This window comes from Plecotus auritus, assembly GCF_963455305.1.
Source record: "Plecotus auritus genome assembly, chromosome: 14".
Lineage (NCBI taxonomy): Eukaryota > Metazoa > Chordata > Mammalia > Chiroptera > Vespertilionidae > Plecotus > Plecotus auritus.
This window is the reverse complement of record NC_137780.1, coordinates 1,125,257-1,195,513: the sequence shown is the minus strand read 5'-3', so window position 1 is coordinate 1,195,513 and position 70,257 is coordinate 1,125,257. Positions and strand designations below refer to the sequence as shown.

Below are 70,257 nucleotides of genomic sequence, written 5' to 3'. Positions count from 1 at the left end.
CAGACGTCCCTCTACGGAGAAATCCACAGTTGGGCTCAATCTAAATACTTGATCATCCCCCTAGAACGGCATCATATATTTTTACTCTTAACACTCGTAGCCACTAAATTTCAAAGCACAGTTTTCTCATGATTTTCTAGAGCCATCTAGTTTTTTCTCCTTCATCTTTAGTTAACATATTTAACTGACTAAGCTGTATATACCTCTTCTGCATCTTCAGCATTTACCCCCAGCTCTCCCCTTCTAATAGCTATTCTTTCCACCGTTCTAAACATTGCTAAACTGTGACTTAACAATACTTTTTTTTCCCAACTAAAGATGCTCAGGACCATTTTTATTTGTGTCATGCTCTTATTTTATGACAACCTTTTTGAGTGCCTGTAACCAAGAAATATTGGAATGTGAGTTAAAATGAAGCCGCAATAACCTCTCCGGGATAATAGTTAGGATGGCTAACCCCATTTCAAGAAACCATGTCCCAACTCACATATTAAATTTCTCTGCTTTCATATAGTGAACCTCAAACACAAGGACAACAGCCAACCAATTTTCAGACAAACCCTGAAACGTGAAATAGTTGGGCTGAAAGAAAAACACAGGAGAAGGACCAGTCCCTGGCCCGCAGGTCACAGCACAGACGTGGATGCTTCAGGAAACGCAGTGCATAGAAAAATCTGGAAGAGGTGACGGGTAGGAAGCAGATGACACCTCTTTTGAAATTTTGTGATTAACAGGTCTTTTATTGGTAGTAAACTAGAGCAAACAATCAGAATAATACATATGCAGTTTCAGTACACACAAGAAAAGTTAGAGAAATCCAAAACCTGTATAAAACAAAACACGGGGGAACCATACATCTTAAGATACAGGGGGAAGGGTCCTCTCCGTCCTCCTCACAGCTCGCACTCTGCACCCCACAGAACCGACCGCGTTCCCCAAATGAGAAATACAGACTTAGAACCAAGTGTATGTAAGAGGGTTAAACACATTCTCTAAGAATCCCGCAGTGACACGTAGGTGACCCTTGAGCTGGCAAAAGCACACTTAAGGGAGGGAAAGTGGGGAGGAAATTAACTAGTATTTTGTAACCATCTTAATAAGCTCTTATTTCCCAAACACTGCTTTCATAGCTGAAGTGTCTTACACTTGCACAAAATTAATGACTGTATTATACATGGAAGCCGTGGTAGGCTGGTTACACAATAGACTGCAAACAAACAGTGGTACTTTCCTGACGTCAGCAGAGGACGTAAGACTGAAACATCACCAAAAGTACATAAAAACTCATCGCATAAACACCCCGGTACGTTAAAAACAGAATCAGGGAAAAAACACAATGGCTAAAAAGTGGTTTGGAGCAGAGCCGCCGTCACCAGCAGCTGCGAATGGCAATTCGGGTTGAGGGCCAGGTGGGGTGGCTTCCCACCACCCCTGGCAATACTGACGGGCGCCCCTTCGCAGCGTGCCACCGAGGCTGCGGCTCCACCAAGAGGCTCTGAGGTCACTACGAAAGGCAGGCGCACCCCCACCCCGCCCGTTAGCTATGGCACCATCTGGAATTACACACCTTAGTCCTCTCTCCAGCTCCGAGCACGTGGGGCGTTAGGATACATAAAAATCTACGTGGGGTTCTTTTGTTGTCGTTGTTCAAGGTGGGGAGTGGCAGCTGTTTATCTTATTGTTTAGTATTTGGATGCCATAGGCATGTGAAATGCCTATTGGAATGTAACTCATTCTAAAATTGAAACTGTCGAGACAAGGAAGGCCCAGAACTCGTAGAAAGAGGGTAGGTTTAGAAGAAAAAAACAAAAACACAGGCACCCAGACGTGTGGGTGACGTGCAACAAGAGGAGAGTGTCTCTAGGCTGTGTGTAACAACAACACCCCCCCATTTCAAAGAACTATGTAACTCCAACGTGGGCCCTAACACTGGAACCCCGACTCGGGCTTCAACCCTGCGCCAGACGTCAGCTGGCTCTTCATGGAACTGCAGCCTTGTCACAGCTGGGGCAAGGAGAGGGTGCTTTTTAAAAATTATTTCTTCTTTCCTTAAAGCTATCATTCCAGGCTTTGATCAAAGAGCCCAGACTCTCTGTCCTGCCAGGCTGGGATGGACGTGGTCTGGAAGCTCAGAGCACAGTAAGCAGCCGCCACAGAGCACACAGGTAACCCACAGCTCGGAATTTTGCATCAGCCCAGGTGGAGACAGCAGTGTGAACTATTTTCGATCCCTTACTCAGATGATGAAACGTAAATCGTATCAGCCCAGACAGAGCAATTTGAAATGTTTTCGATCCCTTACTTAAATGGTGAAACGTATACCATACCAACTGTAAACTGGATCTTCCAGTACAGCGATAGCGTACAGAATTCCCATGCGTTATTACACTTTCCTGAGAGTAAAGCAATTAGAATAACCTTAATCCTAGCAACAAAGTTTTTTTGTTTTGTTTTTTTACATCGTTTTTTTTTCTTTTTTTGGTGGTTTTCTTTTTTGCATTTAAAACTTTTGGGCTATTCCCTGACGATCTATACATGTAAATTTGATTGCTAAACATTGTCACTTTGAATGTCAAACTATTTTTAATCTATTGATTTCGATTAAAAATCATAATAGAAACAGAGCTAAAATCACACTAACAAAATAAACTAAATATGAAAAGTTGCATTGAAAGGGCATTACATTATTCTTAAGAGGATCGTGTACAAACATTCCAATGGCAGTGTTCTCAGAACGAAACAGAAGCCGCATCCTCAGACCCCCAGCCCGTCGCCTGGGGGCTTACCTGTAGCTCTGGCTGGTGGGCGTCTTGACGCGCGTACTGCATGGCTCACTCACATCAGACATCATGTCTGTGTACCCTGAGAAATCTGACACCGCAGTCCTGACTCTGTGGTCCACTTCGCCGTTCGAGTCACTGACAAAGGGCATTGGCACCCTGCCGCCCGACTTAAACTGACAGCCGAACGCCTGGGCGAAGTTCTCGATCTGGTAGGTGGCTCGCGGCCCCATGTCCTTCTGAGGGTCTGTCTGGCTCGCTAACTCCTGAGACGGCATCTGAAAGCTGGTGGAGGACTCCACGTTCTTCTGCGGCTCCTTCTGGCTCGGCAGTTTCTGAGATGAAGGCTGGAAGGCCGAGGAAGTCTCTAGATTCTTCTGAGAGTCGATCAGATCGTCCAGCTCCTGGGAAGGGGTCAACTGCTGATGGGTGGCATCCAGCGCGGACAGGTACAGACCCGGCTGAGACCCGAACAACATCCCGAAAGGAGGCTTTGGCAATGAAGATGGCAACACTGAGGTAACAGACTGGCCGAAACCACACTCCAAGGGAGACGTAGTGTAAATCTGTTTTTCCGGGAACAAGGTGTGGTTGTGGAGAGGGGAGGACAGGCTGACAAACTGGAACCCGTGTCCCAGAGCGAACCCCGCATTGGTGGACTTCTCGAAAGCCTGCTGGAGGTATTTGGAGTATTCCTGCAACACGATCGCCTTGTCGCTGGAAGGCGTCTGGGCACCCGGGCTCAGGTTCCCCTCTTGAACCAGCTCCGAGTGCTCCCCTGAGGCGTGCAGATCCACTCGGGGCTCGGCGATGCTGAAGGGGTCCTCCTTCTGGCTCTCCGACTTGCTGGAGTACTGATCCAGAATGCTCTGCAACACCTCGTCGGGAATGCCCGACTTGTCGTGACAAGACTTGATGTCCGCGTTCAGCGCTGAGGAGTCGATCAGCGACAGCGGGGCCTCGCTCTCCAGGACGCTGACGCCGGCGGCCTGGATGACGGACGGCTGCGAGACCATGTGGCCCACGTTGATCGAGAAGGCACTGTTGCTGGTGGCGGTGGGCAGGTATCTTCTTTTCTTGGAGAACTGCATGGCGTCGTCGTAATTGCTGTTCATCGGGCCTTGCTTGCCGCCGGCGCCCTGGAGAAGGCCGATGGTCTCCGCGCCGGCATTCGAGGCGAGGCCCAGGGAGCCACCCGGCTTCCCGGACAAGGACTTCTGTCCCACGAGGTCGGGGAGCGGCGACACAAAGTTAAGGTAGCTCTTGTCTGCGTTCTTCCTGCTCCCTTTCTTGAAGATGAGTTTTGGCACCCTTTTCTGAAGTTCATCGATGCCGCCGCCGCCGCCGCCCATCATGCCCCCGCCGCCCCCGCCGGGCGACATGGCGGGCATCTCCACCGAGTAGGTCTGCATGCTGAGGCTGTTGGCCAGCGGCGACTCGCTCGCTTTGCCGGCCTTATGCTCCTTGTTCTCGGCGGCGGCGGCGGCCGCGCTCTTGGACTTGGACTTCCTCCTGGACGACGAGCCGCCGCCGCCGCTTCCCTGAGACAACGCGGCCAGGCTGCCCATGGTGCCCGGGTTGGCCGCCGCGGCGCCCGGCTCGGCGCTCGGGGCCCCCTTGGCTATGGCTTCGCCGCAGGTGCGCCTGTGTTTCAGCAGCCTGTCCGTCCTGGAAAAATACTGCTGGCAAGTGTCGCACTTGTATGGCTTCTCCCCGCTGTGCGTGCGCTTGTGGCGCTCCATGTGGTACTTCTGGATGAACTTCATGCTGCACTGGTCGCAGCCGAAGGGCTTCTCGCGGCTGTGGATCTTCTCGTGACGCTGCAGCAGGTACTTCTGGATGAAGCCCATGTTGCACTGGCCGCACTGGAAGGGCCGCTCGCCCGTGTGGATGAGGACGTGCCGGCGCAGGTGGTAGGAGCTGCGGAAGGCCGCGCTGCAGTGGTCGCAGATGTGCGGCTTCTGGCTGGGCGAGAGGACGGCGCCCGCCTCCCCGTCGGCGGCCAGCGGCGGCTTGGAGGATGCGCCGGGCTTCCGCTTGGCTTTGATTCCCTGAGATTCTGGCTTTGGCCTCTTCGCCTTCTTGACGTGCGTGTCCTGCTTTGGCTCCTCGCCGCCGCCGCCGCCGCCGCCGCCGCCGAGCAGGCCGTCGCGGTGGTGCTGGGCCGGCGGCTGCTGGTGCAGGACGCTGAGGTCCTGGATGACGCCGTGGCTGCCCCCCTCGCCGCCGCCGCCGCCGCCGCCGCCCAGGCCGGGGCCCCGCTCCTCGGCGCCCGCGAACAGCCCCCCGTAGTGGTGGTGCTGGGGCGGCTCGTCGGGGTCGGCCGGCTTCTCCTGCTTGATGCTCACCAGGGGCTGCAGGAAGCCCCAGGGGGTCCGCGGCGCCGGGAAGGCCGCGCCCGAGGCCGCCGGCTCCTTCTTGAAAGTCATGTCCGGGGCCGGCGGCGGGGGCGGCTCGGCCGGGGCCGCGGGGGGGGCGAGCACGCACTGCGGGGGAGGGGCGGCCGGGCCGGCCGGCCGGGCGAAGCTGGCGACCGGGGGCAGCCGGTGGTTGAACATGACCAGGCCCTGCGGGAAGCTGGGCTCCATCTCCGCCCGCCTGCCGCCGCCGCCGGAGCCGCCGGAGCCGCCGCTGAGGAACCCGCCGCCGACTCTCATGCCCCGGACGAGGCCTGGCTGCGGAGGGAGGGGGACGGAGAGGCGGTGGGGCCGGGCCGCGGACCCCCCAGCCCCGCCGCCGCCGCCGCGCGCCCCGCCCGGCCCCTCCCGGCCCCGCCCGCCCCGCGCCGCCCCCGCCCGCACTTACGGTCCCGCCGCCGCCGCCGCGCCGCCGCCGCCGCCGCCGCCGCCTCCGGTTAATAAAAATAACGCCGTCCTCTCCACAATGGAATTAAAAGCCTCCCCGGCACTGCGCAAGCGCGGCGCGGGGTCTGCTGGGAGCGGCCGGCCCGGCCCGAGGGGAGCGCTGCGCCCACAGTACGCAGGCGCCGCAGCTTCCGCCCGGCCCGCCTGTCAATCACCGGGGCGGTTGGGCGCAGGGGCGGCCCGGGGCTGCGGGAGGCGGGGCCTGCGGGACCCTCCAACGAGAGGCCTCCGCGGCCGGAGCGGCCTGATTGGTGGGCGGCGGGGAAGGACAGGCCTGGGCGGAAAGGCGCTCGCGAGGTGGACCCCCCCCACCCCCTGCCAGGGGCGGGATGTCCGGCGGGCGGGGCTGTAGGAGCGGGCTGCGGGGCTGCAGGCTGCGGGCTGGGGGGGAAACTGAGGCCTGCACGGCGGGGCGCGCTCCCCTTTACAGTGTGCAATCAATGCAGGTACCGGATCCAAACCCAGGCCCACCAGCGCCTCCCTGGGGGCACCGTGGACTCCCCCTGGAAGCCATCCGAGCCCGGAGGCTCCACGTTTAGGAAATCACATGGTGGGCGCCCTCGTGGCGCGACCTTTGCGTTGGCAGGAAAAGCCTCCTCGGAAACCGCAATAGCGGTCCCGTTGCAAAAAAAAAAAAAAGGTTGTCTTGCTGCCAACCTGCCTGAAGGTGCAGGAAAGGGAGGCGGCGCGGCCCAGGTGCGCGGCCTGTAAAACACGCCCACGTGCGGTGCATCAGCAGCGGCTTAAGGCCCACACCTGCTCGGTCGGCCCGATGCCTCGGCCAGGCCACCTTGCCGCCTGGCCCCGGTGTGACGCGTGCGAAACCGACCACCAGGCCCTTGTAAGATCGCCGCCAGGATCCTCTCCGCCCTCCCCCAGGAGAGCAGCATCCTGAGAAACGCGTGCAAAATGGGGACGAGGACAAAGTCACCCCTTGAAATCAAAGCTCGGTCCCCAAAAACCCAACATCGGTGCCTCCTGTACCCAAGGCACCCGTGTCTCGGGAAGGATGCAAAAATCGAACCCGTAACTTGCCCAATAAACGCTAGATTACAGGGGTCCTCAAACTTTTTAAACAGGGGCCAGTTCCCTGTCCCTCAGACCTTGGGAGGGCCGGACTATAGTTTAAAAAAAAAAAACTATAGCCGAAACCGGTTTGGCTCAGTGGATAGAGCGTCAGCCTGCGGACTGAAGGGTCCCAGGTTCGATTCCGGTCAAGGGCATGTACCTTGGTTGCGGGCACATCCCCAGTGGGAGGTGTGCAGGAGGCAGCTGATTGATGTTTCTCTCTCATCCATGTTTCTAGCTCTCTATCCCTCTCCCTTCCTCTCTGTAAAAAATCAATAAAATATATTTAAAAAAAAAAAAAAAAAAAAAAAAAACTATGAACAAATTCCTATGCGCACTGCAGGCCCGGGACGCGTCGGCTGCTAAGCAGGACAGGCAGCGGCCCCCGGCGGGCCGGATCCATGTCCTCGGCGGGCCGCATGTGGCCCGCGGGCCGCAGTTTGAGGACGCCTGCGCGGCTAGAACGGTGACCATCGTGTATTTACATCGCATATTTCCTTACACCGCAAGCCCACGTCCGTGGCAAAATCTCCAGCTAAATAAAGTCTCATGGTTCCATCATAAACGACTTCCCGGGGAAATGTCACCGTGGAAACCATGAAGATGATTCACGAATCCTTCCGGGCCTCGTCCTGAGTCTGCCCAAGGACTTCAAAGGCCCTATGGAACGAGCATTTGGAGACAAGAAATACTCAGTATTTTTCTAACTCCCTGCAGCTCCGCGTCAGCCTTCCTCCTGCCACCGGGGCGGGTGGCACCTGAATGCTGCCAAAGTAGCGTTGGGCGTGAAAAAAAGGAAGACTGAAAATTCACCAACTTGAGGCCGCGGTAAAATATGAGCCGGTGCCCCTGAGAAATGAGGCTGCGCCTTTCTCCAGGGTGTCAGTGTTTAATGGGGAGCTGGGAGGCGTACACGCCAGTCCATCCGTGAAGGGCAGGGGGGACACTGGTATGGAAAGCCCACTTGGTTCCTCCGTGATCAAGATAAGAAACCTGTCATGTCCCTCCTTCACCGTGTCAGCCTTGAGCTTCCCCGCGGCAGACTCACCTCGGGGCTGTACACTCCATCCATCAGCAAGATGGACAGACCCTGTAAACCACCGCGGAGGAGGGAAGCCGTTAACGCTAATCATTTCTGCCGCAGAAGCACCTGAAATAAACTTTCCTGGGAAGAGACAAAAGAAGACACACTTCATCAAGGTCAATTTATTTTTCTATTTTTCAACATTAGCGGCGGTGCCTTGAGCATTTATAAGATAACGGGCCAGCCCATCGCTGGAGAGTGGTGGTGGTGGTGGTGGTGGTAGGGGAGGCGGGGGGGGGGGGGGGTGCTATTCGGTTCCTTTGTTTTTTTTTTTTTTTTAAATATATTTTATTGATTCTTTACAGAGAGGAAGGGAGAGGGATAGAGAGTTAGAAACGTCGATGAGAGAGAAACATCGATCAGCTGCCTCCTGCACGCCCCCGACTGGGGATGTGCCCGCCACCAAGGTACATGCCCTTGACGGGAATCGAACCCAGGACCCTTCAGTCCGCAGGCCGACGCTCTATCCACTGAGCCACACCGGTGAGGGCAGCATCAGTATTTATTTCTAAACACTGTTTCACCTCCAGCAAGTAGAACAGATTTGTAACTCTCTTTCATGGGGTGAAAAAAAAATTTTTTTTAATATTAAAGTGTAAAACAGCTAAGAGAATAAACTTAGGGTAATAGGAGGAATCATCTTTAAATAATACTTAAAACACCAGTGTAAGTGGAGATAGTATTCCATAAGATCGGCTGTTGTAAAACTGCCTACATTTTTTCTTTATTTTTTTTACTGTACCCTATGTATAAGAAGGCCCCCCAATTTTCTGTTTATTAGTTCTAGGCGTTAGAAAACAACTACTTGTAAATGTAAATTAAATCTCACTCTGCCTGTGAACCCAGGAGGTCACCGTTCGATTCCCCGTGGGGGCCCACGCCCAGGTTGCCGGCTCCATCCCCAGGGTGGGGTGTGCAGGAGGCAGCCAATCAGTGATTCTCTCTCATCATGGATGTTTCTCTCTCTCTCTCTCTCTCTCTCTCTCTCTCTCTCTCTCTCTCTCTCTTTCCCTTCCTCTCTGAAATCAATAAAAATGTATGTTTTTTTAAAATAGAAACTTAAGGGGAAGCGGGGGGGACATCACGCCCTCCTATTTCTTCCCCGTGTATCTCTGAAAGTTCTCACTGAGCTAGAAGTCCACCAACAGTGCCCACCCGCTGTCTCAAAGGCTGACGGACCGCTAGCCGGTTATTTGGATATGGATCGTGCTCGCCGCCGCAAAATCAATCTTCCTTTTTTTTTTTTTTTAAATATTTTTATCGATTTCAGAGAGGAAGGGAAGGGGATAGAGAGATAGAAACATCAATGAGGAGAGAGAATCATTGATCGGCTGCCTCCTGTCCACCCCCTACCAGGGCGGTGGGCGCAGATCAAGCCCGCAACCCTGGCCTGTGTCCTTGGCTGGAATCGAACCTGGGACCCTTCAGTCCACAGGCTGACGCTCTATCTACTGAGCCACACCAGCTAGGGCTCAATCTTCTTTTAAGTGGTACCACCTCCTTTCCTGGCGAGACAAAGAACGGGAAAGTGCCTGGGACGGGGACCCAGGACGTGGCCCACTCGAGAATCAGGGTGGCATTTACATAATCCTGTCTGGGCCTCCGGGAGGGAGGCGGGCGGGCGGGTGATGGCTCTCTTCAGGCTGCGGATGGGGACGCTGAGGCTCGCTCACGGTGCCCAGGCTGAGCAGCCTGGCTCCTGATAGAATGTCCCTTCCGACGCCACCGCCTCAGACAGATCCCCTCACTCTCCACGCACCCGCTTCCAGATCACGCGGTGCGGGAGGTCTCTGGAAGGCCAGGCTCGTGGGAAGCATTGCCCTCGGATGAGTTCATGAGCTCGGGGTCTCCGTGTCCTGGAACCCTAGTTCTCTTCCGACCTGCGGGGGCCACACAGGTACCCGGACAGGGGACGGTCGATGGCTGGGTGCCCTGATGTGTCTTTCTTTCTTTCTTTCTTTCTTTCTTTCTTTCTTTCTTTCTTTCTTTCTTTCTTTCTTTCTTTCTGTGTCTTTCTTTCTTTCTTTCTTTCTTTCTTTCTTTCTTTCTTCCTTCCTTCCTTCCTTCCTTCCTTCCTTCCTTCCTTCCTTCCTTCCTTCCTTTCTTTCTTTCTTTCTTTCTTTCTTTTTCTTTTAATCCTCACCCCAGGATATTTTCCCATTGACTTTTGGAGGGCGTGGAAGAGAGAGGGAGAGACAGAGAAACATCGACGGGCTGCCTCCTGCACGCACGCCGACCAGGGCCTGGGCCAGGGAGGAGCCTGCAATCACCTGCCCTTGGCCGGAATCGAACCCGGGACCCTTCAGTCCGCAGGCCGACGCTCTATCTACGGAGCCACACCGGTCAGGGCCACTTGTTTATTTTTAAACCATGCTCCTGCCCAGCCGGCGGCCAGCCTGGCTCAGTGGTTGAGCATCGACCTCTGAACCAGGAGGTCAAGGTTCAATTCCTGGTCAGGCCACATGCCCGGGTTGCAGGCTCTGTCCCCAGGAAGGGGGGCGGGGGACATGCAGGAGGCAGCTGATCGATGATTCCCTCTCATCATTGATGTTTCTATCTCTCTCTCCCTCTCCTGCTCTGAAATCAATAAAGAGATATATATATTTTTTTTTATTTTTTAAAAAAAGGGGGAGGAAAAATGTGTAGAAAAATACACAGGGAAGTGATCACTGGTTTCCTGGTGGGAAGGCTGGGAGGGAGAGCAGGTGAGTCAGACCCAGGTGAGACAGCAGCAAGCTATTCCCGGCAGGATCCACGCAAGAGGGGGGAGAGGCGGCCGCTGTAGCAGGTTGCCATGGAGACAGGGAACAGAACCTGGGGGAGGCTAGGACAATGTGTCAGGTGGACACATGAAACCTTGAAGTGACTTGGGGATAAGATGGTAGGGGTTTTCCTTCCGTCCTGTTATTTTCGTATAAAGACTACAGCCCTGGCTGGTGTGGCTCGGTGGATGGAGCGCTGGCCTGTGGACTGAAGGGTCCCAGGTTCGATCCCAGTTGGGGGCACATGCCCAGGTTGTGGGCTCGATCCCCACTGGGGGGGGGGGCGTGCAGGAGGCAGCTGATTAGTGATTCTCTCTCATCATTCGTGTTTCTCTCTCTCCCTCTCCCTTCCTCTCTGAAATCAATAAAAAATATTTAAAAAATAAAGACTACAATAAATTGGAACAAGCCCTAGCCGGCTTGGCTCAGTGGATAGAGCGTCATTCTGCGGACCGAAGGGTCCCAGGTTCGATTCCAGCCAAGGGCACATGCCTGGGTTGCGGGCTCGATCCCCAGTGGGGGGCGTGCAGGAGGCAGCCGATCGATGATTCTCTCTCATCATTGGTGTTTCTATCTCTCTCTCCTTCTCCCTTCTTCCTCTCTGATACCAATAAAGAAATATATATTTTTAAAAAAATATGTAAATAAATAAATAAATTGGAACAAAAGAAGATGTAAATGCGTTTACTTAAAGTAAATTTCAGCCCTCGCCGGTGTGGCTCAGTGGGTAGAGCGTCGGCCTGCAGACTGAAGGGTCCCTGCTTCAATTCTGGTCAAGGGCACAGGCCCGGGGCTGCGGACTCGATCCCCAGTAGGGGACGTGCAGGAGGCAGCCGAGCCATGCTTCTCTCTCATCCTGGATGTTTCTGTCCCTCTCTCCCTCTCCCTTTCTGAAATTTAAAAAAAAAACAAAAACTAAAGAGTCATCTCACCTCTTCCTGGTCTGGCTGTGAATCAGGGGGCCCCAGAAACCCACATTTTTGCACACACACACACACACACACACACACACACGCGCGCGCTGTCCCTGCGGTAACTCCAGCTACACCACAAACTAGTTCTGTGACCTCAGGCAAGGCACTGCACCGGCCTGCACTTCTGTTTCCTCCTTGCACACGGAGAGATAATAGAGAGATAATAACGGCACCACCAAGGAGCTAGAGAGTCTCAGCACCACACCTGGCTCAAAGCAAGCGTTTGTGATGCAAAACAGAACCGATCTTGGGAGGTTTCTGGGGCAGTCAGCACACCCAGCCTATAACCTTAGAGAGGCCGGAGCTGGCCATGTGGGGAGATGAAGCCAATTCACTCTTGTATCCACTTTCAGGCTGTAACCCACAGGCGGGAGGGGCCCAGTACGTGAGGAAGAACTTCAGGACAGAATTTAAAGAATTTTGGCCCGAGCCGGTGTGGCTCAGGGGATAGAGCGTCGGCCTGCGGACTGAAGGGTCCCGGGTTCGATTCCGGTCAAGGGCACGTACCTTGGTTGCGGGCACATTCCCAGTGGGAGGTGTGCAGGAGGCAGCTGATCGATGCTTCTCTCTCATCGATGTTTCTAACTCTCTGTCCCTCTCCCTTCCTCTCTGTAAAAAAAAAAAAAATCAATAAAAAATATTTTTTTAAAAAACGAATTTAAAGAGTTTTGGTGACAAAAATGGTCGTCTATAAACCAAAGAACTCATGTTTATATGCATAGCCCATGGGCAGGGCATTAGGGGAGTGAAGAACTGGGGAGTCAGGGGTGGGTAGGGCTGGGAGCGGGGGACGAGGAGGGGGAAAAGGGAGATATCTATAAAACTATCAACAATAAAATATATATTTTTAAAAATTGCCATCTATAGCTTTGTTGTCCATCCTCACGAGAGGATATTTTTCCACTGATTTTTTATTTTTTTAAATATTTTATTGATTTTTTACAGAGAGGAAGGGAGAAGGGTAGAGAGTTAGAAACATCGATGAGAGAGAAACATCAATCAGCTGCCTCCTGCACACCTCCCACTGGGGATGTGCCCGCAACCAAGGTACATGCCCTTGACCGGAATCGAACCTGGGACCCTTGAGTCCGCAGGCCGACGCTCTATCCACTGAGCCAAACCGGTCAGGGCTCCACTGATTTTTTAAAAATATGTTTTTATTTCTTTCAGAGAGGAAGGGAGAGGGAGAGAGAGATAGAAACATCAGTGATGAGAGAGAATCATCCATTGGCTGCCTCCTGCACGCCCCACACTGGGGATCGAGCTCGCAACCCCGAGCATGTGCCCTCGGCCAGAATCGAACCTGGGACCCTTCCATCTGCAGGCTGACGCTCTATCCACTGAGCCAAGTCGGCTAGGGCTATATTTTATTTTTTAAATTAAAAAATGTATTTTTTACGGAAAGGAGGGGAGAGGGATAGAGAGTTAGAAACATCGATGAGAGAGAAACATCCATCAGCTGCCTCCTGCACACCTCCTCCTGGGGATGTGCCTGCAACCAAGGTCCATGCCCTTGACCGGAATCCAACCTGGGACCCTTCCGTCCACAGGCCGACGCTCTATCCACGGAGCCAAACCGGTCAGGGCGGTTAGGGCTATTTTTATGTCCAGACGTATCCCCTCCCCAGTAGGACCTCAGGGGCTCAGGCACGGGCCCCGGGGTACAGCCTGAGGCGAGCTGGGGGTCTGCGGGGAACTCCAGGGGGTGTGAATCCCCCACATGAAAACATTCAGGGTCAGTCACGCTGAAGGCGGCGTGGCGTGTGGTCTCGGGGGCAAAGGTCCTGGAGTTGGTGACGGGGCCTCAGCTTCGTGTTAACATTTAACCGGCGGCCGCAAATCCACTCTGTGTTGCAATTCTCCTAATGCAACACGGCCCCTCCGTGCCTGACCAGAGTAGGTGTTCAATAAACACGAGCACAATGACCATCTCTTTCTTTTTCCCTTTTAAGTAAGTTTGTATTGATGTCAAAGAGAGGGAGGGAGAGGGAGAGAGAGAAACGTCCAGGATGAGAGAGAATCCTGGATCCGCTGCCTCCTGCACGCCCCCCACTGGGGAAGGAGCCCGCAACCCGGGCCTGTGCCCTGACCGGGAATCGAACTCTGACCTCCTGGTTCCTAGGTGGACGCTCCACCACGGAGCCACGCCGGCCAGGCCAGATCTGTTTTTTCACGGGGCGGTTGTACCCACGTGGTAAGCAAAGCTGTTTGCATGTTCTGGAAAAGGCACTGAAGCCCTGGCCGGCTTGGCTCAGTGGATAGGACGTCGGCCTGTGGATTGGGGGGGCCCCGGGTTCGATTCCGGCCGAGGGCACGTGCCTGGGTTGTGGGCTCCGACCCCAGTGGGGGGCCTGCAGGAGGCGGCTGATCAGTGATTCTCTTTCATCACGGATGTTCCTATCTCTCGCTCTCTCCTTCTCCCTTCCTCTCTGAAATCAATAAAGACATATATATTTTTTAAAAAATAAAATAAAGCCCTGACCGATTTGGCTCAGTGGATAGAGCGTCGGCCTGCGGACTGAAGGGTCCCGGGTTCAATTCTGGCCAAGGGCATGGACCTTGGTTGCGGGCACGTCCCCAGTGGGAGGTGTGCAGGAGGCAGCTGATCGATGTTTCTCTCTCATCGATGTTTCTAGCTCTCTATCCCTCTCCCTTCCTCTCTGTAAAAAATCAATAAAATATATTTAAAAATAAATAAATAAATAAAATATATTTAAAAAATAAAATAAAAATAAAAGGCACTGGAACGCACCATTCTATATATTTTTTTTTAAATATATTTTATTGATATTTCACAGAGAGGAAGGGAGAGGGATAGAGAGTTAGAAACATCGATGAGCTGCCTCCTGCACACCTCCTACTGGGGATGTGCCCGCAACCAAGGTACATGCCCTTGACCGGAATCGAACCTGGGACCTTTCAGTCCGCAGGCCGACGCTCTATCCACTGAGCCAAACCAGTCAGGGCCGCACCATTCTATATTTACTGAATATCTTCATGCCCAGCCACTGAGGGGGTGTTCCTCTCCATCCCACAGGCCTTCGCACACGGTGTCTTATTTGATCCTCATTCGAATCCAGAGGGATTAGCAGGGCGGACAGCCTGCTTTGCTCCCATTTTGCAGGTGGAACCACTGAGACTCACTCACCAAGGTCAGGAGACATGTCCGAGATCGGATTTAGATTGGCCTCCCCCCCCACCCCCCCAGTTTGCACCAGGTCACCCCGCATCCGGGGGTCAGCGAGTTTCGTTTTCACGAGTCCTCATTAAGGGCGCTTGCATCCCCGCTGTATTAATGTGGCTCGGGGTACGGACCTGCTGATGGTGGCCCTCTGTCTACATCCATCGACCTCCCTATCCATCAAGAGGGGAATACATATTAACAGAAGGCAAAGCAGCAGTCGTGTTTCGTGTTCACGTGTTCAAAGCGTTTTCTGGAAAATTCTAACAAGAGGGCATTGATTGAAGCTTCATGTAATGCTAACGGTCCCGAATACATCGCAGAACGTTTAGGAAAAAGCTCTGGCTCGCCGGGCCGCCGTGGCTCAGGGGCTGAGCGTCGACCTAGGAACGAGGAGGTCAGGGTTCGATTCCCGGTCAGGGCACAGGCCCGGGTGGCGGGCTCCATCCCCAGTGGGGGCCGTGCAGGAGGCAGCCGGTCCATGATTCTCTCTCATCATGGATGCTTCTCTCTCTCTCTCTCTCCCTCTGCCTTCCTCTCTGAAATCAATCAAAAGTATGTATTGCCGTGACCGGTTTGGCTCAGTGGATAGAGCATCGGCCTGTGGACTCAAGGGTCCCGGGTTCGATTCCGGTCAAGGGCATGTACCTTGGTTGCGGGCACATCCCCAGTAGGGGGTGTGCAGGAGGCAGCTGATCGATGTTTCTCTCTCATCGATGTTTCCAATTCTCTCTCCCTCCCTGTAAAAAATCAATAAAATATTTTTTTTAAAAAAGTATGTATTTAAACCAAACAAACAAATGAAACCTCTGGCTACGTGGTGCTCTCGGATTCTTCAGAAATCCCTCCTCGTCTCGGCTGGACGTGGCGCCGGGCCTTACCTGGGTGGCGTGCTAATGGTCTTCTCGACGTAAAATGTTGTCCCGTCCCCCTCCGGCCGGCGGACCGAGGCCTGGCCTGGCGTTCCTTTCATTTTTATTTTTCTAAATATATTTTTATTGATTTCAGAAAGGAAGGGAGAGGGAGAGAGAGATAGAAACATCCATGATGAGAGAGAATCCCTGATCGGCCGCCTCCTGCACGCCCCCCACTGGGACTCGAGCCCGCCACCCCGGGCCTGTGCCCTTAACTGGAATCGAACCCGGGACCCTTCACAGTCCAGAGGCCGGAGGGGGACGGGACAACATCTCTCCACTGAGCCACACCGGCTAGGGCTGGCCTTCCCTTCCATCGATCAAAACTACCATGGGACGGGGGGTCGCCCGTTCCAGAGGAGGTGGGCGTGGGAACGGCCACAGTCCATCTCTTCTGGAATTTTCGGGGCCCCTGCTCGGAACCCCCCCGGCCGTGATGTGTTGCTGATGCGGACAGAGATGATGGACTCTGTCAGCGCCTAATAAATGGCAGATAAAAAAGCAACCCGTGGCATTCAGGTACTCCATTAGCCGCCGTGTGATTAAATTACAGTAACACCGCCAGCCATAAAGCTTTATGAAACCTTCTCAACCATGCCGCGCGCCTCCTAACTATACTATTATGTAGAGCCCCGATATTTCCCCGGCAAGTGGCCGGCCATCCATCAGGGTGACGCTGACTGCCGGCCCGGGATGGACAGTAAATGCATCTTGGCTTTGCGATGAATAAAACCTCTCGCCTCTCATTACTTTATGACAAGACACAGAAATTCACTTTGCTTTTCATTTAAGCGCCGGGCTGCCGTTTATGGATGTATATGCCTCCACGCTCTCCCGGCCGCACGGAATAAATGATTATAAATTTTCACATGCGACCCCCTCTCGGCCGGCCTCACGCTTAATGCACCCCCCACCGCGGCGGGGCGGCAGGGGAAGAAGAAGAAGAAGAAGAAGGAGGGGAAAGAAAAAAAAAAAAGAAAAGAAAAAAAAACACAACAACAACACACACACACCGCAAGGCGCAAACACTTTTTATTTATGGTGTTGTCCTTGGTGACGGAAATTTCAATGCCCTGAAATGAAAAGTATGATTAAAGGGGTACATGTCCTCACCGGAGAGTGGAGGGCAGCCTTCTATTTCCCGCGGAAAATATATAATACTTTTTGGACATCAATTTCATAGAGAATAGACATGGGCTAGTCATCGGAGGAAGGAGGTGGGGGGGGGGCGGGGGGAGCGACACAGACACGTTTCTAACTTCGCGAAGGTTCCCGCCGCCGATCGCTCGCCTGGGAAATAGCGCGGAGCGGAGAGTGGGGGGCGGCGAGGTTGGGGAGAGAGGGATTCTTTTTCTCCTGGAAAACAAGGAGATGTGGGAGACGACTGATGTTCCCTGTTTCGATTATTTGGAGAATGGCTTTTATTATTTTAAATCTGTGTGTGGGAGAGAGAGAGGGAGAGAGAGAGAGAGAGAGAGAGAGAGAGAGAGTGAGTTAAGAAACACGGGACAATTCAGAAACACTCATAAATCTAACTTCTTGGGCAGTTTCCCCAAAATTACCATTAAGAAAAAAAAAAAAAACGCCACTGGTGTGTCTACTATTAAAACGTTAAATGGGCCCTGGCCGGTGTGGCTCAGTGGATAGAGCTTCCGCCTAAGGACTGAAGAAGGGTCCCGGGTTCGATTCCGGTCCAGGGCACATGCCCGGGGTGCGGGCTCGATCCCCAGTCAGGAGCGTGCAGGAGGCGGCCGATCCATGACTCTCTCTCATCATGGATGTTTCTATCTCCCTTTCCCTTCCTCTGTGAGATCAATAAAAATGTATATATTTAAAAAAAGTAGGAAAACACAGACAGAAGAGAAGGAGAAAGGAGGGGAGACGGACAGCAAGGGGCCACAGCATCAATTGCTCATTGATGTTAGGTCCGGCCGGTGTGGCTCAGGGGTTGAGCCACGACCTAGGAACCAGGAGGTCAGGGTTCAATTCCGGTCAAGGGCACATGCCCGGTTGGTGGGCTCGATCCCCAGTGTGGGGCGTGCAGGAGGCCGCCGATCCACGATTCCCTCTCAATTCATGGATGTTTCTCTCTCTCTCTCTCTCCCCCTCTCTCTCTGACATCCATAAAAATATATTTTAAAAAATTAATGAAGGCCCCTCCCTTTCATTTGTGCAAAACCACCTGTGGTATCTTTCAAAGATCTTTCCTGGGCATTTATTAAAATGTATTTTTATGGATGTCAGAGAGGAAGGGAGAGAGAGAGAGAGAGAAACACCCATGAATTGAGAGGGAATCCTGGATCGGTGGCCTCCTGCACGCCCCCCTCCTGGGGATGGAGCCCACAACCCGGGCCTGTGCCCTTGACCGGATTTGAACCTGGGACCCTTCCGTCCGCAGGCCGGCGCTCTATCCACTGAGCCACACCGGCCGGGGAGAGAAGAGGACGTTTAAAGCCGCCTGACCCAATCCACCGTCCTTTCGTTTCTGGGAAAACATGCTCCTGAGGTTTGGGCTAAAAGAAAAAAAAAAAAGGGGGGGGGGAGTCGTCTGTGCAACATCTGGGCGGCCCCCCTCCATAACCAGCAGCCCCACCAATGCCTCCTGACACCTGCCTCTCGCCCCCGGCGGCCGCAGGGCCCTGAGAAATACAACAGCCTCATGTCAGCCATAAAAATAACAGCACCAATTCTAACCCAAACACAATTACCCGGTAATTATCATTTAGACGTCCGCTCGAATCCTTCTCAGAGCCGCCCTCACTTCCCTTCGTGCGCCCCCCCCCCCCCCCGCCCCACCCCAGCCCGCCCCGGGAGCCAGACGCTTTAATGCCCCACAGCCAGGCCAGGCGAGCCGGAGCATCTGTTTAAACCTCCCTCCGGCCCGCCCGCCCTGCGGTGCCATCGGATCTGGAACCTGCGCTCTGGCCCTCCGGGTCCCTCTCTCCGGGTGCCGATTTGCTCACAGCCTGAAGTTGGACGCAAACAGCAAACATGTGCAGCCGATTAGGGGACCAGGGGGGACGGCACAGGGATGGGGGCCGGGGGGTGGGCGAGAACAGAGCCCACGCTTTCTTTTAACTTGTTAATGTCTCTGACCCTTTTGTACCGAAAGAAAGAAAATAAAAACCACTTTAATCAACACTCCACACGCTGCGCTGTGGCCGGGCCGGGTCACGTCCCGTAACCGTGTTTGGGTATCAATTACGCACATCAAGTTGATACGCCGCAGGCCCGGCCGTCATGTTCGGGCAATTAAATCCGAGGGGCTTCGGAGGACCCTCCTGGTTAGGGGGACCACCCTCCTCTCTCTTCCCTCCCTCCCCCACCCCGCTCTCTCTCAAGCAGCAACAGACGAGAAAGCTTCATCAGACATATCCGAGATCTCTTGGGTGCGCCCAGGAGCCATGAAGCCACGTGCTTTCTGAAGCCTGCCTTTCCCCACATATCACACGGCAGAGTCACACGAACGCATACACAGACCTTAGCCAAGTACATGTGTGAAAACTTGGTTCTATTATATATACATAGGATTGATGTCAGAGAGGAAGGGAGAGGGAGAGAGAGAGATAGAAACATCCATGATGCGAGAGAATCATGGGTCGGCTGCCTCCTGCACGCCCCACCCTGGGGATCAGGCCTGCAACCCGGGCCTGTGCCCTGATCGGGAATCGAACCGTGACCCCTGGCTCCGAGGTTGACGCTCAACCCCTGAGCCACACCGCCCGTGCAATACTGGCTATTTTTGATGCCATAAAAGTTTAACTTCCAGCCGAAACCGGTGTGGCTCAGTGGATAGAGCGTCGGCCTGCGGACTGAAGGGTCCCGGGTTCGATTCCGGTCAAGGGCATGGACCTTGGTTGCGGGCACATCCCCAGTGGGAGGTGTGCAGGAGGCAGCTGATCGATGTTTCTCTCTCATCGATGTTTCTAACTCTCTATCCCTCTCCCTTCCTCTCTGTAAAATATCAATAAAATATATTTTAAAAAAAAAAAAGTTTAACTTCCAAACAGAACACAGTGGTCACACAGGCACTGAGTAAATTTTACTACAAACAATACTCCATGTTTCTCTCTCTCTCCCCCCCCCTCCCTTCCTGTCTGAAATCAATAAAAAAAATATACTCAGAAGCCAATAAGTAAAATAAAAGAACACCCTTTGACAACCACTCATTCGTCCCGCAGAACCACGTCTCTATAGGTTGCAAATGGCCTGCAGACAGACGCACAGCGTTACTGGATCTGCTTTCCGAAGAGTGACAGGGGACCGGGCCCAGATTCGCCGCCGGAGCACGGGAGGGTCCGTGGTCCGAGCTGCGAGGAAGGAGGCGTTTGGGGGTCTCGCTCCCCAGCCAGGCGCACGGGGGGGCGGGGGGGCGGGCACCGGCCTGAGTTATAGCCCCACGTCGATCGGCCACCCACCTGAAGGCACGGGGGCTTCGGAGGCTGCGATAAAGCGCTCTTTGCATTAGGCAGCCAAGCACATCCACGTTTTAATGAACTGTTTTCACACGGTTCATCTCCCAGGCTCCTGCCATACAAATCACCGCTCCCCCCTCCCGCCGGCCGCTCCCCCCTCCCGCCAGCCGCTCCCCCCTCCCGCCAGCCGCTCCCCACGCCTGTGCTTCCTCGGTTTTCAAAGGCCAATGGAATGCCCAGGCCCCGGACCTTCCTCACAGACGTGCCTGGGGGAGCCTGGGGAAGAGCCTTCACCCCAAAGGCCCTGTAGTTCGGCTCCAGGACCGTCTCTCCAGAGGGCGGGATCTCGGACAAGGTCAACCCCAAGTGTCCAAACCCCACGCGAAGGCGATCGTGACCGTCAGGGACACCCCTGAAAATTAAGCCAGGAGGTCAGGGCTCGATCCCCGGTCAGGTTGCGGGCTCCATCCCCAGTGGGGGGACGTGCAGGAGGCAGCCGGTCCAGGATCCTCTCTCATCCTGGACGTTTCTCCCTCTCCCTTCCTCTCTGGAATCAATAGAAACATATTTAAATAATAATAATAATAATAATAATAATAAGCCCCTCCGAGTCGGCGCCCCACGTTGCCATGGTTTTAGGCGATGAATGGCAGCGTTTCCATAAGGAATGAGTCCCCGCATCACCATTAATCAGGGGCCGGGGGTCCCCCCTGCCTGACTGACATTTCTCGGCGTGACCCGAAGGCTGGGATGAATTATTGAGCTCGGGACCGAGGCCGGAGAAATCCCCGCGGAATAATTAAGGATCATTACTGACAAACATGCGCGTGCGCCCACGCCCACCCTCCAAGTGACACTAAATTATACAACGTGGGGTCTGTCACCCGAGAGCTCCGTGGCGCTGTGTGCCGTTTTACGATGAGCGATCGGCCCCCGGCACATCATTTAATCACGAATGCAAATGAGGAATGAATACTTAACCAGCCGTGGGGCGTTTTATGGCCTCACACGCTCTCTGGCCGGCCAGGGGGGAGGCCTGCCTGACGCACCCCCTCTTCCCCCACCCCCCCAACCCTGTGAAAATATGGTGTTGTCGCCTTGTCGTTGGCCTTCGAGATAGATGAACGTGTCATCCCTTTAAAACCCAGGGCAACAGGTGACATCCGACGGGAGGCAAGGTTCGCGGACCAAGCAACCGTGTTCTAATCCGATAATATTTATGGGGGCGTCGGACTCGGCCGACCCTTCCAGGGCCGAGATTTGGAAGTATTTGTTTTCCGGGTGGAGTCTGGGATTTAGATGCTCGCCGTGGCCTCGTAAAGATGGTATACGGCGTCCATAGAACCGGAGTATTAAAAAGATAATGAATTCACTATTCATGAGCCATTAAGCTGTACCTCCCCCTCCCGAAATAAATTGTATATCATTACACACCTATTAATACACCCGCCCTGGGTTTGCATCCTCCGAACCCCACCACCTTCCCCGAGATAGATGCGCAAGCCGCGTTTGGAGATGCATGGAGATAAATCAGCATTTTAAAAAAATATTATTATTCTCTTTTTAGTGCTCTCCCGAGGATATTTTTAAAAAAATATATTTTATTGATATTTTACAGAGAGGAAGGGAGAGGGAGAGAGAGTCAGAAACATCGATGAGAGAGAAACATCCATCAGCTGCCTCCTGCACACTCCCACTGGGGATGTGCCCTCAACCAAGGTACATGCCCTTGACCGGAATCGAACCCGGGACCCTTCAGTCCGCAGGCCGACGCTCTATCCACTGAGCCACACCGGTCAGGGCTAGCATGATTTTTTAATTCTGGAAACTTGGTTGTTTTGAACACAAAGTATGAAATGGTGCTTCCCCCCCACTGCCCCCGCCGCCTTTAAGGTCTCCTGGGGTTAGATATCCAATATCTATTCTCCGCCTGGCAATCAATCCATACAAGGGACCAAAAGAGAGAGAATTCCTGCCTGGCTGGTGAGGCTCAGTGGTCGAGCATCGACCTATGAACCAGGAGGTCAGGGTTCGATTCCCGGTCAGGGCACAGGCCCAGGTTGTGGGCTCGATCCCCAGTATGAGGCGTGCAGGAGGCAGCCGATCCATGGTTCTCTCTCATCATTGATGTTTCTCTCTCTCTCTCCCTCTCCCTTCCTCTCTGAAATCAATACAAATATATATTTAAAAAAAAAAAAAAAGAAAGAAAGAAAGAAAGAAAAGAAACCCTAACTGGTGTGGCTCAGTGGATAGAGCGTCAGCTTGCGGACTGAAGGGTCCCAGGTTCAATTCCGGTCAGGGGCACATGCCTGGGTTGCGGGCTTGATCCCCAGTAGGGGACATGCAGGAGGCAGCCAATCAATGATTCTCTCTCATCATGGATGTTTCTCTCTCTCTCTCTCTCTCTCTCCCTCTCCCTTCCTCTCTGAAGTCAATAAAAATGTATTCTAACAGCCCTAGCCGGTTTGGTTCAGTGGATAGAGCGTCAGCCTGTGGACTGAAGGGTCGGTCCCAGGTTCGATTCCCGTCAAGGGCATGTACCTTGGTTGCAGGCACATCCCCAGTAGGGGGCGTGCAGGAGGCAGCTGATCGATGTCTCTCATCGATGTTTCTAACTCTCTATCCCTCTCTCTTCCTCTCTGTAAAAAAAATCAATAAAATATATTTTTTTAAAAAAATGTATTCTAACAAAGAACACCCAGCGACTCCGAGGGGAGGGTGGAGGAGAGAATCCACACGTAGACTATTCGGGTTTCCTGCAGAAAGGACCCCGAGTTTCCCCACGGAGCCTCGGTCCCTCGGGCCTCCCTGAGCTGTGTCTCACGCGTCACCGGTCACTGCAGGGACGGAACCGATGCCCAGAGGCGCCTGGAGACAAAGAAGCCGCCTCCCCCAGAACCGGAGCCGGAGCCGGAGCCGGGACCAGCGCGGGAAGAGCATCCCTCCGAGAGGCAGCGAGCGATGACGGCAGCCTGAGCCGCCTCCTGCCCTGGGCCCCGCCGTGACGCCTCACAGACCCCGGCCACGGCTGCATGCCGGGCTGCGCGAGGAAATCCAACTGAGAGTCACCCAAGGGGAACCGTGCACACAGAACACGGGGAGTCGGGGTGGGGGGGCACACACCTTTGGGGCTCCATCCGGCCATTTCCCCTCTGCCCCCCACACAGACACCGCCAAGGTCAATCGGGGCCATCCACACTCACTTGGTCCAAGTCCCAGCCACTTGGTTCGGATAAGATGTCAAAGCGTGGCTACGGGAGGTCAGGGGGTGCGATGGGTCCACGGAGTTTTATTAAAGCACTAGAGGCCCGTGCACTGCGGGGCGGGGGGGGGGGGGTCCCCTCAGCCTGGCCTGTGCCCTCTCGCCGTTGGACATCCTTAGCGCAGCCATGGAGGCGGGAGAGGCCCCCCCACTGCCGAGCTCGCCAGCCGTGAGCCTGGCTTCTGGCTGAGCCGCGCTCCCCTGTGGGAGCGCATTGACCTCCAGGGGACAGCTCCTGCGTGGAGTGTCTGCCCCCTGGTGGTCAGGGGGCATCATAGCAACTGGTCATTCCGCCGTTCAGTTGATCTGCATATGAGCCTTTTATTATACAGGATTTCCGCTACATCGCAGGCTCGGCCAACGCCCGTCTCTCTCCTCGTCCTTGGAGACTCTAACAATCAAGCTGCCCCCGTGAGGTTCCAGCTGTTGTGATGATTGGCTGGGATACCTCCACTTTGGTAAAATATCACCAGGAGGTGTATTTCCCGCCGGGTCAGCGTGGCCCAGGGGTTGAGCATCAGCATGTCGACCTAGGAACCAGGAGGTCGTGGTTCGATTCCCAGTCAGGGCACATGCCCGGGTTGCGGGCTCGAGCCCCAGTGTGGGGCGTGCAGGAGGCAGCCGATCCATGATTCTCTCTCGTCGTGGATGTTTCTATCTCTCCCGCCCTCTCCTGTCCTCTCTGAAATCAATCAATAAATTTAAAAAAATTAAGAAGGGCGGTATTTGCTGCCCTGGCTGGTGTGGCTCAATGATTAGAGCGTCGACCTGCACACCAGGGGGTCTTGGGTTCGATTCCTGGTCAAGGGCAAGTACCTGGGTTGTAGGTTCGATCCCCGGCCCCAGTTGGGGGCACATACAGGAGGCAACTGATCGATGTGTCTCTCTCCCATCCGTGTCTCTCTCTCTCTCCTCTTCCTCTCTCTCCCCACCCCTCCCACCCTCTCTAAAAACCAATGGGAAACATATCCTCCCGTGAGGATTAACAACAACAGAAAGAGTTGCATTTTATTTTTTTAAATATATTTTTATGGAGTTCAGAGAGGAAGGGAGAGGGAGAAACAGCAACGCTGAGAGAGAATCATGGATTGGCCGCCATGGCATGTGCCCTGACTGGGAATCGAACCGGGACCTCCTGGTTCATAGGTCGACGCTCCACCACTGAGCCACGCTGGCCTGTGATTTTTTTTTAATATATTTTATTGATATTTTACAGAGAGGAAGGGAGAGGGACAGAGAGCCAGAAACATCGATGAGAGAGAAACATCGATCAGCTGCCTCCTGCACACCTCCCACTGGGAATGTGCCCGCAACCAAGGTACATGCCCTTGACCGGAATCGAACCCGGGACCCCTCAGTCTGCAGGCCGACGCTCTATCCACTGAGCCACACCGGTTTTGGCTGGCCTGTGATTTTTGAAAGCACATCAAAGCCGGTACCCGGAGGAGGTGACATGGGACAGGACTTGGCGAGGGAGCCCGAAGCCCCAGGTGGGGGCGGCCAGACACGGGCTGAGGCAGGGGTGGAGGGGACACTGGCCGGGGTGGGGGGGAGGGCCTTGGGGTGTTCTGGTTGTGGGGGACCCATGGAGCTCCCATATTGAGGACAAGCTGACATCCACAGCTCATCTGGGACCCGCACCAGGCCAGGAATCCCAGCCCCTGGGTCTCTCCCTGTCCCTGATCGCCCCCTGGTGGAGGCCTCTGCTATTGGAAAAGGAATTCCTCCCGGGCACAGGGACATGAGGCGGATTCTATGGCCTTTCTTATCATTTTTAAACCCCCACCCCCACCCCACTGCATCCACATGGGTGGGGTGAGGGGTGGATAACTGGGGGGGGGGGGGGGCGGGGGCGTCTCTTAGGCAAGAGAGATGCACATCGGTCGCAGTGGTCGGCTCTCAAGGCGAGTCCTGCCCTTGACCATCACGTTCAGGACACTGTCCCGGGAGGTCTTCCGTTTTCGGCTCCAGATTCCTGACCCCGTGACCTCCGATCAAATCATTTACAGCCGGGACGCAACTGAGCAGATAGATGCATTTCCAAATCTGTCTCCCCAGGAAGTGGGCTGTTCAACACCAATGCGCCCTGAGGCTCAGTGGATAGAGCGTCGGCCTGCGGACTGAAGGGTCCCGGGTTCGATTCCGGTCAAGGGCATGTACCTTGGTGGCGGGCACATCCCCAGTAGGAGGTGTGCAGGAGGCAGCTGATCGATGTTTCTCTCTCATCGATGTTTCTTTCTCTTTTTTTTTTTTTTTAAATATATTTTATTGATTTTTTACAGAGAGGAAGGAAGAAGGATAGATAGAAACATCGATGAGAGAGAAACATCGATCAGCCGCCTCTTGCACACCTCCCACTGGGGATGTGCCCGCAACCAAGTTACATGCCCTTGACCGGAATCGAACCCGAGACCCCTCAGTCCGCAGGCTGACGCTCTATCCACTGAGCCAAACCGGTTTTGGCTCATGGATGTTTCTAACTCTCTATCCCTCTCCCTTCCTCTCTGTAAAAAATCAATAAATATATATATATATATATATATATATATATATATATATATATATATATATATATTTTTTTTTTTACAAAAAGCTGCGTCTGCGGTCGTGCACACATGAGCTCTTTATTGCACTCCCTCTCCCCCCCCCCCCCCCCGCACCCCTCTCTCTGTTCGCGTTTAAAGCCAGCGGGCGCCGCCAGGCGAAGCGATCCCTTCGGAAAATTGCCGGCGCCTGTTTCCAATACAGCGCCCAGCCCTCCAGGGCGCACACACGCCGCCCGCCCGGGCCCCAGGCGCTGCTGGGGAACAGACCAGCTTTTTTTTTTTTTTTTTTTTTGCTTTTTTTTCTTCTTTTTTTTTTTCCTCCTCGCAAATTACTGGCATGTTTAAAGTCCAGCGTTGATTGACACACGCTTTCCCTTAATGAAGGTAATTACAAAGAATAACAACCCGAGCGGCTCTGGTCAGCGTCACGGGCCGCCCGGCGCGCACGGTGCGCCCAGAGCTGTCAGGCGCGCGGTTCCGCCACCAGCCGAGCGTGAGCGGCCGCCGAGACGAAGAACAGATTAATGCGCGTCAACACTTCGCTCTAAACACTTGTTGGAACGAATCAAAGCGGCCGGGGCTGAAGGAAGTGATCCGAGGCGGGAAGCTTGCTCGGGGCAGCCCGCGCCCCCCCGCCCCCCAGCGCCCCGAAAAAAAAAAAAAAAAAACACACAGCCCGGCGGGGTTTAGGGGTGAAGCATGCACACAAGCGCACATGGGCCTCTCCGTGGCGTCCCCCGGGCGGGCATCTGTCGCTTTGGCTAAAAATCTCTGCTGCATCCTTTAAAATATGTATTTTTTTAATATATTTTATTGATATTTTACAGAGAGGAAGGGAGAGGGATAGAGAGCTAGAAACATCGATGAGAGAGAAACATCGATCAGCTGCCTCCTGCACACCTCCTACTGGGGATGTGCCCGCAACCAAGGTACATGCCCCTGACCGGAATCGAACCTGGGACCCTTCAGTCCGCAGGCCGACGCTCTATCCACTGAGCCACACCGGTTTGGGCTAAAATATATATTTTCAAATTGATTTCAGAGAGGAAGGGAGAGGGAGAGAGACATAGAAACATCCGTGATGAGTGAGGCCCTAGCTGGTGTGGCTCAGTGGATAGAGCGTTGGCCTGTGGACGGAAGGGTCCCCAGTTTGATTCCCGGTCAAGGGCACAGGCCTGGGTTGCGGGCTCCATCCCCAGTGGGGGGCGTGCAGGAGGCAGCCGGTCCATGATTCTCTCATCATGGATGTTTCTTTCTTTTTTTTTTTAAATATATTTTATTGATTTTTTACAGAGAGGTAGGGAGAGGAATAGAGCAGGGGTCCTCAAACTTTTTAAACAGGGGGCCAGTTCACTGTCCCTCAGACCGTTGGAGGGCTGGACTATAGTTTAAAAAAAAACAAAACTATGAACAAATTCCTATGCGCACTGCGGGCTCGGGACGCATCGGCTGCTAAGCAGGACAGGCAGCGGCCCCCGGCGGGCCGGATCAATGTCCTCGGCGGGCCGCCTGTGGCCCGCGGGCCGTCATTTGAGGACGCCTGGAATAGAGTGTTAGAAACATTGATGAGAGAGAAACACCGATCAGCTGCCTCCTGCACACCCCCCACTGGGGATGTGCCCGCAACCAAGGTACATGCCCTTGACCGGAAATTAACCCGGGACCCTTCAGTCTGCAGGCCGACGCTCTATCCACTGAGCCACACCAGCCAGGGCTCACATGGATGTTTCTATCTCTCCCTCCTCCTTCCCTCTCTCTGAAGTCAATAGAAATATATTTTAAAACAAGAATACCATAGATATTTCTAATATATATTAATATCTATAATTAATATACAGTACATTGTTAAATATATTAAATGGCGGGTAAAATGCAAGTGGACGGACAGGGAACATTGAAACAATCCGACGGCGCCCACCCTGAACTTGGCTACTTTGTTACCACATGTAACTGTGGGGCCTGTGTCGGCAGAGCAGGCTGGGCGATGGGGTCATGTTTTCTGTAGCCGGGGGCAGGGACGCATGGCCGTGGTTACATGATCCCGGCCCCTCATTAACGGACCGGGGCCGTGTTTGCTTTTGTGTGACAGGCGGCGTTGGGAGACAGCGCCTGACACCCGGGTGATGGCCACGTAAACAAACAGCGGGAGGTTAAGACGGAAGCCGCCCCGCAGGGGTGGGGGCGGGGGCAGAGCGGGGGGGGGGGGAGGGGGGGGTCCGCCTCGGGAATCCGCATTTTTACATTGAAAAACAGAGGGAAACAGAGTGGACCCACGTGGGGGAGTTGAAAAATGTGCCTTTTTAGAAATGAACGTTCTCCCGCGGACAATACACTCCTGCGATGCCGTTTGAAGGAAGGAAGGAGGGGGGCGTGTGGGGGTCTTTCAACGTCTCTCGGCTGGTTCCCTGTGAGCAGCCTGGAAGTGTGAGGTGCCTTTAGTCAGGCCCTGTTTCTTTTTTTTTTTTTTTTTAATATATTTTATTGATATTTCACAGAGAGGAAGGGAGAGGGATAGAGAGCTAGAAACATCGATGAGAGAGAAACATCGACCAGCTGCCTCCTGCACACCCCCCACTGGGGATGTGCCCGCAAGCAAGGTACATGCCCTTGACCGGAATCGAACCTGGGACCCTTCAGTCCCCAGGCCGACGCTCTATCCACTGAGCCAAACCGGTTTCGGCGGCCCTGTTTCTATTTATTTATGTATGTATTTGAGAGAGAGAAACGTGGACGTGTTGTCCCACGTATGCATGCATGCATTGGTGTGTGTGCCCTGACCGGGGATCGAACCCACAACCTCGGTGTAGTGAGATGACGCTAACCATTGGTATACCCGGCCAGGGCCGCTAAAGTCCTGTTTTCATAACTCAACGGACAAGCGTTTCTTCGAAAACGTGTCCCTGTCCGAGTTTTGCTCGTGTCTGTGAAACAGCTGCTAAACGCCCGCTGGGCGTCCCCGCTGACTTGGAGACCCCGTATTAAGACGCCCGCAGTCCGGCGCTGGCTGGCGTGGCTCAGTGGATAGAGTGTCAGCCTGTGAACCAGGAGGTCAGGGTTCGATTCCCGGCCGGGGCACATGCCCGGGTTGTGAGCTCGATCTCCAGTGTGGGGCGTGCAGGAGGCAGCCGATCCATGATTCCCTCTCATCATGGATGTTTCTCTCTCTCTCTCTCTCTCTCTCTCTCCCTCTCTGAAATCAATTTTTTAAAAAAAGATCGTGGAGAAGAGAGATTTGGCCTTTTGGCAACCAAGAAGAGAATACATTTGGAGATGGTTTCTTCTTATCTTTGGAGGAAAATAAAGAAAACATAGCATCCGAGAGTGGAGGAGGGAGGAGACGTAGGAGAGAGTTCCGGGAGCTGGCATTTGCACGAAGGAGGGAGGGCAGGAGGGGGGCGGGAGGGGTCCCTTAAGCAACATCGGTTCCCCTCCGGGGACCTGCAGGTGGCCCTGGGCCCAGCCCAGAACCGCTCCTGTCCCCACATATCACAAGCCACCCAGGAGCCTGCCACTGTGGGCCGTAAGTGTGTTTTATGTCCCCTGTCGCTGGCGGCCGCCGCATCTCCCAGGCCGTGCCAGCTCCTGAGTCCAGAACAAAGACCAATGTTGGGCCGAGGGCATCCGGGCCTGACCCTCACCCCCCCCCCCATGGGCTCCACTCGGCAAAACCCGCCAGTCCTATGAGCGGGGCCCAGAGCCTGCTGTAGCCTCTCCCCAGTGTCACCGGGAGTGTCCCCATTACACCACCAAAATAAGCCGCACAGACCATCGCAAAACACCAAGCCTGCTTCTTTTTATTTTCTTTTTCTTTTTTTAAAAATATTTCTTTATTGATTTCAGAGAGAAAGGGAGAGGGAAAGAGAGATAGAAACATCAATGATGAGAGAGAATCATTGATCGGCTGCCTCCTGCATGTCCCCTACTGGGGATCGAGCCTGCAATCCAGGCATGTGCCCTTGACCGGAATTGAACCTGGGAGGGACCCTTCAGTCCGCAGGCTGACGCTCTATCCACTGAGCCAAACCAGTTAGGGTTTATTTTCTTTAAAAAATATATATATATTTGTATTGATTTCAGAGAGGAAGGGAGAGGGAGAGGGAGAGGGAGAGGGAGAGGGAGAGGGAGAGGGAGAGGGAGAGGGAGAAACATCCATGATGAGAGAGAATCATGGATCAGCCCCCTCCTGCACGCCCCACCCTGGGGATCAAGCCCGCAACCTGGGCCTGTGCCCCGACCGGGAATCGAACCCTGACCTCCCGGTTCCTAGGTCAACGCTCAACCAACTGAGCCAGGCTGGCCGGGCAGCGATGTTTTCTTATAGGGCAGCAGCATCCCTGTCTATGGAATTCCCATCAACCCTTCGTTCCCTGGAAAAGCCATTTAGACACGGATTAAACCAGACAACAAACAAAGCAAGCCCCGGCTTCCAGACCAGGCCAGATAGGCGTATGAGAAACGCCAGAAATTCCCCGCTGGCTTTCAATGAATGACTCAGGACGCCTCCATATGAATGTCTCCCCCCACCACCACCCCCCCAAACCGGGAAAAAATGAGAATTTACATCCGCAGCCTCGAACGGGACCCGTGTGCACGGGAAAGCGGCTCCACAGGGCCCCGATGACTCAGAACCCCGAGGTGCGTGGGCGCACACTCATCATGAAATACATCGTCAGGAACTGCATTGTTCCTGGGGGGCCCCCCGGGGGGCAAATGGGTATAAAATGTCGCAAGAGAACTTTTCCAGAGGGTTTAGAGAGGTCATTCTTTTCACGATATTAAGAACCAAACGGGGGAAGAAGAAGAAAAAAAAAAGTTCTTAAACTGGTCCCTTCGTCTTTCTTTAGTTCATTGTCAAGTTGGGAACTTGAGCCACAGCAAGGAGACCTACTCGGGCCAGATTCCGGGGAGACACTGCCCTCCAGTGGCCGGCGTGAGCATTACAGCGGGAGAGGAGTGGACCCTTTGTCCCTCAAAATGTAGGTTTTCCTTGGCAAACCTGTGAGGTCCCGTCCCCGTCTTCCCACTGATGACAGTGACTCCAGCTGACACGCCAGCCGCAGGAGGGGGGCGGCTGGGGGTCCCAGGACACCATGGCGGCTGCACCTGTGTTTATGGGCTGCAGCTCTACACACACACACACACACACACGGATCACACACATAGAGATCACACACATGGATCACACACACGGATCACACACATTGATCACACATGGATCACACACATGGATCTCACACGCACAGAGATCACACACGGATCTCACACATACGGATCTCACACACATCACACACGCATGTATCTCACACGGATCACACATGGATCTCACATGCACAGAGATCACACACGGATCTCACACATACGGATCTCACACACATCACACACACATGTATCTCACACGGATCACACACACGGGTCTCACACAGATCACACACACGGATCACACACGGATCACACACACATGGATCACACACATCACACACATGGATCACACATGGATCTCACACACACAGACGTATCTCACACAGAGATCACACACGCATGAATCTCACACACACAGATCTCAGACACACACAGGTTATCACACACACACACACACACACACACACACACACGCGCGCGCACGCGCGCGAATCAGCGAGGCAATGCAGGGGCTGGCGCCACGTGGCCCGTCCCTCGGGTGCGCGCAATCTATTTTCAATTAAGCCCCTCGGCCGCCGTTAACATGCCTGTGCCTGTGACTTCTGCCTCTGAAGTGGCCCACTGCCCTCCCTGGTGGGTTTAAGGCATCGACCGGTCCCCCCCGCCCCCTCTAATTGCTCTGACAAGGAAATCCATGGTCCGTGATGTCCAGTACCGGTCACCAGGGAGAGCGATCACCGCTTCCCATTTTCCCCTCTGTCAGCCGGACCGTCAGGGGCCTCCCCATGCGGGTGAGACTTCGCCGGGCAGCCGAGGAGGGAGCGGGAAGGCGCAGGGGAGACCAATTTCAATGTCTGGGCTGAGGAACTCCAACCCTAACACCGTCTTCAGAGCGGGCAGCCTCCCTCGGCGTCTACGGGCCACGCCAGGCAGCTGGGAAGAGGGAGGACGTTACATCCGACGTGAAGGCACGTGAATCAGGACGGGATCCCCGCGTGGGAATCAACGCGACGCCCCGGGCAACAGGCTGGGCGCCCACATTCCCCACGCCCCACGCGATGCACCTGGCCTCACCGGCAGGTTCGTGCCGTTTTCATCAGAAAAAGGGTGGAACCCGCCGGCGTCCTCCTCCACATCACCCCGACACGGTAGCTGCCTCGACTCACCCGGTTCCACGTGTTCCAACCCCTGGAGGGAGACTCAGAAGCACAGCCGTGTTCCTCCGTCCAGCGTGCGAAGCGGCGTGTTGCACCGTTATTCGCGGAAGCGCGGTTTGTCCTGTGAGGGACCTTTCTCCTGCTCCCCCGCGCCCCCCCCACCCCGCCCCACACGAAAAGACCCCACTTGCTGACCGTTATTCTCCTGCTCCGGTGAACGGAGGGTCCCGTGACGCGCTGTGACCGCCCCGTGGGTGCAGGGTCTCACAGGCCCCGTGAGGAGCTGCTCGCCGGCACCCGGCCTGCTCGCAGGGTGCGGAGGGGCCCCGCCTGACCCTCTCCATTGAGGGCGCCCATCAGCGGGGCCATTAAGGGGATAGTGTTGATGAATAACAAACAGCACATTCTCACAGCCCCGCTGTCCCCCAGGACCTTAAAGTGCTTTGTGAGCAAAAACACTGATCGCATATCGCCCCCCCCACCTCCCCGCCACCCCGCACAGTGGCCCCTCTGGGCTGAAAGTCTCGGGGTTAAAGGCCACAAAGGCCAAATGCATCGCAGCCTGGAGCTTGTTTGTTTGTTGTTTTTAATATATTTTTATTGATTTCAGAGAGGAAGGGGGAGAGAGAGACATCAAGGATGAGAGAGCATCATGGATCAGCTGCCTCCTGCACGCCCCACACTGGGGGTCGAGCCTGCAACCCGGGCGTGTGCCCTGACCGGGAATCGAACTGTGACCCCCTGGTTCAGAGGTCGACGCTCAACCACGGAGCCAGGCCGGCCGGGCGCTCTATAGCAATTTTGAGTCAGGAATAGTGAATAAAACAAAAACACCTTAGCCAAGAGACGGCCTGCAGCCGACAGGACTCGGTACGAGTCCCTTCCCCTCCACGCCTTCACACACCGCACGGCGGGCCACTGAGCATAAACACGTAAATACACCGAGTTTACAGGAGACCCCGAATGGCCGCTGCCCACTGAAGCTGCGAGGCCGCAGAGGGAAAGGTTACATCCTGAACGTGAGGTTACAAACCGCGCCACCGATGCTCTAGCGAGTTCGCCAAACAGGTAGAAGCTTCCAGAAAAGTCCCCCCCCCCCCCACCGGGGACAGATCCCGAGGGGCACTGGCAGGGCACCGCCCATAAAAACACACACACACACAGCGCGTCGGGGAGGGCGTGAGCCCGGGCGCCAGTATTTAAATATAAAGAAGAAAGCAGGTTCGCTGCGGGCACCACTTCAAAGCGCCCGGAGACGCCGCAAGGCCCAGCCCACGTGGCGACTGCGTGGCCAGCGCGCTCAGCAGCCGCCCTGACCACGGAACGGGACGCACTCGGGGGGCGAGCGCCCGATCCCGCGGGCCGCCCCAGCCACCACGGGCACCTGCTCGGGAAGAGGAGGGAGGGGGGCTGTCGGGATTCCCCAGACGCCGCTCAGTGTCACCGCGGGGTCCCAGGCGCCTTTCCGGCCGCGCACGTGCTGAGCGCACAAGGTCAGACGGGGAACGGCCTCTCATCACCGGATGGTGGACGTGAAGGTGTGTTTTCCGTGAACTGTGAAAAGGCCCCGGGATGCTCCGTCTCCAGCACATCCTGTGCGAACGCTCCCGTGACCCCTGCCCCGGAACCGCAGGAGGACCAGGCCGGCCTCCGCCCGGCCCCCCGGGAGCTGAGCCTGGTTCTGCGCATGGCCCACTGGTCTGCAATGACAGTCACTGGCCCGCGACGGGACGGGAACAGGAAGCTGTCGGCTGTGAGCGTGTTACTCTGCATCGCCGTGCTGTGATCCGGGCAGACACCGGGGGACGCCCCTGAGCACACGGCGCTGGGCTGGGAGGAGAGTGAGCGGAGACCGAGGAGCGCGAGCTCGGCCGCCGGTAAACCCGTGCCGGCAACGTCACCGCCGACCTGGCCCGAGCTCCTCGCGGGACAGCAGGGAGCGGGTCCTCGGGGGTCCGTTCATCAGAAGCGTCACTGTCTGGGAACAGGCCGGCGAGGCAAGCGGACAGGGTGCCACGGTCTAAGGCACAGCGAGAGCTCGAGGCGACCAGGAGCCACTCCCCGGCTCAGCCTGTTCGCCACAAGGTCCCAACGTGTCAGTCAGCGCCCGTCTGACACGGCTGCCGAGAGAGAGCCTTCCCGGGCCCCGGGCCCCGAAACCAGAACCATCGGGCCTGCCGCCCAGGCCCAGCCAGGACCAGCCGCAGACGTGGATTCCTTGGAGACACGTCCGCCACGTCTTGCTTCCCATCTTCTCCACGTAAGCAAACGGCCCGTCCCCCGCCCGCTCCACGGCCTTCACACCCACTGGGTCCCGCCGGGCGCGCGCTCCCCTGAGCTCCGTGGGGGCCGGGAGGGCAGCGCACAGACGCGCTTGGGGACGCCTCTCCCCGCGGCGGGGCCAGTCCTGCTCGCCCCGGGCGGCCGGCGGCCCTCTCTGCTGTTTCGATGACACGTTTCCCAGGGTTCCGACAAGGCAGGTCTGTCTTCGGCCTCGAAGCAGAGGAGGAGGGACTTGGCCGTGGATGCCAGGTCCCCGCGGCTCTGGGCACAGCTGTCGGCGCCGATGTCCCCGGCCAAGACGCAGACCCTCTCCACGCAGGTCCTGAGGGCACCCCCGTCGCCGCGGCGTCCTGGGCGGGAGAGGAGAAAGTCACTAACCCTTCCCCCCGCCTCGGGCGTCTGTCACTGTCACGTGGCTCCAGGGACAGACTCGCCCCCGACAATTCTAACCGGTCGTCACCCAGCTCGGCTGTTCAATGAGCAGGTGGGTTTGTTTTTGTTTAATATGTTTTTATTGACTTCAGAGAGGAAGGGAGAGGGGGAGGGAGGGGGGAGGGAAAGGGAGAGACAGCAACACCCATGATGAGAGAGAATCATGAATCGGCTGCCTCCTGCATGCCTCCTACTGGGGATCGAGCCCACAACCCGGGCATGTGCCCCTGACCGGAATCGAAGCCGGGACCCTTCAGTCCGCAGCCCGGAGCTGTATACACTGAGCCACACGGGCCGCCCAGGGCACGTGGGGGTTTGTAAGGACTGGGCTTTTCAGGCCCCCTCTCCCTCCTCTCCCTCTCCCTCTCCCTCCTCTCCCTCTCCCTCCTCTCCTTCTCCCTCTCCCTCTCCCTCTCGCTTCCTCTCTGAGTCAATAAAAACACATCGAACAGTCGAGCTGGATAATGACCGGTTAGAACTGTCTGGGGCGAGTCTGACCGGAAGCTCCCTGGAGCGCTTACGTATGAAGTGGGGACCAGTCACACAGTTCCCACGTCGGACGGAGATTCACATGGTGAAGCAGCGTCCGTGAGGTTTAGGTAACAAACAGACGAGGAGTGGAGAGATGCCGCGGCCCCTCTGACGACGAGATCCCGCCGGAGCACATACCTCCCAGGGCAGGAAGGACAGCCTCCACGGTTTGCTCTAAGCAGCGCGTTAATTCCCACATCCCCGGGGCGCCATCGGCCATCTCCCTCAGGGCTCCGCATCCAGAAGGTTCTTCCTGCGCTCGCGTGCGGGAGCTTTTCTGTGAACAAAGCCGTGTTGGTGAGAACACAGGGACGAGCCTTGTTTCCTCACCGCCTCCCCCCCCCCCTCCCCGGCAAGACCACAACCGTGTGAACAGGGCCTGTCCCCAAAGGAAGGATTTTCATCTCATTTTAAACCAGGGGTCCTCAAGCTTTTTAAACAGGGGGCCAGTTCCCTGTCCCTCAGACAGTTGGAGGGCCGGACTATAGTTTAAAAAAAAACTATGAACAAATTCCTATGCGCACTGCGGGCCCGGGATGCGTCGGCTGCTAAGCAGGACAGGCAGCGGCCCCCGGCGGGCCGGATCCATGTCCTCGGCGGGCCGCCTGTGGCCCGCGGGCCGTAGTTTGAGGACCCCTGTTTTAAACCGAAGTCTAATCGCCCTGTGGCAGGAAAGTGGAATAAGACAATGGAACCACTATTACCCAACATCACAAAAGGTAAATGTATAAAATTGTTGAGTTTAATTTTGTTTTATTTAAATAAAAACATTCAAGCTGTAAGCACGTCTCTCTCTTCACACACTGATGACGCACCTGCTTTATACTTTCCTGTTCGCCCGTGACGTGAACATACCTAGTCTATGTTTTCCTGCTCACCCGTGACACGAGAGGAACATACTTCGCCTGGCTCCCTGTGTGTTAGCCTCTGAGCACACGGATGGGAAACACGGGCTACGGCCTACAATGACTCTCCAAGCAAAGCTGGGCCTAGAGCGGCCGGGCACGGGGCACGCGACCGCGGGTCCATGTCACGTCCGCGCCCGCTCGCCCGCCGCGAAGCTGACCGTCACCACGTCCGGGCGGGCGCCAGCGTGGGGTCACCCGGCGAAGGGTCAGAACCGAAGCCGACGTGACGGACGGGAACCCGAGGGGAGGACAACAGACAGGACAACGACACAGAAGCCGTGGAGCCTGCGCTTACTGCTTTCCACGCGGCAAGGACGGCTTCCAGGCTCCCGATCAGCGCCTCGGCCTTCGCGCTCAGCTGCTGGGCCGCCTGGAGAGAGAGGGACAGGCTGTTCATCATACACGCAGTTCTTCAGAAGCCTGAACCCCGAGGACTCCACGGGCCAGGCGGGGAGCGGCGTTCCGGCTGGGAGGTCCGAGACCAGCCCTGTTCCCGGGGCCACAATTCAGCGGCGAGAGCAGCGGGTGCTCCGGCCCGGGTGACCGGCTCCGCAGAGAGCGGGAGGCAGAGACGGTCTCACGAGTGTTACGACCAGATCCTAGGACAGATGCGTCTCCGACAAACAGCCGGGACTGGACCTTCTATCTCCCGAGTCCTCCGTTCCCCGTCGAGACTCTCAGCAAGGAGAGCGGTGCGTAAGCAACCATCACGGAGGTGACAGGCTGGGCTGGGGCTCCGAGCGGACGGAACACCCCCCCCCCCCCGGCTCGGGCGGGGGACAGGACCAGCTCGGGGGCCCCCCCTGCAAAGTGGGGGGGGGCTCAGAAATGCCGAGCTCACACCCTCAGCCCCAGGTGTTACCACACGGCAGGTCAGAGCACTGCGTGACGGTCAGCTGAGAGTGACCCCAGGGGTGAACACAGGCCCCGGGGTCGCCCCAGCCCCCTCGGGTGCCCCCCGAGACCCAGGGGTCAGGCTCTGATGTCAGGGCGCCGGGGGGCGAGGAGGCTGATTTCGGGAAGTCGCTCGAGTGCTCGAGCTTCGGTGTCTCATGTGAGATAATCGATGTGAACCCAGCAAAACACTGCTCAAGGCGGCGGGTCGATACACCCACACGTGCAGTTTGAGCTCCTACGTGGAAAAGCCGAGACGGAAGCCACGGGGCGAGAAGACAGGAAGTGGCCAGCAGGTGTCACTGCCGCTCCACCGGCCGAGGTTCACCCGGGATTCCGCCAGGACCAGCCCAACACGGACCAGAGGCCACAGGGACACACGTCCCGGCAGCCTCTCCACAGAAAACAGTCGAACACGTTCAAACACGTGGACTGTAACCATCTAATTCATGGAGTCACACACACACAAATCCATGTGAGCCCGGTCGGCGGGGCTCAGGGGCTGAGCGTCAACCTAGGAACCAGGAGGTCAGGGTTCGATTCCCGGTCAGGGCACAGGCCAGGGGTGCGGGCTCCATCCCCAGGGTGGGGCGTGCAGGAGGCAGCCGGTCCATGATTCTCTCTCGTCATGGATGTTTCTCTCTCTCCCTCTCCTTCCTCTGAAATCAATAAAAATGCATTTTTAAAAAACCAACTTGAGCCACCGTCTGGGACCCCATAGAACCTTCTTTCACCCCCGTTACCTTGCTCTGGGGGCGCTGCCCTGAGAGCTCGCACCGCAGCTCCCCCGCCCTCTCGAGTCCAGAGTCGATGAGAAGCCTCAGCCCCGCGCCGACTCCGTCCCACAGGGTGTCCGCGAGGTCCCCCTGGAAAAGCAGAGGCATCAACAGGCAAACTCGGGTTTTAGGTTTTTTAAAAGTAAGTAATTATTGTTATGTCTTCTGCTTGTTGTAGGAATACATCCCAAGTTCATTAACTTCAACTGAAGCCGGACCAACAACTCACAGCCCATCAGGGAGCAAACGAGCAAAAGGACCCCAATACTGTGTCCACAGCCAGAGGGGCCCTGATACTGTGTGTCCACAGCCAGAGGGACCCCGATACTGTGTCCACAGCCAGAGGGACCCCGATACTGTGTCCACAGCCAGAGGGACCCCGATACTGTGTCCACAGCCAGAGGGGCCCCGATACTGTGTATCCACAGCCAGAGGGGCCCCGATACTGTGTCCACAGCCAGAGGGACCCCGATACTGTGTCCACAGCCAGAGGGGCCTCGATACTGTGTGTCCACAGCCAGAGGGACCCCGATACTGTGTCCACAGCCAGAGGGGCCCCGATACTGTGTGTCCACAGCCAGAGGGGCCCCGATACTGTGTCCACAGCCAGAGGGGCCCCGATACTGTGTGTCCACAGCCAGAGGGGCCCCCACAGCCGGGGGCCTGAGCCAGCAGACAGACTCCCTAGAACCAGTTCCTCCCAGCTGATGGCTGCGAGCCCTCACGGTAACCGCTGCCACCGAACCAAAGGGCCGAGAGGTGCAGCGGGGACTCACCAGCCTGCGGGCCGCACGCGCACCAGCGTAGACGGAACCCACCCGAGCTCTCCTTCTGCACGACCCAGCACAGGGCCTTCGACAGTGAGAGCCTCACACTCAGCGATGCTGGGCCAGGCGCCCCTCCCCTGCGCGCCCCTCCCCTGCGCACCCCTCCCCTGCACGCCCCTCACCTGCGCGTCGGCGCCCCCGTGAGCCCTGGGGTCCAGGAGACGCAGCCTGCTCCCGCTCAGCACCGCCAGCTGCCCCACACACGCCACAGCCTGCCGCACGGCCTGGGCGGCCCTCTTCTGCGCGTCTGTCACCATCGACGGGATGTCTGAGGAGCAGCCCTGCCCGGCGACAGGGACCCGTTTATCAGATGCGCCAAGTGCGGGAGCGGGAGGCGAAGGACGGACAGACCAGACGGGAAGGGAAATACGCTCTGCGCCCCACAACAGCAGCGCCTCCGTCTCAGAGCCAGAGACACGGTGGCCCCCGCTCCCCAGGACAGGGGACTAGGACACGGTGGCCTCTGGGGTCACACACGGGACAGGGGCCTAGGACACATTGACCTCTGGGGTCGCACACGGGACAGGGGCCTAGGACACATTGACCTCTGGGGTCGCACACGGGACAGGGGCCTAGGACACATTGACCTCTGGGGTCGCACACGGGACAGGGGCCTAGGACACATTGACCTCTGGGGTCGCACACGGGACAAGGTGGGCAGACACGGAGCGAACGCCTCCCGCCCTCGGCCCCGGCCCGGACTGACCTGCAGGAACACCTGTAAGTAGCTGCCCAGCTTCTCCAGCTCCTGCCGCAGCTCCTGCCGCAGCTCCTCCCCCAGCCTTGCTGCGCGGGGCCCGGGCGGGGCGTCCGCCGGCCAGTGCGGGGCCAGCACCGCCAGCTGCCCGAAGGCGCAGGCCACCTGCACCGCCCGCGCCTGGGCCGCGCGGTCCGCGGAGAACACTGAGAGAGAGGAGAGACGGGAAGGGCCTCTCCCAGCAGCGCTGACACCCGCACTCCACCCGCCGCCGGGAACGCGGGTGGCTGTGCCGACAGCCCTTCAGAGCGAAGCGCCCGCGCGGGAAAGAACCGCTGAGGGGCGGGGGGGGGGGCTGCTTACGGTCGTCGGGGCTGTCCTCGTCCTGGGCCGCGTGGGCCCGGGAGATGGCCAGCAGCCCCCCGTGCACCCGCAGGAGACTGTCCACCAGGCCGTCGGCCACCGTCTCCTCCTCGCAGCTGCGCCCGAGGACGGCCAGGCACGAGCCGATGAGCTCTCTGCAGACCCCGGGGAGGGAGGACTCCGCGGAGCCGGAGCCCAGGGAGCCGGGCTTCTCCCCCGAGCCTGTTCCGACGGAGACAGCCCTCAGCCCGGAGCCGGCACCACAGGCCCCACGGCCGCGGCCCGAGCGCGTCCCTCACCCCCGGCACCGGGTCACACGGGTCACACCGCCGACGATCACCCACCTGACGAGCGAGAAGAGTGCAGACTCGGAGCTGCGTGGGCCTGGATGTCGTGCAAGAAGCCGGAGACCCTGCGGTTCTTCACCAGACTCCTGCTCCTGCGGGGACGAGCGAGAGGAGGTCGGTGACCCGCCCGCGAGCAGCATCGTTCACGCTCAGGCTCCATCCGGGGCCCGAGCCCGGGGCTCCCGAGTGAGGGTTCCCGTCCCGGGGCGTCCAAGCACAAGGTCACGTAGTGACTGGGACAGGCCCGAGCGCGCAGAGGGGCACGCCGGGAGGGAGACGGGGCACGCAGCGTGCGGGAGCCGGGGCGCAGGGGGACCACGGAGGCGGGAGGGCCCGGAGCAGCTCATTCCCTCTACACGCTCCTTTTAAACCGCAGACGCTCCCGGAAGCACCCCGAGTGGGCACCTCAATCCCAGACCTTCGGACACAGTGAGCGAGGCGTCAGTTTCTCAGCAACAGCGGGAACGTCCCTGGATTCCCTCACTGTAACCGGCTGGTCGGCAGGAGGCACGGCGTGAACCACCGACTCCCATCAGGCTACGGACCCTTCTGACAATAGGGACGTGAGCCCTGGCCGGTGTGGCCCGGTGGCTAGAGCGCCGGCCCGAGGATGGCAGGGTCTTGGGTTCGATTCCGGTCAAGGGCATGGGCCTGCACGTACCTTGTGGGATCCCCGGCCTGGGTCAGGGCTCATGTGGGAGGCAACCAATCAGTGTGTCTCTCTCACCTCGATGCTTCTCTCTCCGTGTCTCTCTCCTCCTCCCTTCTACTCTTTAAAAACCAATGGGAAAAATATCCTCGGGTGAGGATTGAACCAAAAACGTAAAATGAAATGAAATGAAAAATAAGGAAGCGACACAGACGCGCACGCGGAGCAAGCCAGCCCGGAACAGGCGGCCTACCTCCTCCTGGAGAGCGAGGGGGCGGGCGCGTCCGTGAGGTCAGGCTCCCACTCGTCCTCGGGGTCACAGAAGAGGTCCTCGCACTTGCAGTTACTCTGGGGAAAATAAAACAGATGGTTTCTGTTTGTTATGAACTTAAATACGTGGTTACGTTTTACTTTTTATTAATTTTTTAATGTATATTTTTATTGGATTTCAGAGAGGAAGGCAGAGGGAGAGAGAAACATCAGTGATGAGAGAGAATCATTTGATCGGCTGCCTCCTGCTCACCTCCCACTGGGGATGGAGCCCGCAACCTGGGCGTGTGCCCTTGACCGGAATCGAACCCAGGACCCTTCAGTCCGCAGGCCGACGCTCTATCCACTGAGCCACACCGGCTAGGGCCGTGGTTACATTTTAAATGAAAGTTAGCAAGCTTACAGACCATCTGACAGAAGTCTAAAAAAAATCACATTCGTGGTGAAATGGAAAATCGAGCACCTGGGCTGGGAATGACGTGAAACGAGACCTGCAGGTGAAAGCGACAGGGTCCCTCGAGGACTCGGAGTGGACGGGAGTAGAAACCCACAGGGGGAAACCCTCGGGGGAGAAATGAAGTCTGATGTTAACTCAGTCACTGACTCGTGGAACATACTGATCGTGATGGTCGCCTATATTTCAACTCCATTGACCAAGTTCTAACAACACGCTACAGAGCACTTGACTTGGAAACGGTACAATTATACGGAGGAATGAGTAAAGAATGCTGCAGGGTCACCCGGCCGGCGTGGCTCAGGGGTTGAGCGTCGACCTACGAACCGGGAGGTCACGGTTCGATTCCAGGTCAGAGCACACATCGGGTTGCGGGCTCGATCCCCAGTGTGGGGCGTGCAGGAGGCAGCCGATTCGATTCAGGATTCTCTCTCCTCATGGATGTTTCTCTCTCTCTCTCTCCCCCTCCCTCCCTCTCTGAAATCAATAAAAATATATATTTTTTAAAAAAGAGCCGTACAGTGAACAGTTGAAAAGAGGAAGTTCAATAATAAGGGCAACTCCCCGCCCAGGTTTTAACGTCAAGGTAAGGAGGATCGAATGACCTCCGTGCGGTCATTGGTGGCCTGATTACAGATGCGATTCACATCCACGTAGAACATCTGGAAATTACTGACACGTGTCAACACAAAGAAAGCACGACCCCTCGCAGCCCGTCACGCCGAGGGAACCCGTCGGCGTGCTGCTCCGACTCCTCCGGGCTGTGCGTCTTCTGTGGTGAACACGCCGTGGCCCCGGGCCTGACCCCGCCTGGGCCCGGTGCGAGGGCTCTGAGTGTCTGTGTGGGTTTGACTCATTAGCACTGCATCCGGGGCTTGCATGGCTGCGATCGCACTGAGATTGGCTTGTGGTTCTCTTCTGAAGCATCGTTTCCGGTTTTGTGGTTTTCGGTTGATTTTAATCAATCGTTCGAGCATCGGAAGGCAGCTGGGACGCCTGTCTTTCTCCCTGCTCTGGGGCCGTTCACGGGATTTGTCTGTTTGGAGGTTCGAGAGCGCTTCCTCATGAAACCGCCTGGGATCCATCCGCACCTCTTTTTGCCGCGCCTCCCCCCCTCTTTATTTTTATTCTTTGAGGCGAGGCTAGCTTGTTGACTAACTTCCCGGTGGATTGCTGGTTCCTCACTCAGCTTCCATAGTTTTTCTTTTACTAGAAAGAATTTCTTCTGGGAAAATGACGTTTATCGGCACAGCTTCACGTGTAAGGCGGTCTTAAAGGGCCTTGTCGTCTGTTTCGATGCCGCCCTCACCTCGAATCCGGGACCCCTTCCCGGAGAACCGGCGCCCGCGTGCACTGACCTCGATTCATCCACGATGGCCTTCCCTCTCGTGGGCTTTCCTCTGTTTCATGTTGATTTCCTAGGATGACTACACACTTTTCCCGCAAGGAAACAGTCAAACCCTGCCACTCGCCGGTTACTAAATACCAGTGAAAGCAAACTGCGGACATGGGCGAGTGGCAATATTTCTGGTAAGCAACTTGTGAGAACATCCAAGTGTGAGTAAAAAAATTCCTATTTGGGGTATGATTTCAGAAGACAAAAAGATATTAGAAACAATGCCTGGCCGGTATGGCTCAGTGGATAGAGAGTCAGCCTGCAGACTAAGGGGTCCCGGGTTTGATTCCGGTCAAGGGCATGTACCCTGGTTGCGGGCACATACCCTGGTTGCGGGCACATCCCCAGTGGGGGGTGTGCAGGAGGCAGCTGATCGATGTTTCTCTCTCATCGATGTTTCTAGCTCTTTCTCCCTCTCCCTTCCTCTCTGTAAAAAACCAATAAAATATATTTAAAAAACTAACAAGTATGGTCCAGCTGGTGTGGCTCAGTCGCTGAGAGTTGCCCTATGAACCAGGAGGTCAGGGTTCGATTCCCCGGTTGGGGCACATGCCCGGGTTATGGGCTCCATCCCCGGTGTGGGGCGTGCAGGAGGCAGCCGATCCATGATTCTCTCTCATCATGGATGTTTCTCTCTCTCTCCCTCTCCCTTCCTCTCTGGGATCAATAAAAACGTATTTTCTAAAACAGTGCAGAGAGCGCGTCATAGCGTGTGCACCTCATCGAGCTCCTTCAGGGCCGCCAGCTTGGACTCGAACTTCTCCAGGCTCCACAGTGTGGACACGCCGAGCCGCAGGTTCCGCACCCGGACCCGGGGGCCAGGGCCACCCCCTCTGTCCGGCGCCTCGTGTCTGAAACACACCAGAGGGAAACGTCATCTTAAGACACACGTGCCCGTCACGTACACGTAGAGCTTTCTGAGGTAGAGGCACTTCCTCAAACACTGGGCCCGGGAGGAAACCCGCCGGGTGAGGCATGTTTGTGACGGTGACCACCGTGTGCGGGGTGTGCTGTGCTGTCTGCAGAGAAACTACAACAGTTGTCCTCATTCCTAAAAAGGGATGCGGAGACGATCCCTGCTTTAAACCAAGAGCTGCTTTCCAACCCGGCCACCAAGGACTCACCTGCCAAACACGTACTGCCTCTGAGAGCGGCCGCTGAGGGCGTTGGCCTCCTGGATCATGAGCGAGAGCTTCAGGGAGCCCCAGCTCGTCGGGACTGGAAGCGAGCACACGGGGGAGTCAGTGCACATGCACACACACATGCATGCATGCACACACACGCACACACAGAGCTCATCAGGACTGAAAGCAAGCACACGGGAGAGTCAGCGCACACACATGCATACAGATACACAGGCACACACACATGCACACGCACACACACAAGCACACACACACACACAGCTCATCGGGACTGAAAGCAAGCACACGGGAGAGTCAGCACACACACACATGCATACAGACACACCACACGCACACCCACACGCACACCCACAAGCACACACAGCTCGTCGGGACTGGAAGCGAGCACACGGGGGAGTCAGTGCGCACGCACACACACATGCATGCATGCACACACACACACGCACACACACACACACAAGTACACAGCTCGTCGGGACTGGAAGCGAGCACACGGGGGACTCAGTGCACACGCACACACACATGCATGCATGCACACACACACACACACACACACAAGCACACAGCTCGTCGGGACTGGAAGCGAGCACACGGGGGAGTCAGTGCACATGCACACACACATGCATGCATGCACACACACACACACAAGTACACACAGCTCGTCGGGACTGGAAGCGAGCACACGGGGGAGTCAGTGCACATGCACACACACATGCATGCATGCACACACACACACACACAAGTACACACAGCTCGTCGGGACTGGAAGCAAGCACACGGGGGAGTCAGTGCACACACACACGCACACACACAAGTACACACAGCTCGTCGGGACTGGAAGCAAGCACACGGGGGAGTCAGTGCACATGCACACACACACACACACACAAGTACACACAGCTCGTCGGGACTGGAAGCGAGCACACGGGAGAGTCTGTGCACACGCACACATGCATACAGACACACCACACGCACACACACTCTAGCAGTACCCCCCGGGGAAGACATGCCTGGGAAAGTCATTTGCTTCATGATTTAGGCCTGGCAGGTGAGGCTCAGTGGTTAGAGTGTCGACCCTCCCACCAAAGGGTCGTGGGGGTTCAATTCCGGGTCAAGGGCATGTACCTGGTTGCAGGTTCGATCCCCAGACCTGGTCGTGGCATGTGTGGGAGCAACCAATCGATGTGTCTCTCCCTGTCTGTCTGTCTCCCTCCCTCCCTCCCTCCCTCCCTCCCATTCTCTCTGAAAAAATAAAGTAAGACGAGCGGCTCTAACCCGCGTCACAGCGGTGAGGGTGACGTCTGAGGAGCTCTCCGCCGGCCCGTGCTGCGAGCACAGCTCTGGGCACTGAGGGGGCCGGAAGCGCGGACGCCGCCGTCGCGCACTCACCCGCGGGAGCCTGGTCCCTGCGGCCCTGGTGCTGCTGCAGCGCCTGCACCTCCCGAGCGATTTTCTGCTTCTCGGCTTCCAGAGCCTCCAGGATCCTCGTGTGGCGGACGCTGTGGTCTTCCAAGGCCTGGGCCGTGCATGGCGGGGCCACGCGTGTGCATGCGGGGAGAGAGGTTACGGAGCGGGTGTGCATGCGGGGAGAGAGGTTACGGAGCGTGTGGGCCGCGAACACGCTGCCACTACAGGTCGCCTGCAGGGCGTGTTCAGTCGGCACAGGAAGCTACGGGGATTTACGAAACGTCTCTACGGAATGCCTGCCTTCCACAACACCGTCACTAGGGTTCTGATGACACAGGTGACTCTCCTTCCGCTGACAGGAAGTTAAAAACAACAACAAAGACAGCGCTCAAAGCAGCCGACGCTCAGTGACCGCCGAGACCTCACTGGACACAAATCGGCCCGTGACGGCCGACCAGTGCCGTTTCCAAGACTTAAGCAGCTCCCTTCCTCCTAACACCCTCACGTCTGGGCCCTCGGTGTCCAGAGCTGACCCCTAAGGAATGACCACCATGTCACCGCGTGTCCACACCTGGGGCCACTGGGGTGTTTGCTCCCACCCCCACCCCCACCCCCACCACAATCTTGGGAAAGAGAAATAAAATGGCCCTGAGAGTGATGGTGTGACATTAAGCCCCCCTTCTCCCCCACAGCCCTGCTTCTCCCCGAACAGCCCCGTTTCTCCCCCACAGCCCTGCTTCTCCCCGAACAGCCCCGTTTCTCCCCCGCCAGCCCCGCTTCTCCCCGAATAGCCCCGCTTCTCCCCCCAAGCCCCGCTTCTCCCCGAATAGCCCCGCTTCTCCACCCACAGCCCCGCTTCTCCCCGACAGCCCCGCTTCTCCACCCACAGACCCGCTTCTCCCCGACAGCCCTGCTTCTCCCCGACAGCCCCGCTTTTCCACCCACAGCCCCGCTTCTCCCCGACAGCCCTGCGCGAAGCTGGGAGAGTCACCTGCTGGGCCGCCAGCCTCTCCAGCTGCAGGCGCCTCCGGTTGGCCTGTACCTCCTGCTCCAGCCGCTGCTTCGCCCTCTCCAGCTCCTCGATCCGGAGATGTGCCTTCTGGTTACTCATCTCCTGCAGCTTCTTCTGCTGAGACTCTTCTTTCTTTAAAGAAAAATAATAATAAAAAACCAGAGCAAACGTACAAGCACTTCTCCAGCTCCCCCGAACGCACAGAAGGCCCCGCCTTTCAGCGGAGCAGGAGACGGACGCGCTGGGAGAAGGCCTGGCCTGGAGCGCCCCTGCCTCACAGGCCCGGGAGCCCCGCTCACGCGGCTGGAGGGCCCCGTGACCTCCCCATCGACGGCCCAGCCCCTCGCGAGGGCGTCACGGGGTGTTTGGAACAGCAGTGTTCGGATCAGCAGGTGGACAAGGGGGCTCCCGGGAGTGCCCAGCAGGGGTCAGACCAGAGCCAACACTCGGCAGGAGCGGCTTCTGGTCTGGTCCCCGGCAGCCACCAGTCCACCGTGCCGTCCAGGAAAGGACGCGGGGTGGAGGGGTGGGGGAGGGGGGAGGGGAAGGCCGGCCCGCCCGCCCGTACCAGCTCGGCCTGCAGGGCCTCGATCCTGCCCTCGAAGGTGGCTCTCTGCGAGGACAGCTCCTGCTCCGCCACCTCCTTGGCGACCTGGATGCCCTGGAGCATCTCCTGCTTCGCCCTCAGCTGCGCCTCCTGGATCTCCGCCTCCAGCCTGCAAAGCACCAACACCCGCGGTATCGAACCCGGGAATCGGACCCGGGACCCTTCCGTCCGCAGGCCGAGGCTCTACCCCCTGAACCACACCGGCCAGGGCTGGGCTGTTTTCCATCACAGTTTACATTCCCCGGGATTCTGTTTTAGCCTCAGGTGCACGGCATCGTGGTTAGAGGTCATAACCACAGCAGCTCTGGGTCGTGTTAAAATGTTTCCCATTAAACAAAAACTTAAATCTCCAAACTCCCCTCCGGGGGTCCTCCCCCTGCAGCCCTCCGCCCCGCAAACTCACCGCTTCAGACCCACAACACTCACTGTGATCGCTGGGCTGCGAGCCACTCGTTCTTGGCGAATTCAAAGTCCTTCGGGCTCTCGCTGGCCGGGGCGCCTCCCCCGGGCGGCCTCTCGCCGCTCCGGACCTCCGCCGGGTGGTTAAACCGGAAGTAATGGTCGCCCCCGAGCACCACGCGGTCGCCCTGCAGCACACACGGCGACCGCTGCAGGCGAGTCCGGACCGAGCAGGCGCCCGGGACAGACCCCGGCTCAGCAGCTCAGCTCGGTCCGTGTTATTAACGAGAAACCCGGGTCAGGGAACGGCCTGGAACAGTCTGCACGTGTCACTTCCTGGACGTGTCACAACCACCCCCGAGACACGCTGCGGCCGACTTCAGGAATGAGGAGCCCGGAGCACAGACTTAACGAGGGCGTTCCGGGAGCTCTCCTGGCGGACACTGTTAGGCACTGGACACACGGACACACGGACACACACACACACACACACACACACTGGACACACACACTGGACAGACAGACAGACAGACAGACACACACACACACACACACACTGGACACACACACTGGACACACACACACACACACACACTGGACACACACACTGGACACACACACACACACACACACACACTGGACACACACACACACACACACACTGGACACACACACACACTGGACACACGGACACACACACACACACACACACACTGGACAGACAGACAGACACACACACGGACACACACACACAGACACAGACACACACACTGGACACACACACACACACACACTGGACACACGGACACACACACACACGGACACACACACTGGACAGACAGACAGACACACACACACACACACTGGACACACACACACACACACACTGGACACACACACACACACACACACTGGACACACACACACACACACACACACTGGACACACGGACACACAGACACACATACACACACTGGACAGACAGACACACACACACACACTGGACACACGGACACACACACACACACACACACACTGGACACACGGACACACAGACATACACACACTGGACACACAGACACACATACACACACTGGACACACGGACACACACACTGGACACACACACTGGACAGACACACACACACACTGGACACACACACTGGACAGACACACACACACACACACACACACACACACACACACACAAACAGAAAAGCCCGGCCGGCGTGGCTCAGGGGTGGAGCGTCGACCTATGACCCAGGAGGTCAGGGTTCAATTCCCGGTCAGGGCACATGGCCGGGTTGGGGGGTCCATCCCCAGTGGGGAGCGTGCAGGAGGCAGCTGATCCATGATTCTCTCTCATCACTGATGTTTCTCTCTCTCTCCCTCTCCCTTCCTCTCTGAAGTCAATAAAAATATATTAAAGAAAAAAAAAGACCTGCACATGAATCGCTTCCCCTGACACTCAGGTGCGTAGGCAGTGAGCCTGCGTCGTGGGGTGCCCGTGCCCGTTCCCCGGGATGATCCTCACGGTGCTCTCTCTGTGCCCGGGCCTGGGCAATGCACAGCCAGCCCATTCACCAGCTTTTCAAAGGGCAAAGGGCAGGGCCAGGGCGCCACCCGCCAGCCTGGGGCCACCATGATGAGGACTGTGGACAGCTCGTCTGGTCCCCGCGGTCACAGCTCTTGTCTTTGCACAAAAGGAGGCGGTGAATGAACGAACAGGAAACGGGGTTTTCAAACGGAAACGCAGATACATGAACGGCCCGGCCGGGGCCGAACGCCTTCGCCCGCTAACGGCGCCCGCTTACATGGTGCAGCACGGTGGGGCCCAACACGTGTTTCCCGTTCACGTATGTCCTGGCTTCCCCGACGGGGGCGATGCTCACGGTCCCGTCGACGTTGCTGATGGTGCTGTGGGGAGGGAGACACAGTCACCGCTACGGGACAGAGGACGGCAGGAAGAGGTGACACGGGACAAGCCGACGTGTCGGGGTCACGCCTTTGGGGCGAAGGTGCAGATCAACGCGTGACAATAACAAGATTCTCTCACTTGCCTCCAACCAGACTTGGGGTCTCGGTGCAAAAGCCTGGCCCCCAGCAAGCGCACCCTCCGCAGGGAGGAAGATGTGCATTGTGGGTATTTTGGTCACAACGGCTTTTGAAAAAGTGCCCCTCCCCCCCAAAGAAAACAGAGAAAAATCCAATGAAGAGAATAGTACAGCCCTGACCGGTTTGCTCAGTGGATGGAGCGTTAGCCTGCGGACTGAAGGGTCCCGGGTTCGATTCTGGTCGAGAGCATGTACCTTGGTTGCGGGCACATCCCCAGTAGGAGGTGTGCAGGAGGCAACTGATTGATGTTTCTCTCTCATCGATGTTTCTAGCTCTCTATCCCTGTCCCTTCCCCTCTGTAAAAAAATCAATAAAATATATTAAAAAAAAAAAAAAAAGAAGAAAAGAATAGTACACTATTGATCGTGGCTTGCCTCTAAATGGAACAGATGTACCGTGTTCTTGTGGTTAGCTTTCCTAACGCTCCGGGTTTGTGTGACAGTGGGACAGATAAGGGACGGTTTCCTGGCATGAGAGTGGGGGGAGCGGGGAGATAAAAGCCCCTGGCTGACCCGACCGGCGTGGCTCCGTGGTTGAGCATCGACCTGTGAACCAGGAGGTCACAGTTCAATTCCCGGTCAGGGCACAGGCCCGGGTTGCGGGCTCCATCCCCAGTGTGGTGCGTGCAGGAGGCAGCTGATGGTGCGTCTCTCTCATCATGGACGTTGCTCTCTCTCTCCCCCCTCCCTTCCTCTCTGACATCCATACAAATATGTACATTTTTTAAAAGCACCTTTCTATCCAGGGAACTGGAAAGAAACCCAGAGTGCGCGTCGTCTTTGGACTAATAGGATAGAAAAGGAGGGAGAGGCTGACCCCGCAAATGTGCGAGTCCGTATGATCACGGAACACCCGTGTCGCTCCTCCTGGTAAGATGCACTGGAAGCATCACGCCAAGAATTCAGGGCACACGTGTGCCTCCTGCGAACGGATCGGTCACCCGCAGACAACAGCCAGGGGCCCTCGTTTCGGAGAAGGCTGACCTACCAGTGCTCGTCGGCCACCAGCACCCCGGACAGCTGGATGTCGGGGCTGGAGGTGGGGCCGCGCTTCCCGACGGCGGTGGTGCCCTCCCGGATCACGTACAGCAGCGTCTCCGACAGCTGCGGGTCCTCGCTCAGGTTGACCAGGTTCGGCAGGCGGTTGTCCACTTGGAAGGTGATCCCTGCTTTCTGAAGCCGGAGGGAGAAAAGACTCGTGGCCACAGCGCGACGCTGAGATGCGCTTGCAATGAGCGGTCCCGGCGAAAGGTTTCTCTCTACCCAACGGCTCTCAGCCGAGGTCGTTAATTTCTCCGTGCCACGTCCCAGCGCCGCCCCGATGCCCCTCACACTCCAAGCGCCACCCTGACCTCCACAGGCCTTTACACTAACCCTCTTTAAGGGCCCTGCTTCCTACAGGGACAGCGCGTACTCGAAGTTTAATCTGGGTTTTGCCGGCGCCCTTCTCTGACGCCTACCTGTAACTCCTTGATTTCGTGATGTTTTCTTTTTTCAGCCTGTTCAAATTTTTCCTTCCACGCTCTTTCCAAAAACACACAGAATTCATGGTTAAAAGTACATACACATATATATGGTTAACAATCAACAGACAAACAACAAAGATTAGGAAACCCCTTGGGATTAAACGAGATGGCCTGGGGCTGGGAGGGGCACACCTGGGGGGGAGGGGGGGCAGGAAGAGCGAGGCTGCATCATCCAGGCCCCGCCCACCCATCTGACCCCGCCCCCCCGCCAGAGCCCCTGGCCCTGCAGCCGGGGTCCTGCCCCGCTCCTCGGCCCCCACCTCTGCATCGCCACCATGGCCCGCTCCTGCTCGTGCAGCTTCATTCGTAAGGATGTGATCTCCTGCCGACAGAGCCGGTACCGCTCGGGATCGATATTCTGACGGCTTCTTTGAGCAGCTTTCAGCTTCTCAATTTCTGCTTTCAATTCTAAATATTTACAAGCAGACGCACGATTGATACGGAATCATCTCCGCCAGAGGTCAGCGTGGCCCTCCGATTCCCAGGGCCCTTGGGAGTTTTAAATCTTCCCAAGTGGACGGGGATCTTTGCAGAATCAAGGCCACTGGCCCTCGGGTACCTCCACGCCTCCCTCCCCTGGCCCTGACCGGAAGCGCTCCTGCGTTAATGACTCTGCCCCCCCCCTCCCCGGAGGATGGCGTGTTGTCCAAGCGGGAGCCCTGAAGAGGGGGTGCTACGGCTCCCACTGGGACAGACAGACGTGGGACCACCCTCGGCAAACCTACAAGGACCTGCGGGACAGAGCTAAGGTTTGCAAGCTGGAAGCACACAGTGATTTTCACGAGAAAGGTCGCCTGTGTGAGGGACCCAGGAGGATGGACCGAGACAGAGCAGCTCGCCCCTGTGAGGCCACCCCGGTACCTCCTCCCCTCCTGCTACTGCCACGGCCGGGCACTGAGGCCCGGGAGGTGGCCACGGCCGGGCACTGAGGCCCGGGAGGTGGCCACGGCCGGGCACTGAGGCCCGGGAGGTGGCCGCGGCCGAGCACTGAGGCCCGGGAGGTGGCCGCGGCCGAGCACTGAGGCCCGGGAGGTGGCCACGGCCGAGCACTGAGGCCCGGGAGGTGACCACGGCCGAGCACTGAGGCCCGGGAGGTGGCCCCTCACCGCTCACGCTCCCTCCCGGGTCCCTGCGCTGCCCTCCACCACTGCAGGTGACGGCCAAGGTCATTATCAAGGGGGCCCGGAAGTAATTCTGAAGTCGCCCATGTCCGTCCGTCTGTCTGTCCGTCGCCCCGACGGCGCGGGGGGGGGGGGGGGGGGGGGCGCTCACCGCGGATGAGCTGGGCGCTCCTGTCCTCGTTGACCCGGGCCACGTTGACGATGCTGCGCGCCTGGCGGGCGTAGCGCAGGGTGCTCAGCGTCTCCTCCAGGCTGCTGGCCGCCGGGCTCACCGTGGCGATCATGGCCGTCTTGGAGTTGCCGCCCAGGCTTTCCTTCAGCAGCCTGCGAGGGCGGGGGCGGGGGCGGGGGCAGGGTCAGCCTCGGCCACAGCCCACAGCAGCCATCGCCCCGCCGCACCGGGCGGACCGCACGGAGAGGGGCGCAGGGCGCAGGGCGCGGTCTCCCTCCGCCGGCCCTCCCCAGCCTGCCGCTGTGCTTCCCCGTCATGGACGCTGTTCTCTCTGAGTTTCTCTTGTTTCAGAAGCAACAGCCCTGGCACAGGCCTCAAAACACGCTCAACTCCCAGGCGTCTCCTAGGCTACCTCTCCCCCCGCACCCGCCGCTGTGGGGAGGACACTCCACGCTCGGTCACCCCAATTCCGGGGCCACCGCGACCTACGGAGCGGGGAGGAGCTCAACAAGTGCTGAAAACGAGGGGCCCTGGCTCAGCGGAGAGAGCGCCGGCCTGCGGACCGAAGGGTCCCGGGTTCGACTCCCGGTCAAGGGCACAGGCCCCGGTTGCAGGCTCCGTCCCCAGTGTGGGGCGTGCAGGAGGCAGCCGGTCCATGATCCTCTCTCATCACGGATGTTTCTCTCTCTCTCTCTCCCTTCCTCTCTGAAATCAATAAAAATATTTATATAAAAACAATTTTAAAAAATAAAGTTCGAAAGACACTTGCCACGTCAGGACCGACTCCCGGTACGGAATAAAGGCTCTCCTGCGGCCCCCGTGCTCCGCCAGCGTGGAGATGACCTTGCCCAGGGTCAGCAGGGACTTGTTGATGCTCACGCCTTCCTGTGCGCGAGAGAGACCCGCGTTAAGGTCAGATGGCTGCCCAGAATAGGGCGACGCCACACTCTCTTCCACAAGCTGCCAGCTTTCTCGTGGCCCCCAACTTCCTAACGTTACTGGAGAGTGAGCACAGCCAAAAAGCGGGGCCTCTGCACCCCCCCCCCAGCTGTGCAGTCTGTGAGCTGCATGTGGAGAGGTTTCCTGATGTTGTTCAGCACGTCTCCCTCATCACCTCCTAAATATAAGGCCCGGGAGCAAGCCCCGCCCCTTGGCGCAAGCCCCGCCCCTTGGCGCAAGCCCCGCCCCTTGGCGCAAGCCCCGCCCCTTGGCGCAAGCCCCGCCCCCCGGGAGCAAGCCCCGCCCGGTCACCCTCAGCTGCTGCCCGCTGGTGCCGGCCGGCCCTTGGCGCTCACTGCCCGCCAGGTCCACCAGGCTGATGCGGCTGGTCACCGCGTGGTCGTGCTCCTCCCCGTCCACCAGCTCCGTCTGCAGCCAAAGGGGGTTAAAGTGACAGGGCGTCAGTCCCGTGTGACTCGCCCCCGGGGGGAGTCTGCGGGAGGGGAAGCTGTGAGGAGGACACAGGCCCCTCGCTTGTCTGTGAAGCCGAGCGACCCCGCCTTGGCCCTGCGATCTCGGGTAACTCACAGGCGGGAACACGCTGAGCAATGCGCGGACTGTGCCACAAATGAGAGAAACGGCTGGAAAGGGATAGAAAGCCACAGCTTCTAGCGGCCGTGGGCAAACTACGGCCCACGGGCCGGATTCGGCTGTTCTATCCGGTTCTCTTGCTCTCCCCTCCGCTCCTTTACTTTGAATTTATATTAGTTCACACAAACACTCCAGCCATGCTTTTGTTCCGGCCCTCCGGTCCAGTTTAAGAACCCATGGTGGCCCTCGAGTCAAAAAGTTTGCCCACCCCTGTAAGGAAACAACCATGAGCAGATACGAAGCTTAATCACGTGTGGAGTGCTGTTCATCCCAGCATGAAGGGATGAACCACGGGTTTAAAGCAGCAGTGGAGCCCTGGCCGGGTAGTCAGGTGGTTAGAGCATCGTCCCCAGACACCAAGGCTGCGGGTTCCATCCCCGTCAGAGCACATACAAGAATCAACCAGTGACTGCATCAGCAAGCGAGACAACACACTCATGGTCCCCTCTCTCTCTCTCTCTCTCTCTCTCTCTCACGAAAAAACAAACACAGCTCTTGGACCAAAAGCAACATCAACGTCCAACGGTAAAGACTCGGGGAAGTCGAGTCAAAGGAACGCCGGGCGGCCGTGAGAAATATTTTGCAGAGACTGGCCGTCGCGTGAACTTGCTGCAGAGCTTGTGAACTTGCTCGAGCGGAGCTGTCACACAACGGAAACACGGTCACCAAAGGTGCAGAGCGGCGTTATGGGAGCCACGGGCCCTATAGCTGACTTATAAGAAACCTTTTACTGTCTGATGGGGTTTTCCAAATACGGCACGATCATCGCCACGCATTTCTGAGAACGTGTCACCTGTTGATACGCCATCCGTGATGTCGTGGTCAGTTCATGATAGATACTATTGGTTTTTAAAACAGTGAGAAAAACCTACAGCCGTTGAGTATATCTGCTGAAACCCAACGATGTCAGGTATCTACACGGATGTCCTTTGACCTCTGACTGAAAGGGAAGACAGGAAGCAGGCGACGCGTGACGCGGGTCCCACCTGGGTGCGGGTCATCAGCAGCGTGAGCACCGAGTGCGAGCGGGAGCTCTTGTCGTTCATGCCGGTGGCCGCCGTGGCCCGCTGCTTGCTGCCCAGCTGCAGCCAGCCCTGCAGGGGAGAGAGGCCAGGCTGCGGGCGGCGGCCACGGCGGCGAGCTCACCCGCACCTCCCGGGACCCCACGTTCGTCAGTTCATACAAGGAAACCACTAGTCAATGTTTATCGTGCCGTCATCTGTACGCCCGCTGTCCTGTTGTCTGCCTCTGATATCTGAGTCGGGAAATAGTAACTTTTTTTTTAAGTCTTTGTTGTGGTCTTACGTAGGTCTTCCTGGGAAATAAGAACTTTAAAAGGCAGCTTCTATAACTCTACGCTGACGTGACTTATTTTTAGTTCAGAAGAGAAATTCTCTTGAATAAAGTTCAACAAACGAAATCTGCTCGTGACACATGAACAAGATTAACGGTTTCTTCCTGCGACCAGCAATTAAGGCGGATCTTCTCAGATGCTCATGGCCACGGTCACTATCCAGGGGGAAGAAGGTGAATACAAACCCTCTTACCTGGATGTCCGAGTAAGAACCGACAGCATTCCTGGTGGGAAGGGAAAAGACCAAGTCAGTAACGCGCTTGTTCTCGCACAGGAAGTAGGGAATCACTGAGGCCTTTCACGTGACAACATCCACCGTTTCCATGACAACATTCACAGTTCCCGTCCCACTCAGGGCATAGGCCCGGGGTGTGGGCTGGATCAGTGTCAGGAGGCAGCAGATCCATGATCCTCTCTCATCACTGATGTTTCTCTCTCTCTCCCCCTCTCCCTTCCCCTCCGAAACTGATAAAAAAAATATTTTAAAAAACAGAAACTCTTCCCATGAACTCATCTTACACCTCCTCCCCCGGCGGCTTAAGGAGCAGATACAAACAAACATCAGCGGGAGAGGGGACAGAAGGGAGAACAAGTATTTCCTACTCGGTGTAATTCATCGTCTGCGCCAGGCCCCACGGGTGCTGGGAAAGGAAAGGTACAGACAAACAGGAGAACACGCAGCGGACACGGTACTTACACGGCCAGAGCTTCGACATACGGCCCAGAGACGGGGTGCTCCCGGACCCTCAGCTGTGAAGCAAGCAGGAGTGGTGGTCAGCGCACGGCAGGGGGTCCGTGCAAAGGCGATTCTCGGTGGCTTTTCCCTACACTCTGAGTTTAAGGTCAAGACATCTGTCTTCACTTTACCCAGGAATGAACTGCAAGGTTCCCACAGAAACCAACCTGTGAGGCATTAAAGCCGCCTCAAGCCAGGCTGCTGTGGCTCAGAGGCTGAGTGTCGACCTATGAACCCAGAGGTCATGGTTCGATCCCCAGTGGGGGGCGTGCAGGGGGCAGCCAATCAGTGAATCTCTCTCATCATTGATGTTTCTCTCTCTCTCTCCCTCGCCCTTCCTCTCTGAAATCAATGAAAATATAGTCTAATAAATAAATCAATAAATAATAAAAAAAATTTAAAAAACTTTAAATTCTAACAGCATTTTTTAAAAAGCTTATGTATTTGGAATGGAGTGGGGTGGGGTAGGAGAGTAAAAAATAAAAAAAATAAAATAAAAACCTTATGTATTGGTCAAATGTCCTACTTCACAGGAAATATTGTCTACAGGATATCAATTTGCCAAATAATCCAGTGGAGAACATTGCTATGATAACAATACAATTTTTGTGAGCTTCTACTGCTTTTTAGCTTGACAGACGTTTTGGGATTGAGGGTTTCCGTGGTCCAACTATATCCTGGAACAAACATCTTTTACCTGACACTTGCTTAAAATAAAAAGGTTCCGTTTAGTAACTCCCTTCATTTCCACTGGCGATAACGCTCAGCTTTTACTTACTAAGTAACAGTAGTTAAACCGTAGCTCCCAGGCACCTGCTATTATACACCAGCATTCCAGGAAGCACGCTAGTCCTCCATGCCACCTGGAGACCCGCAGGCAGTTATAAAAACAGACATCAGGAACGAGCAACAAACGCTTCCGTCTTACCGGCTGCTTCCGCTGCCTGCTTCCCCCTCTGCCCACCAGCAGGTCGTGGATTTTTTCGTTATAAACTTCAAAGAAGCTCATTTCCAGGTGATACCTGACCTGGTGGGAGAGAAGCTCAGCCTGCAACCTCCCTCCTAAAGCCTCGCGTGGTCTGCAAACGGCGTCTGACAGGGGCCTCCTGCCACCCTCCACCCTCCACCCTCCACCCTCCGGCTCCGGCTTAGAGCAGAGCAAACAGTTTACAGACCCCACTGCTCCCACGTAGTCGCTTTCCAATGGCTGCACCCGCTGCCTTCCTCCTGGGGTGCCCCGCCCTCCGCCTGGATGCCCCGCCCTCTGTCTGGGATGCCCCGCCCTCCGCCTGGGATGCCCCGCCCTCCGCCTGGGATGCCCCGCCCTCCGCCTGGGATGCCCCGCCCTCCACCTGGATGCCCCGCCCTCCGCCTGGATGCCACGCCCTCTGTCTGGGATGCCCCGCCCTCCTCCGCCATCGCCAGGAGAAATGGACTCCGGGCCCGCACCGCCCTTGCCCTCCACTGCGCCCCGAGAAATGAGGGCCCCGTCTCCCTCTGGGGACCCCGTCTCCCTCTGGGGGCCCCGACTCTGACGTCAGCCCGCTCTGGCTCCCCTCCAGCCTGACGGAGGCCTGCAGACCCAGGGCACCCACCTCCTGGGTTTGGTTTCTGGCCACTTGAGCAAAAAGGTCTTCGCAGAACCTCGGGATGATGCCCGGTTCTTCACCGAATCCCATCATCCTAGCGAAGAGGGGAAGTAAGACTAAGCAGGTCTTCAAAACTCTGTTGGGGGGCGGGGCCACGTGATCACCCCGAGTGGGCACGTGAATAAGGGGGTGAAGCTGAGTGAACACGCTGGAGGGGCCGCGTGAAGATCGAAGGGAGGCGGCCAGGAGCCCCCAGAAGCTGAAGAGGCAGGAAGGACCCTCCGCTGGAGCCCTCTGAGGGAGCACAGCCCCGGACACCCTGATTTCAGGTTGTGGCCCCAGAACGGGGAGAGCACGCGCTCCTGTTGGTTTAGGCCCGTCTGTCGTCATGGGAGCAGCAGCCCCAGGACATGGACCCTCCTTGCCCCTCCTTTGGGGCTTTGACCTGGTTCTGGGAACAGCTGAGCCCTGTGCCCCCGCAGGGAGACCCCGTAGACCTCTCCCTGCCGGGCTCAGGGAGACCCATCCCGGTGTCTGTGCCTCCGCCCTGTCCCCCCCCCCACCCACACCCGGGGCTCTGGCAGGGACAGTGCAGTGGGCACAGCAGGCAGGCTGCTTGGTGGGAAGCGCAGGCCACGTGGCTCGGGGAGCCCCCAGCTGCAGGACGATGCGGGGTCCTCCCCCGCCCCCCCCTTACCTCCGGGCCTTCCCCCTAATGCAGGCATGTCAAACTCATGGCCCACAGGCCGCACGCGGCCCACAACGAATATTTTCGCGGCCCAGCCGATAGAACGGTATGCAACAAACGTTCTAATAAAAATTTCGTAACTTAATTTTTACAATATCCTGTTATAATTATTAATAACAAACTACAACGTTCGCTAATGACTGACGACGGTCATCTTGTTGCATTCAGTTCCCTTACGCGCAGGCGCGCCATTTCTCTCCACCAATACCAGCAGCGGATGGTTTAGCAGCCGATGGCCACGGCATTAGTCTTGGACTGACTTGTTTGGTGTGCGCAACCGGAAATATTTTGCTTTCGGAGAACAAGAAAAATAGATTTATTTGCGTTACCTTTATTATTCAGTGTCTGGTAAGTTAATGTTCAAGCAAAATTCATTTTTATTAAAACGGTCTATTATTTTATGTTAGCGATGACTCATTTGTTTCAGCCCTTTGTATTCAGCGTGGTCTCTATCGAAATAAACCCACACTTCCATGAACAGTTAAGCTTTTGTTTTTTTGCGGCCCTCGTACACTTCAACCTTATTTGGCCCGCGTCAGCCTGAGTTTGACATGCTTGCTTTACAGTAAAATGAGGCCAGTGTCACTCAAAAAGGTCAACGACTCTTGGGCATAAACTGAAGCCTAGAGGTTAAGCTGCTGGACCAAGGGTGCAGGACTGGCATGCACACGGAGCAGACCTGAGCCCGGATCCCTGTGGTCTCAGAACTGTGTGCCGCCAATCAAGACAGGCCGCTTCCCACGAAAGACACACACACACACACACACACACACACAACCCGCACCCCCAGAGCCACGTCTGCAGCGACACTCACGTGTACGACTTCCCGGAGCCCGTCTGCCCGTAAGCGAAGAGGCAGGCGTTGTAGCCCTCCAAGGCGCGGGCCAGGAGTGGTGCCGCCAGCGTCTCGTACACCGCGGCCTGGCCGGCGTAGCGCGGGTGGCACTCGTCAAAGGACCAGAAGGAGACGTCGTAGAGGAAACTGTACGCCTGTCTCAGGTCCGGGTGTCGCACGGCGATTTCCTCCCCGTCCAGGAAGACCACCTGGGCCGCGTTCTCGTCCTTCTCTCTTCGAGAAGGAGCACAAAGAAGAAGGTCAAGTTACCGCCGATGTTCTGAGTATGAAGACCTCACAACTAGTCGAATATAACACCCCTCCGGGCGGGATGATGTTTCAATTTTATGTGGAAAAGATAACGGCCGTGGCTCATTGGTTGAACGTCAACCTCTGAACCAGGAGGTTGTGGTTCGATTCCCGGTCAGGGCACACGCCCGGGTTGTGGGCTCGATCCCCAGGGTGGGGTGTGCAGGAGGCAGCCGATCCATGATTCTCTCTCACCATGGATGTGTCTCTCTCTCTCCCTCTCCCTTCCTCTCTGAAAGCAATAAAAACATTAAAAAAAAAAAAGGAAAGAAAATGCAGAGCAGCAGGCACAATTATAACGTGTTCCCGAAACACAGTTCCCGGGGCTGCTGCCTCCGCTCCAGGGAAGACGGAGCTCCGGTTTCTCGCCCGGAAAGTGGACCCTCCTCGTACGCCATTTTCCATCTTTTCCCTTTGCCTCTGGATCTCTCCCTCTTCCTGCTCGCTGTGGTCTACCTGTCCGCTTCAGTTCAAACCTGGGAACGTACTTGCCGTGCTTTATAAACAAACTTCGGAGGCACGAGTCTGCAGAAAGCTGGCGAGGTGTGCACATGGGACTCCAGCAAGCCTGGCTGACCGTCCCTGGCTCCCCCTGCCCCCCGGCCCCTCCTGCCCCCCAGGCCCCTCCCTCGGAGCCTCGGACCTTCACGTCCACCTCAGACCTGGTGGGAATCTCTCACTGGCTCCCGATCTGCGGGAAGCACTAGGTCCTGGTCTGGCCCTCGATATCCCTTTTCGCCCCCAACTCTGCTTCAGATCAGAATTTATCCTGGAAACCACCCAGCCCATCCCTGGGACACGGCTGATTCCCTAAAATAATCGACGCACTACAACTCAAGCCAAGCTCTCTCTATAAAGACGTCACCAAAAGAAAAGTAAAAAGAAAAGAAAAGAAAAGAAAAGAAAAGAAAAGAAAAGAAAAGAAAAGAAACAGAAAAGAAAAGAAAAGAAAAGAAAAGAGCCGAAACCGGTTTGGCTCCGTGGATAGAGCGTCGGCCTGCGGACTCAAGGGTCCCGGGTTCGATTCCGGTCAAGGGCATGTACCTTGGTGGCGGGCACATCCCCAGTGGGAGGTGTGCAGGAGGCAGCTTATCGATGTTTCTCTCTCATCGATGTTTCTAGCTCTCTGGCCCTCTCCCTTCCTCTCTGTAACATATCAATAAAATATATTAAAAAAAAAAAAAGAAAAAGAAAAAGAAAAGAAAAGAAAAGAAAAGAAAAGAAAAGAAAAGAAAAGAAAAGGAAAGGAAAGGAAAGGAAAGGAAAGGAAAGAAAAGAAAAGAAAATGTCACCGACAAGTGTGAGTCGCATGAGCACCGGGACTTTCCGAAGGCGGAACCCGGCGTGTTCCGCGCCACCAGCCCCGCCTTCGGTTCCAGAGGGGTGACCTACCTCTTGCTGAAAGGCCTCACTCGGACTGCCACCATCACCTGACTGTTCTCCACTTTTAAGGAGTCCCTCTGTGGGGAGGTGCTCTGAGCCGCAGCCTCCGCCTTGGGAGGGAGCGTATGTTCGTGTGACCCTTCCCCTTTGTTTGCGAAAAGGGAGCGTTTTGGCTTCTGTTGACCTTGGGAGCTGGGCGTCCTGGGCTTCAGGGTGGACATCGCCGCGCTCCGAGGCTGAGGCGTGCCACGCCGTGGGGTCCACGTGTGCTCTGCAATGCGTCTCACAGGCGTCCCTTTTCCTAAGCTTTCAAACTTATTCGTGTTTTTCGCAACATCCTTCCCAAGACTTGTGTGATGCAAGTTTCCTGTTCCCCACCCTCTGACGTCCAACGTGCTCTGCTCGGGTTTCGAGGCCGAGTGTCCGGGTCGAGCCTCCTCAGCCCGGGAACGGATGGGCGTGCTATGACTGAAGTACCCGTGTGTCTCGCCGTCATGGGCTCCCCTGAGGGCGGAAAATGCTCCCCCGTCTTTTTCATCGGCCACCAGCCCAGCGTCGCTGTCTTCCGTTGAGGATGCAGAAGATGCAACGCGGGAGTTTTCCTCGTTGTTGACGATCCGTACGCTCCTACTGGTGTCCCGTGAGGCACCATCACTTGCGGCAGCACCTCCCACACTGTGTGTCCTTGAATCTGCTCCAGCTGCTGTCTGCCTGTCCACGGAACCTGCTTCAGCTCCTGTCCGCCTGTCCACGGAACCTGCTCCAGCTGTTGTCTGCCTGTCCACGGAACCTGCTTCAGCTCCTGTCCGCCTGTCACCGGAACCAGCTCCAGCTGCTGTCCGCCTGTCCACGGAATCTGCTCCAGCTGCTGTCCGCCTGTCCACAGAATCTGCTCCAGCTGCTGTCCGCCTGTCCACGGAACCTGCTCCAGCTGTTGTCTGCCTGTCCACGGAATCTGCTCCAGCTGCTGTCCGCCTGTCCACAGAATCTGCTCCAGCTGTTGCCTGCCTGTCCACAGAATCTGTTCCAGCTGTTGTCCGCCTGTCCACGGAATCTGCTCCAGCTGCTGTCCGCCTGTCCACAGAATCTGCTCCAGCTGTTGCCTGCCTGTCCACGGAATCTGCTCCAGCTGCTGTCCGCCTGTCCACAGAATCTGCTCCAGCTGTTGCCTGCCTGTCCACGGAATCTGCTCCAGCTGTTGCCTGCCTGTCCACAGAATCTGCTCCAGCTGTTGTCCGCCTGCCCACAGAATCTGCTCCAGCTGTTGCCTGCCTGTCCACAGAACCTGCTTGAACGCAACGTTGTAACCTAAGACGTGTTTCTGTCTTCCTTTCGGATGACTCTCCCACCTCACTCCCAAGCAACGATGATTCTTTGTTTCTTGGAACTCTCCTCTGAAGGGTCAGTCTACCTGCAGGGTTGGGGGTAAGCGGCGTATCTCCAGATGTCTTACAGGCGGAAATAACGTAAGTGCTATTTATGTCCCTGAGTTTCCTTGCGGAGCTCAGGAACGGGTCGTCGTTTTCACGTTCGGACACGTCCGAGCCGGAAGGCTGCTTCAGGCTGCTCCCGAGGCCGAGGCCGTGCGGTGAAGAGCCCCTCTGGGAATCAGGAGCCCCGGGGAGGCCGCCGCTGTTCCCTCGGTGTGCCGTGTAGACTGACATTGCGGCAGCGAGTTACTCTTAAAAGGATGTTGTTGAAGCCTCTACGCTCTTCTCTGGATGCTCCTTTGACGTCCAGCCCATCCGTTTCCAAAAGTATCTGTTAAGTTACAAAAAAAAAAATTAGATTGCACAGACCACAAACAGGCTTCAAAGACATGAGAACCTTTGATGACATGAGAATACATGAGAATAAATTTCAGTGTCCAGCTCAGAACCGTTTCCAAGCAGCTCAGACAAATCTCCGCCCTCAAAGAGCTTATGGTCATTACCTCACAAATGCTTATTACATGCCCATTACGCAAATCCTCCGGATTCCAAGACAAGACCCCTATTCTTAGTTCCTTAGTCTAGAACAGCCACATGGGGCTCGCGAGCCGCGGTTTGCCGCTCCGTTGACTAATGAGTTTGCCGACCACTGGCCCAGAAGGAATAAACACATCACCCTTATATCAGATCAAAGGTGCCAAGTGACTTAAAAGATGTAAAAAGTACATGTCAGCAAAGTGTTTTTTGTTGTTTTTTAAAGTCCCCCCAGTTTGGGGAGCAGGGAGGGGGGATTAAAGGAAACCCTGGCACCTCAGTCAAAGACTGAGAAGCATTTTCATAATAAATGTTGAAGAGATGTTACTAGGACAAACAGGAATGCCTAGTGGGATATGGACAGAATTATTTCAGGCCACAGAGGCTGAATCGGTCAAAATCCTAACAAGACTACCGGTCAACAAATATGAAAAAAAAAATTAAAAATGGCCTACAGGCTGGAAATGTTCAACATACAGGACATTCCGGCCGGGTTCAGATAAGGAAGAGGTAGCCTATGAACATCAATCAACCTATGAACCAGGAGGTCACATGCCCGGGTTGCAGCCTTAATCCCCAGTAGGGGAGGCAGCCAATCAATGATTCTCTCATCACTGATGTTTCTCTCCCTCTCCTTCTCCCTTCCTCTCTGAAATCAATAAAAATAAAAACTTTAAAAAAAAAAAAGAACAAAAACACCAGAAGTTCATTTTTAAGGAAGTCTTTCTCAAGTTCTAAGTAAACCACACCCTGGACATAAGCATCTCCAGGCAACCTTCCTCCTCGGCAGATACATGGAAAGGCAAGCAATTCCGCCGCAGCTGAACCCTCTTCGCGGCTCCCACCCGTAGGTGGGACGTTTGGGCAAGTTCTCCATCAGACGGGCACGAACCCGAGGGAGAGAAGTCCCCGCCCTTCCCCAGCGTCCCCGCGATTCTGGGCTTAGCTGGTCACTGCGAGGGCGGCACCGCGAAGGGACCTCCTCACGCCGCCGCTGGGCGGAGAGACTGGACCGGAGCCTGAGGTCCGGCCGCCGGGCCCGTCCTTGCTCCCTCCCTTCCTTCCTTCCTTCCTTCCCTGGACTCCGAGGAGGCCCTGAGCCGAGACCACCGCCCGCACCCCCACGACCGCACCCCCCAGGGCAGCACCCCCACGACCGCACCCCTCAGGGCAGCACCCCCACGACCGCACCCCTCAGGGCCGCACCCCCCACACGCGGCACCCCCACCTCGCACGCCCCCCACCGCGGAGAAGGCCCGACACTGTGCCCGCGACACTCACCGTCCGCTTGCCCAGTGCCCACAATTTGAATGGGCGCGCCACCTTCTGATTGGCTACCGGAAGCCGCGTTCTGATTGGCTGCTGGGCGTCGCGTTATGATTAGCGTATTAAGCCGCGTCGGCGCCGCCTTCTAATTGGCTGCGAGATGTGGCAATCGGATTGGCTTGCTGGACGTTGCACTACGATTTGCCCTGACATCACGCCGGCCCCGCCTTCTTATTGGCTGCTGATCGTCGCGTCGGCGCCACGCCTTTGCTTCCTCCCGCCCCCCCCCCCCCCCCCCCCGGAAGCGCCGGTGGCTGGGTCTCCGGGAATCTGAACGCTGGACCCGCCGGGCCCTGGCGCCCCTGGGACAGGGACACTTGTCCATCGTCAGAGTGAGCGCAGAGTCTGTCCACCGTCAAAGGGGCCGTTTGTCCCCAAGTTGGTCATCGCTGCGCCTTTCTAGTATTTCGGATGCAGAGCGCGGAGATCCGAGATGGACCTGGGGTTTGTTTCCCTTAATTCTGAAAATCCCAAACGGGAACAACTCTCAGAGCCCAACGAGGAGAGAATGCCCTTCAGTGGTCGGCAAACTCATCAGTCAACAGAGCCAAATATCAACAGGACCACGATGGAAATCGCTTTGGAGAGCCAATGTTTTTTAACTTAAACTTCTTCTAACGCCACTTCTTCCAAATAGACTCGCCCAGGCCCGTGGTATTTTGGGCAAGAGCCACACTCAAGGGGCCAAAGAGCCGCAGTTTGCCGACCACGGCCCTAGACGCTTCACCACGGGGCCGTGGCGCCCGCGCCTGCTCCGCTCTCTTCTCGCATTCAGGCCCCACGGCCAGGACAGCAGCTGTTCCCACATTTTCAAACCTGTTCCAGGTTGGACTCCTTAAAGCAGCAGTTCCTTGAAGGAGTGATAACACCTGCTTGTGGTGCCCGGCCCGTGTGGCTCAGTGGGTGAGCGTCGACCTAGGAACCAGGAGGTCAGGGTTCGATTCCCGGTCCAGGGCACAGGTCCGGGGGTTGTGGGGTTCCATCCCCAGGGTGGGGCTGTCAGAGAGTAGCTGCACCTCACAAAACAGCCTTGCAAGATAGAACACTGTCAGCTTTCTGAAGAACAGGGTGATCATGTAAATAACATGGTCATCGATAACATGACCCTGACATGAAAAGCTGTTTTGTCTTAAATTGCCTGCTCTGCAAAAACAGGATGTGGTAAATGTGCTTAAAAGCGGTCCTGCACAAAGGGTCGGGGCTGCTCTCTGGACTCCCTGCGTGGAGAAAGGCAGAGCAGTCGCCAGCCGGCTAATAAAGGCTCCCTACATTTTAATTGGGTCTGGACTCCAGGGGTCGTTCACTCGCGTTTACTCCACAACAGGGCGTGCAGGAGGCAGCCGATCCATGATTCTCTCTCATCGTGGATGTTTCTATCTCTCTCCCCCTCTCCTTCCTCTCTGAAATCAATAAAAATATTTTTAGAAAAACGTAACAGCCCTAACCGGTTTGGCTCAGTAGATAGAGCGTCGGCCTGCGGACTGAAGGGTCCCAGGTTCGATTCCGGTCAAGGGCATGTACCTTGGTTGCGGGCACATCCCCAGTGGGAGGTGTGCAGGAGGCGGCTGATCGATGTTTCTCTCTCATCAATGTTTCTAACTCTCTATCCCTCTCCCTTCCTCTCTGTAAAAAAAATCAATAAAATATATTTTAAAATAAAGAGTTTAAAAAAAGAAAACAAAACAAAAATCTACGTATCGCTAAAATCACTTTACCTCGCCCTGACCAGTTTGGCTCAGTGGATAGAGCATCGGCCTGCGGACTCAAGGGTCCCGGGTTTGAATTCGGTCAAGGGCATGTACCTTGGTTGCGGGCACATCCCCAGTAGGAGGTGTGCAGGAGGCGGCTGATCGATGTTTCTCTCTCATCAATGTTTCTAACTCTCTATCCCTCTCCCTTCCTCTCTGTAAAAAAAATCAATAAAATATATTTTAAAATAAAGAGTTTAAAAAAAGAAAACAAAACAAAAATCTACGTATCGCTAAAATCACTTTACCTCGCCCTGACCAGTTTGGCTCAGTGGATAGAGCATCGGCCTGCGGACTCAAGGGTCCCGGGTTTGAATTCGGTCAAGGGCATGTACCTTGGTTGCGGGCACATCCCCAGTAGGAGGTGTGCAGGAGGCGGCTGATCGATGTTTCTCTCTCATCAATGTTTCTAACTCTCTATCCCTCTCCCTTCCTCTCTGTAAAAAATCAATAAAATATATTTTTAAAAAAATAATAATAAAAAATAAAATCACTCTACCTCTCTGAGCCTTCGTTTCTGTGCTTGTAAAACGAGGTAAAACATCCATGATTGCTAGGAAATTCAAGCTAGAAATCCATGTGAAATGGAGTTTAAAATGTGACTGGTTGCTGTACGTCAACATAACGGACAAATGTTTTAACCGAATACAGGCAACTGTCAAGTATTTGTGAGAGTCGCAGTAGCCGATGCGTACGAAAATGCGAGCTTGTTGCATGAAACGGGACTCCCTAAAGGAACGGCCTCAGAAACCAACTGCATCTGTAGGCAGCTAAGAACCCTGCTGATCGTTTTTTCTTAGTTTCCAATCTCATTCACCACCAGCTGCCAACTCTTCCCCTGCTTAGCTCTGGCCTCAGAGAAACAGGGGTCCCACACCGTCATTCTGGCCTCAGCTTCCCCCGTCCCAGGGACCACCCTCCTACATCAAAATATTCCTCTTCCCTCTTCACGGTCCCAAATAATCCAGTTATTCTGAAAATAAAAGCAAGTCTTTTTTTGAAAAAAGAAAATCCACCAGAGGGAGACAAACTGAAAGAAAACACATGGAAAGAGGTCAGAAGAGGCCCAGCCGGCCTGGCTCAGTGGTTGAGTGTTGACCTATGAACCAGGAGGTCACAGTTCAATTCCTGGTTGAGGCACATGCCCGGGTTGTGGGCTCGATCCCCGGTGGGAAGTGGGGGGAGCGTGCAGGAGGCAGCTGATCCATGATTCTCTCTCATCATTGATGTTTCTCTCTCTCTCCCTTCTCCTCTGAAATCAATAAAGATATTAAAAAAAAGAAGAAGAAGAAGAAGAAGTGATGCAAGCCCATTGGAAGGAAGCCTTTTAGATTAGGTTAAGGTTCACAGGAAAACCTTCCCGCGGGCCAGTGAACAGTCCCTGGGGATACGTATTTATTACAATTTACTCAATTTCATACTTTTTAAATCGCTAAAACGCAGGCTGTACTGTCCTGCTTTTTAGGAGCTGGCGTTGAGTTGCATTTTTACTGCCGCGTCTTTGGTTCGAGCCACTGCCCTGGGCTGCCGCCTCGACAGAGACTCTTGCGGTTCTCAAATTTCTGCAAGCCTTAAACACAAAGGCCCTTATAAACTGGGCAGATTTTTGTATTTTCTTTCTAAATTCGAACACGTGTCGGGCCAGGAGCCTTGGGAGTATGCGCCCGCACCTTGTGGGCTGACCGGTTGATGAAATCTTGAAGAATTCCATCGTGACCACTCGGTGACGCATCCTGAATCCACTGAGCGAGTCCGCCCGTCGCTGGAGAAGAGGCCGCTCCAGGAAGCTAGAAATCCCTTTTTAATACAGAGAGAGGAGCGCCCGGGGATTAGCAAGTGCTCCAGACGCTCTTTCCTCTTTGAATCGCGCGGGGTTCATTCCAGAGACGATCAGGAAGAGTCAAAAAGCCATTGTCAGCCCCAGGGCCTCCTGGGTAACCTATTTGTACATCAAGAAAGCTCGCAGGGGTCCTCAAACGACGGCCCCGCGGGCCACATGCGGCCTGCCGAGAACATGGATCCGGCCCGCCGGGTGCCGCTGCCTGTCCTGCTTCGCAGCCGACTCGTCCCGGGCCTGCAGTGCGCATAGGAATTTGTTCATAGTTTTTTTTTTTAAACTATAGTCCGGCCCTCCCACGGTCTGAGGGACAGGGAACTGGCCCCCTGTTTAAAAAGTTTGAGGACCCCGGCTCTAGGGTTCAGTGAGGATGGGGAGGACTGCCCCCCGGATTCTGAGCCAGCCCTGAGACCCTCCTCACGCATGACAGGAGCAGGATCCGTCACCTCTCTGATGCAGGGGATCCCCCCCGGCCGGTGCGGCTCAGTGGTTGAGCGTCGACCTATGAACCAGGAGGTCCCAGGTTCGATTCCCGGTCAGGGCACAGGCCCGGGTTGCAGGCTCCATCCCCAGTGGGGGGCGTGCAGGAGGCAGCCGATCAGGATTCTCTCTCATCGTGGATGTTTCTGTCTCCCTCTCTGAAATCAATACAAATATATTTCAAACAAAAAAGAGAGAGAGAGAGAGAGAGAGAGAGAGAGAGAGAAGTCGCTGTGGTCTAGCCCCCGGCTCTCTCCTCCTTATGGCCAGTGATTCTGTGAGGCTCCATTTAAAGGTGTTAGAGATTCGGCTTCCATGCGGGGCCTCCCAGCCTGGTGAGGCTCAGAGTCAGTAGCCCCGTTTCTGCCCGTTTCCCTAGACGGCTCGGAGCTTCCGCCATCTGGCCCATTCCTGGAATGTGGTACCCGATACTCCGCGTCCTCGCAGGCTCATCCGAAACCCTGCCTTCTCACCTGAGGACACAAGGGACTCAATGCTGCCATTGTGTGGAAGGTGCCCGCCCGGGGTAATCAGGATGGTGCACTGCCCGCAGGGGGGGGCTGGGAGCGGGCAGCGGGGGGTGCCTGCCTGTGCCCCCCAACTGCCCACTCTGCACAGGACACTGGGCGGGGGAAGGGGGTTCATGGTCACAGAGTTCTCCCTTTTTTCTTTTTTTTTTTTAAACATTTTTTTAAAAATATATTTTATTGATCTTCTACAGAGAGGAAGGGAGAGGGATAGAGAGTCAGAAACATCGATGAGAGAGAAACATCGATCAGCGGCCTCCTGCATGCCCCCGACTGGGGACGTGCCCGCAACCCAGGTACATGCCCTTGACCGGAATTGAACCCGGGACCTTTCAGTCCGCAGGCCGATGCTCTATCCACTGAGCCACACCGGTCAGGGCTTTTTATCTTTTCTTAAAATATATTTTTATTGATTTCAGAGAGGAAGGGAGAGGGAGAGAGAGAGACACATCAAGGATAAGAGAGAATCATGATCCGCTGCCTCTTGCACGCCCCTCACTGGGGATGGAGCCTGCAACCCGGGCCTGTGCCCTGACCGGGAATCGAACCCTGACCTCCCGGTTCCTAGGTCAACGCTCCACCCCTGAGCCGCGCCGGTCGGGCTGTAAATTGCTCCTTGTAAACGTCTCTAAATAAGAAACACCTGTCTTCTACCTCCGGGCCATTGTGTGCAACGAGGTTGCACGTGTCCCACGTTATACCGGGTAACAGTACAGCAGGTCCTGGCGGGACGGAACACGACCGCTCACCTAATTATCCCTGGTCGGTTTCACGCGGCAGGGTCACGCTCAGGGCGCCTCGCTGACAACAAAAGGGCCCTATCTCCCCGGAGTCGGCTTACCGGCGGCCGCCAGGACGGTCACCTTGAATGACCTGCCACCTCCTGTGCCAGGCCTGCCTCCCGGGTGAGCAAACGCCGTGTCCACCGCGGTCAGCAGGAAATACAAAGGCGACAGAGGGGTGTCGGAGGGAATTCCACCAGTGGTCACAACCTGCATGCTGCTCAGCCTGCCCCAGGAAAAGGTATCTTTTTCCTAATTTATTGATTGACGTCAGAGAGGGAGAGAGAGAGAGAGAGAGAGAAACATCCAGGATGAGAGAGCATCATGGATCGGCTGCCTCCTGCACGCCCCACACTGGGGATGGAGCCCGCACCCCGGGCCTGTGCCCTGACCGGGAATCGAACCCTGACCTCCTGGTTCCTAGGTCGACGCTCAACCCCTGAGCTACGGTGGCCAGGCAGAAAATTTTTTTTAATTCAATTTTATTGTTAAAAGTATTATAGATGTCACCTCCCCACCCCTTAAAAATATAAATACATAAATAAAAAGAAATATTTGTCTAAACCCTCCCCCC

General features: G+C 56.2%; 3 protein-coding genes across 12 annotated transcripts in view; all 3 read right to left on the bottom strand.

Annotated features, from left to right (window-relative positions):
• Positions 1 to 5,659, bottom strand: part of ZNF281 (zinc finger protein 281) — a 6,549-nt gene extending 890 nt beyond the window's left edge. Inside the window, exons 1-2 of one of the 2 annotated variants that reach the window (XM_080651164.1) lie at positions 5,586 to 5,659; positions 1 to 5,455 (exon numbers count right to left, since the gene is read on the bottom strand). The exon at positions 1 to 5,455 is cut by the window's left edge and continues 890 nt beyond it. In XM_080651164.1, the coding sequence (XP_080507290.1) occupies positions 2,783 to 5,437 (2,655 nt within the window). In that variant the 5' untranslated portion in view covers positions 5,438 to 5,455; positions 5,586 to 5,659 and the 3' untranslated portion in view covers positions 1 to 2,782. The remainder of the gene's footprint in view (positions 5,456 to 5,585) is intronic. The other variant, XM_080651165.1, reaches the window with a different exon arrangement.
• Positions 5,660 to 34,444: 28,785 nt separating this feature from the next.
• KIF14 (kinesin family member 14) lies at positions 34,445 to 62,683 on the bottom strand (the record flags this gene model as incomplete). Its single annotated transcript, XM_080651066.1, has 30 exons — positions 34,445 to 34,779; positions 35,531 to 35,669; positions 36,596 to 36,670; positions 37,938 to 38,060; positions 38,920 to 39,078; positions 39,504 to 39,700; positions 39,858 to 40,079; positions 40,202 to 40,296; positions 41,107 to 41,201; positions 43,692 to 43,824; positions 44,098 to 44,191; positions 45,508 to 45,634; positions 46,517 to 46,669; positions 47,106 to 47,253; positions 47,571 to 47,731; positions 49,357 to 49,459; positions 50,645 to 50,829; positions 51,117 to 51,180; positions 51,443 to 51,590; positions 52,455 to 52,627; positions 53,245 to 53,360; positions 53,727 to 53,843; positions 55,052 to 55,159; positions 55,613 to 55,643; positions 56,117 to 56,169; positions 57,084 to 57,182; positions 57,751 to 57,838; positions 59,307 to 59,561; positions 61,029 to 61,581; positions 62,431 to 62,683. 30 exons carry the CDS (start codon positions 62,681 to 62,683, stop codon positions 34,445 to 34,447), a joined length of 4,602 nt encoding a protein of 1,533 aa, XP_080507192.1.
• Positions 62,684 to 70,156: 7,473 nt separating this feature from the next.
• Positions 70,157 to 70,257, bottom strand: part of DDX59 (DEAD-box helicase 59) — a 12,765-nt gene continuing 12,664 nt past the window's right edge. For all 9 annotated transcript variants that reach the window (XM_080651376.1, XM_080651380.1, XM_080651383.1 and 6 more), the window contains one exon: positions 70,157 to 70,257. This exon is cut by the window's right edge and continues 600 nt beyond it. The gene's annotated coding sequence lies outside the window, so the exon portion shown is untranslated.